The following is a 60948-nucleotide window of genomic DNA, read 5'->3' as shown; positions in this document are numbered from 1 at the left end:
ATCATTTTGTACTAGTGCATGATGTAAAATAAAAAATTAATTAATTTAAAATTGATTTATATTCAAAGAAAAGTATTTTTCTATTTGTTTCTTATAAGATAAGAGGTACTATACCTTAAAAAATTGTTATTTTTTATTTTATATAACAGATTTTCAATATATATTTATGAAAACATATTTTTGTAAAACAAACTTAAAATATATATTTTTTCTTAAATTAAGATTTAATTATTAAAAACTATTGGATTAATTTTGATTCATTAAATTTAATCAAAGAAGTAATTAAATTTTGATAAATAATTAATAGATCATTAACCCTTAATCAAATAAAATTGATGAATTTTTTTTTTTAAATGTTGATTTATTTTAGATGAAGTATATGTAGAATGAGTGTTGAATTGATTTCCACCCATGAAATATATCAACAAACAGTTATAATAAAGTAGATATTATAAATGATGCAGTTAAGTAAAGGTAATGATATAGAATGGTAGAGAAGATAAAAAACTAGTTGTATAATGAAGTTTGAATGTGTAGGAAGCAGCTAAAGAAATGGATCCATTAAAAGAGTGGAAGGAAGTGGGAAGGGTATGAAGGATGTTATACCTTGAGTGTACCATAAACTCAGAATGAGGAAAGCGCCAAGGAAATGGGGAAAGCATACAAATAGAAAACATCTTCACTTTTCTCTGAGAACCTGTGGCCAGTGTTCTACCCAAGGAATATAGTAATAGTATTAGAAAAGTAATCGTTTAAAGTAATAAATAATTGTTTAAAGTAATCGTTTAAAGTATTTTACTTTACTTTTGCTCCACCAATGAACACACTGGTTTTAAAGACGACTCAAGATTGGTCTCCAAACAATTATTTATTACTTTAAACGATTAGTTTTCTAATACTATTACTATATTCTTTGGGTAGAACACTGGCCACTGGTTGAACCCTCTCAGAGAAAAGTGAAGATGTTTTCTATTTCTATGCTTTCCCCATTTCCTTGGTGGTGCCATTTTTAACTCGGTTTTCTTCAGGTAGACTACACCATGATGCATATATTTGAACTAAGTTTAGCAACATATCTCAGCTTTTCCTCTTTTCATCTCATTCAGTTTATTGCTTACGATTTGGAATAACACAGGTAATTTGCTCTGCTGAAGACTAAGAACAGCTTTCCTCATTCTGAGTTTATGGTACACTCAAGGTATAACATCCTTCATACCCTTCCCACTTCCTTCCACTCTTTTAATGGATCGATTTCCTTAGCTGATTCCTACACATTCAAACTTCATTATACATCTAATTTTTTATCTTCTCTACTATTCGCTTTACTTAACTGCATCATTTATAATATCTACTTTATTATAACTGTTTGTTGATATATATCATGGGTGGAAAAGAATTCAACACTCATTCTACATATACTTCTTCTAAATTAAATCAACATTTTACAAAAAGAAAATTCATCAATTTTATTTCATTAAGGGTTAATGAGATCTATTAATTATTAATTATTTATCAAAATTTAATTAGTTCTTTTGATGAAATTTGAAGTTTGTAATAATTAAATCTTAATTTAAGAAAATATATATATATATATATTTTAAGTTTGTTTTACAAAATATGTTTTCATAAATATATATTGAAAATCTGTTATATAAAATAAAAAAATAACGAATTTTTAAAGTATAGTGCATCTTATCTTATAAGAAACAAATAGAAAATATTTTTCTCTTAATATAAATCAATTTTAAATTAATTAATTTTTTATTTTTACATCATTAATATAACGTGAAGTATTATCTACCACATTGAAGGTGTTTTCTTATGAGTTCATTCACAATACAATCCAATCTTACTTTAAAACATAATTCATTCTTATTGGTTGAAATTGTTAAAGTATAAGTAGTGTCACAAAATATAACTATCACTTAAACCAATTAATTTTATAAATATCTCTGAAATAAAATTTAATTTCATGATATTATTAGTATATATTAATCAACGTAACTACTTTTATTATGTGTATTAAATATTTATATCATATGCACTGGAGTATTTTGAGAATGAATTGAATACTTATTATAAAATTATATTAACGGATGAATTGGATGGATAATTTTTTTAAATAAATTCTAACCTATTTCATGAAGTATTTTGTCTGATTATTATAATCTAAATTAAGATGTTATCTGATCTTTTTCCTTTTTTCACTCTTAAATTGTAATTAGTTTGACTAGCGTAGTTATTAACTTATTTGATAACTTATAGATAGTTTCGCCATAAAAAAAATATTTAATGAACTATCTTAAAGTAACTTATTTTAGGAGTTTTTAAACTACTTTAGTTATTTTTTAGTTTTTAATTTATTTAATTTCTTTTCATTAGTATTTTGTTTATATTTTAATACATCTTTTAATTATTACTAATTTTTTTCACTTATTATTACCTATAAACACATAATTAAAATTGTAAAAGAGAAACAAATGTAATACAAGTCTAAATTGAATTTGATTAATATGTTGGGTTGAGCTCGTAATATGTGTCTAAAGTATTTAAATTTGTGAGTTTATTTTATTTCACTTAAAGTGAAGGGGTTTTAGGTTAAGTGAGAGTGTTAATTTTGGTAGCCTTTGTGTGAAGTTTGATTTAGTAACTCATTCACGAGAAACATTATTCATTTGTCTTTTTCATTAATCTAGGCATATTTCACACAAAAAATAGTTATATTTATTTTATTGTATGAATGTGAACCTTAATAAACAATTTATGTTAACTCTCTAACTTAAAAAGATATTGATAGTTCATTGAGAGAAACCTTAAATTATAATTCTTTTACAATAACTATCATGAGCATAGATTGAAGTTTATTAACATTTCAACCAACTACCACTAGGTAAAATTTGAATTTTACAACCAATTTTAACAACGAATTTAGTCTCATCATCATAAAAAATACACACTGAATCAATAATGGATATTTTTTTTTATTGAAAAGGCAATAAAATGTAAAAAAAGAAGAAATGTGGACGAGGAAGATTGTGTGGAGAACATTCTTATAAAAAAAATTAGAGATAAATCCAAAACTCTCAACGATTAAAAACACGTAGACTCACATAGATAACAACATTTTACCATATTTAAATTTAAGATTTTAAATTATAGTTTATTTGAAATTCATATTTTAAATAACAAAATAAAATAAATAAAATTAGTATCAATTAAATCGATATGAACTTAAATAAATATTAAAAATATTATGATAAATTTAATTAATTTAAATAAATATAAAGAATAAATAAAATTAATATCAATTTAAAGTTAACTTTAATAAACATAAATAAGTTAATTTTAATTTAAATAAATATAAATATTAAAATAAATATATCTAGTGTTCGATAAATATTTATTAAAAATAATTAGATTAGTACGAATTAAGATAACGTTAATTTAAATAAATATAAATATAAAAAATAAATATGATTAATATTTACATTAATTTTAATAAATATAAAAAATAAAATAAAATAAAAATTAATTTAATAAAATAAAAAATTATTAATTTTGTACTAACTTAAATAAATATAAATATTAAAATTAAATAAAATTAATGCTAATTAAACTCATTAATTTTAATACATATTTTGAGTGACATACTAATTTTATTAATTTTTTATTCTATCAATAAATTAAGTCAATATAGCCTACTTTATTTGAGGTGATTTGCGCGTTATATTTTTGATAACTAATTGTTAAATATTATTTATTTATATATATATATATATATATATATATATATATAAAGTTTGACAAAATAAGTTTTACAAAGTTGCAGGTACACGAGGAGGAAAATATTCATAAAGAAGAGTGAGAGACACACGAGATGAAGTTTTTGTGGGTGATGATGAAGAGTTTTTCTCGTTCCAAGTTTGTCTCCGTGGTGGCTTTATAGCTCAAAAGCAAGGATTGAGGTGAGCACATTTTATATTTAACTAGCAAAACTTAGGTGTTTTGTATTTTTTTTATTATATTATCTTATTTTAATGATTTAAAAACTTGAATAAAAATAAGTTAATTAACCATATAAATTAAAAATTTACATGAAAGAAAAAACAGAGAATAAGCGTGACTAGTTTCTTGGAGTGGTTGGAGTGGTTGAAGTGTGTGCCGTTATTTTGATTAGATAAATAAAATTGTATTTATTTTTAATTTTAAAATAATTAAAAATAAAATAAATATACAAAATAATCTCCTTTATATATACAATAATTTTTAATTAAAATTATTGTTTTTATATTGAAAAATAATTGTTAAGATTTTTAAAGATATTTCATCAAATTAATTGTCTTTGAAGTGATACCTAAGATAATAACAACCTTCTAGGGGAGGGGGGAGAAGACCGCTCTCCACCAAAGATTTTTCATCATTAGACTAATATCTATAATTCTAGTTAGGATGTTAAAGACTCTAATAATGTACCTAAAAACATGTTATAGGTCATTATTTATTATTTTATTTTTTTCATAAATATAAGGTTAATTTTATTTGGATGGTATTCTTATTGTTTCTCTATACTTTATTCATTTTGCCCTTTTTTTGAGAGAGTTTGTCATGTGACTATTACGGAAACAAATTTTACTTTAATTTTGTTTTGGGATTAAAATTGATGTATCTTGTAGAAAATGAAAGTCATTTTAGGTTGGTTGTTTTAGAATTGATGTAAGAACTTTCTTCATCCATTCTAAAAAAGATGTAATGCATTTGGGTCTTGAAAACATGAACTTGTACGCATCCGAAACTTCCACAACGATATTGACAAGTTAGCAAAATTTTTCAACGACACCATCATATCCTTTGAGTTTGATGTTCTCATTATCAGCATCCATGTGCTTCTTGTTGTTCCTTCCATTTCCTCCTGCATTTATCAATGACTACAATCTCTATCACAACGTTAAGTCTACAACCTCACCGATATGTGTTGTAACCCCAACCTCACTGACATGTGTTGTAGCCTCAACCTCATCGACATGGACACCAACATAGGTGGTAAGGAAGATTATACCTCATTTTGATGGACACCAATATGGGTTTCATTCAGATGTGTGAGAAGCCTGCATTCGCATTAGCATATCTCATATTTGTTATGGGACAATTGATATCACTTACAACAATTGTTCTGTCGAGAATCAAACTTATGACCTTAGTTTTGATACCAGTTTTTGGTTCAAGCACTTACCATTAGATAAAAAATTATAGCTCATAATCAGGATGCAATTTTTACTACTGAAGAGCATATCAATCCAAACATCACGATTCAATTGTGATTTGGCTCACTTAACCTCCATCACGGGACAACTGATGTCACCCGCAACAACTTTGATAGAGATCAACCAAGAAATAACTTTGGACCATGTTAACAAATGAATAACTGCATCAATTTCAACTAAAAAATAATTCATATAAACATTGACTAAAACATAGACTAAAGTATTCTTTGTTGATAAAAAACAATTGACTAAAAAACTTTGAATTACATTAATAAAAAAAAAGTCTCATTCGCATCGATAAAACAATCCTAGCTCTTATAACTTGAAAAAATAGTCGTGCTAATGTTGATTAACTACCATGATCAGATGTTGATTGAGAAAACCTTGATTAATGTTGATTGAGAAAAGTCTGATTAACATTGGTTAATAATTATGAGTTATGTTCTAATCAACATTGGTTGATAAAATCCTAAATGCCATCAATTGAAAATATTATTTATTTATATTAATATAAAAAATTATGTTTAACATCAATTGGAAAATTTTGATGACGTTGAATTTTTTTTTAACTAATATTAGTTGAAAAATAACATTAACATATATCAATAAAAAAATCACTTTGATGATAAAGACAACTAAATAACTACGATTGACTTTAAAAAAGAAACACTCATCAATGTCATTAAAAAATGTTTAACAAATGACACCTTGATCTCAATTGAATTGAGGACTTTTCAACTAGAATTGAGTCGATGGAATCCTGATCTACATTGAGTTAAAGGGAGAATACGAAGAGAAGAGATAAGAATGAGAGAGAAAAGATTAAAAAAAATTCAATTTTTTACTTTTCGAGTGAAATTTGAAATTCTATAATTCTAAGAAATCAAATTACTCTCATATGTTCAAATCATTTTGTCCAATGTGGACCCCAAATCACCTTCACAATAAAAGTAATTTAGTTTACCAAGAAAATAAGTAGCATCTAGACAAAGTAAAGCTCGTACAATGAAGACAAAGTCTCACAACAAAAAGAAGGTCTAGTCAAATTGAGACCTTCTCAAATTACATACAAAACAACCTAAACATACTATTTTCATGATAACAAACATCTAAACCATTTACCATGTTAAAACAATGCCCAAGCCAAGATTAAGAGCCATATGGTCTACTCCCAAAAGCCCAATCAAGTGAAAATTCACTAAGAATAGTATAAATAAACAACAACCCCAAATATTTATGAACGAACAATTTTTCACTTTTACTGTTGTTATGTTGTTCTTGCCAAAATACCAACTTAAGCATTGAAGTGCATTTGCAAGCACACTATCCCTTCTTGATTGACTTGAGTTGATTACTCAAGGATAATCAAAGACCAAAAGGATCACACAAACTAATTAAATATAAAATAATCTAATATGGTTTTAGAAAGGTTCTCTCCACCTAATAAGAACATATGATGTCCACCATTGGGTTGAGTAAGACTTTCCTAGAAGACCACATGGTTTCAACATGCAACATGATGATCAATGAAAGAATAACACATGAGGAAACTCAAGAAAACTACATAAACCATGCAATATTAGTGTTAGAGCTCAAGAAGGAGTTCAAAACACTTAAAAAAGAAAAAATATAGAAGAGATGAACGAGTTAAGAGCTGAAAATTCAGCATGGAAAATAGTCATCATTCACACTCTTCACACGTGCTCGACATCTTCCCTCTTACACATAATATATTCTCTATTTGTTGAATGTAAAACTTTTATTCACATTCCATGATTATTTTCTTTGTAAATAATGTAAATTTAAAGAGCTTCCAACTAAACTAGTACACAAACAATCATTTTTAATATTTCAAAATAATATAAGTTATATATTGAATTTATTGTTAAAACTCAATTGGAGAAATGCAAAAAATGATAATAAATAAATGACTAATAAATTAAAACATGAAGTCAAAACTGATTAACTATTCAAAAGCTGAAAAAAATTAACTAGGTTTTTCTATTTTGTCCAAACAATGTAACATAATGTAATTTTGAAAGTTTTGTAAGTTCATAGAGTTATTTCAAATCTAATAAATTTATTTTAAATATCTAAATTCTTACAACATAAACCCTTTAAAATTAGAACTACAAAATCTTAATCGTTTTGAATTCTTTTAAAAATATTGGATAAATAGATCACTTAAAAACTTCTTTTGTGAAAAAAGAACTTTTTTTTAATATCAATCCAACATAGACTAAAAATTTAATATTTTTTTCCATTTTTTTAAATTTAGCATGCCTTTAGAAATTTTAATACAACATTGATTGATTTGATTTTAGGCCATGTACTTATGTTTTTTTTATTATTATTAAACATTGTCCTCTTTTCTTGTATTGTTATTGATTGATATGTTTCCACTTGACATTTTGTTGGGAAAGAGATGTAGTCTGACCCAGTACAAGATAATCAGGCTCCAAGGATGGAATTTTTAGACAAAGTTGTCGACGTAGTTATTGATTTTGTATGGAAACATGGTGTTCGACAAGTGACTTACATCATTCATTACAAGAAAAATGTTCATGAACTGAAAGATAGTGTTAGAGATCTTGGATTTGAAAAAGAGAGGATAGATCATCAATGTGATGAGGTTGCAAAAAATCTGAACAACATTGAAGGTAAGGTTACTGAATGGGTTAAAAAAGTGAGTGAAATTAAGACCATAGTGGAGGAGTTTGAGAACGATGATGGCCACCAAAGGGCTCAGTCGCTCAATTGTTATGTTTTTCCATACTTGTGGAATAGGCACAGATTAGGAAGACAAGCAAAGAAGATGGAAAAGGATGTTAAAATGATAATTGACGAGTCCCCTAAGTCTGATGAAGTTTCATATAGGCAAGGTGTAACATCTAATGAAGTCACATTGTCTAATTCTGTTTTTGTAGAATTTGGTTCTACAAAATCCATAATGGAAGCAGTAATGACTCAACTTGAAGATTCCACTGTGAGAATGATTGGATTGTATGGGCCAGGTGGTGTGGGTAAAAGCACTTTAATAAAAGAAATTGCAAGGAAAGCTAAATACAAGAAGTTGTTTGATGTGGTGGTTAACGTAGAAATAACAGCCAACCCCAATCTACAAAAAGTCCAAGAAGAGATTGCTTATGTTTTAGGATTGAGATTGGAAGGAGAAGGTGAAAATATGAGAGCTGATTGTCTACGAAGGAGGTTAAAGAGAGAAAAAGGGAACACCCTTCTAATCTTAGATGACCTTTTGGACAAATTAGACCTAAACAAGTTGGGGATTTTACTTATTGACGATAATGATGATGATTTAAGCAATGATAACATGGATCTTAATCGCCAAAAATTGGGAAAAAAAGATGACAAGGATCTTAATCGCAAAGTACTGAAAAAAGAAAAAATCATTGGTGTTTATAAGGGGTGCAAAATTTTGCTAACTTCACGAGATAAAAATGTGTTGTGTGTTAAAATGGATGTAAAATCGACTTTTTGCGTGAAGGAATTAGATGATAAGGATGCTTTGATGTTGTTTCAAAAGTTGGTTGGTATACATAATGAAATGTCTGGCTCTAAACAAGAAATTGTAAAGTATTGTGGAGGGTTACCCATGGCAATAGTTACAGTTGCAAGGGCATTAAAAAGCAAGAGTGAATCAGTATGGGAAGCTACACTAGAAAAACTTAAAAAGGAAGAATTGGTGGGATCGCAAACATCTATGGATATTTCAGTTAAGATGAGTTATGACCATCTTGAAAATGAAGAGATCAAGTCTATTTTCTTACTTTGTGCTCAAATGGGTCATCAACCACTAATCATGAACCTAATGAAGTATTGTTTTGGTCTGGGTATACTTGAAGGGGTCTCCTCGCTTTGGGAAGCTCGAGACAGAATTAAGACATCAATCCAAAAGCTAAAAGACTCAGGCTTGTTGTTGAACGGAAGTTCTAATAACAATTTCAATATGCATGACGTGGTTCGTGATGCTGCTTTGTCTATAGCACACAATGATCACAACTCTTTTACTTTGAGAAATGGAAAACTAGATGATTGGCCCGAACTTGAAAAGTGCACTTCTATTTCTATATGCAACAGTGATATCATTGATGGGCTTCCTGAAGTCATAAATTGTCCTCAACTTAAACTTTTCCAAATCGACACAAATGATCCATCTTTGGAAATACCAGAGAGCTTTTTTAGAACAATGAAAAATTTAAGAGTTTTAATATTGATTGGTTTTCGTGTATCAAGCTTACCATATTCAATCCAATGCTTGTTAAAACTCAGAATGCTTTGTTTGGATCGATGTACTTTAGGTTGCAATTTATCTATATTAGGGAAGCTGAAAAAGTTAAGAATTCTTAGCTTTTCTGGATCTCAAATTAAAAATTTGCCAGCTGAGTTACGGAGCTTGAATAAGTTACGACTGCTAGACATTAGCGATTGTTCTGAATTGAAGATTATCCCACCTAATCTTATATCAAGTTTGACATGTTTGGAAGAGCTATATATAAGAGAAAGTTTGATCAAAATGTTGAGAGAGGCAAAAAAAGGTCAAGATTTGTTTCTCTCTGAGTTAGAGAATTTGCATAAGTTGAAAGTGGTGGACTTAAGCGTCCCATGTGTTTCAGTTTTTCCCAATCACTTGTTCTTTGACAAGTTAAAAGATTACAAGATTGTGATTGGAGACTTAGAATTTTTTTCTGTTGGAGAATTTAGGATGCTGGATAAGTATGAAACATTCAGAGTTTTGGCATTGCAACTGAAGGATGACATTGAAATTCATTCCCACGAAAGCATAAAATTGTTGTTTAAAACAGTACAAAGTTTGTTGTTGGGAAAGATAAATGGTGTTCAAAAAGTTGTCAATCAGTTGAATATGGATGGATTTTCAGATCTGAAACACTTATCTATCATAAATAACTATGACATCAAATATGTCAATTCAACAGAATTGTACAATTATGTGAATGTTTTGCCCAATTTGGAATCTCTATTTGGAATCTCTATGTCTCTACAATCTGAGAAACTTAGAGATGATATGTTACGGTCCAGTTACAGTTGTGTCATTTGCCAAATTAAAATTCATCAAGGTTGAGATGTGTTACCAATTGAGGAATTTGTACTCCCTTTTCATGGTTAAATTTCCTATTAGTGCTCAAACATGTGAGATTTCTGAATGTAATTCTTACATGGATAAATTTCTTGCTAATCTAGAAACAATTGAGGTTTCTGAATGTAGATCTTTTAAGGAGATCCTTCAAATATCAATGCATTGTGGTAAGGTCGAGTTTCTTAAGTTGCACACTTTGACACTACGACAATTACCATCATTCACATGTTTTTACACCAAAGAGAAGGAATCTTCATTGTCATGTCTGACAGAGTTTCAAACTACAAATAGGGGCTACAGAGAAACTACTAGTGAAAAAGATGGGCAAAGTGAGAAGACGATCCCTCTTTTTGGTGATTTGGTATGATATTGCATACTTTTCCCATAATCTTATATAATTAGTTCAGTTGTTGTAAATATATTAATCGGCCAAGTATGCTTTTGCAGGTTGAAATTCCAAATTTAGAGAACTTGAGTTTATCCTCACTCAACATCCATAAGATATGGAGCGACCAACACTTCATCTTTCAAAACTTGATAAAATTAGTTGTGAAAGATTGTGATAAATTGACATATTTATGCTCATTGTCTATGGCTAGTAGTTTAAAGAAGTTGAAAAGTCTTTTCATAAGTGAGTGTTCATTTATGGAGAAGATTTTTAAGACTGAAGGAAATAGTGCATACAAAGTGTGTATTGGTGTAAATAAGTAAATGTTCATAATTGACTTAATATTAAGTTTATGGTTCTTGATCACAGTTACCTTGTACATTTTCGTTTAGCTTGTATATGTAATAATAGTTTGTTTTCTTCAAAATGCAGGTTTGTGTCTTCCCTAAGTTAGAGGAAATTGACCTTAGCAAAATGAATAGATTAAGAGATATCTGGGAAACTAAAGTAAGTGTTGATTCCTTTTCTAGTCTCATTTTCGTGAACATTGAAGAATGCAATAAACTAGATAAGATTTTTCCAAGTCACATGGAAGGATGGATTGAATGTTTGGACAACTTGAAAGTTTCTAGATGTGAGTCGGTGGAAGTGATTTTTGAAATAAATGATTCTCAAGAAATAGATGCATTTGGAGGGATAAACACAAATTTGGAGGTAATTCTTCTTGAAGACCTCCCAAAGTTGAAACAATTGTGGAGTACGGATCCAGATGGAATTCTTAACTTTAAAAAGTTGCGGACCATAAATGTAGTTGATTGTGATAAACTTAGGAATTTATTTCCAGCTTCTGTTGCCAAAGATGTTCCAAAACTTGAGCGCATGTCAGTATCGTCTTGTACGAAAATGGAGGAAATTGTTGCAAGTAAACATGCATCCAAAGCTAACAAAGATCCATTAGTGTTTCCTGAACTAACCTATGTGAGATTAGATTGGCTACCAAACATCAAACATTTCTATAAGCAGAAGCATCTTATAAATTGTCCAAAATTGAAGGAGTTGACTGTGTACAATTGTATGCGACTTAAAACATTTCTCATAGAAACATGTGAAACAACAAATGAAGAGGAAAATTTTATTTTTTCAGCTCAAGAGGTAAGCAATGCTCCATCTTTGTTAAAGTTCGAAAATAAATGTGTTTAGTAAAAATTTTATAATTTGTTTGATAAAGAGTATAAAGATACAAAGGAAAATAAGTAAAAGAAATAGAAAGAAAAGAAATATATGTGATCCAAAATAAAATCTCTGGTTGAGAAGAAATAAAAGATAAATTAAATAAAAAATTGAATTTTAGAATTATTTAATTTTAAAAAGAAATAAATGAATGCTATTTTATTTTCATTGTAAATTTTATTTATATTATTACTATTATTGTCATAAAAAATTATTTTTTAGTGTTATTAAGAATATTTGATTTATTATTGGAGAAGGAAAAAAGTTTACCACTGGCTAAAATCTATTTATAACTAATGAAAAAGTTTACGAAGAAATTTAATTCATTCTTCATGGCACTTACTTTTATTGTTTAGGTATTCCCCAACTTGGAGTATATGGAAATTGACTTCGATGAAGCACAAAAGTTGTTACCAAAGTACCAAATGCACCGTCTAAAAGAGCTTCGTTTGACTTTAGTCAAAAGTGTTGTTGATCTTCTTTACCAGTTTCCCTACACAATGCCAAATCTACAAAAGTTAGAATTGTATTATTGGTATCAAGAGTTAGAGGCAACAGCAAACATTTCACGACAAAAAAGATTGGAGATGGTATTACAGCTGAAGGAATTAGTTTTGTTCTATTCAAACATAAAGGATCTAGAAGGAGTTCCAGCTCTACGGAGACTAGAGCTTTTAAGCTTTGTACATTGCCACCGATTGAGAAATTTAGGTCCTTCCTCAGTATCCTGCACTTACTTGACATGTTTGAAACTAATGTATTGTGATGGATTAAGAAACTTAATGGCATCCTCCACGGCCAAAAGCATGGTTCAACTCCAGACCATGAAGGTAATCCGTTGTGATAATCTAGAGCAAATAGTAAGCAATGAGGGAAGTGAAGAAGGCAAAGTCATGAAGATTGTATTCAGCAAATTGATTACTGTAGAACTTGTAGAGCTAAAGAGCATGAGAAGTTTTTGCAGTGACAAGGAGTGTGAATTTGAATTCCCATCACTGGAAATAGTGATTGTAAGAGAATGCCCGAAGATGGAGAAATTCAGTGAGAGAGAGTCAATAGCACCAAAGTTAAAAAATGTATTTGGTGTGGAAGGACTTTCCCCGTACCCAACCTATCGCCCCTTACACCTCCATTTGTATCCTTGGTCCCAACCGTGCAACATCCTCCCTTCTTAGCGCCTAACCCACTCCCATATGCAATTTCCGCCCAATCTATGTTGCGCGCAACTCACCAATCTTCGTCTAGCTTCCATAAACACTCACCCCCGGGACGCAAACCATCGGTTTCATCTCCTAGGGTCAACGAAACCAATCCTCCCCTCGACAGTCATAGAACCCGAAACACCCAACCGGGCTTGGGGGGAACTTTTGCGGCTGGTTTGTCTGAAGGTGAAGACCAAATGAAACGGGATATGAACTCCAATGTGCCTATGGAAAGAAGAGTTCTCTGGGTTGGGGAATCAAGCAAACATAGCAAGCGTGAAGAACGCAAACAATTAAGGTCAGCTCTATCTCATATTAGTAATTCTGGATCTGATATTGCCATTAATAATTGTAACCGTCTGTTTTGGCTAAAACACGGAAGTCTGGAAACTATTAGATTATGGGAATTAGGAAAACAGCTCGGTGCCACATGTGATGAAAGGAAAGCTTCTCATTAGTTTAGAAGACTTAGAAATCAAGGATAAGATGGTAAAGTCAGCCAGGGAAGGAGGGGATGATATGGGTTTTTAATGAAAATTATGTCTATGAATGTTAGAGGTTTTGGGAGTCCTGTAAAGTGGAGGTACATTAAGGATCTCATTAGAGTCGATGGTATTAAAATGCTTTGCTTACAAGAAGTTAAATTGCAATCTTTTAGTAAAGAAAAATGTTGTCAATTGTGGGGGGATAACGACATTGGTTTTCTCTATAGTGAACCTAGTAATGGGGCTGGAGGGATTCTAACTGCATGGCATAATAATTTTTTCCAGTGCATAAACCACATCATTAACAAATGGTTCATAATATTTATAGGAGTCTTTAAAGAGAATAATATACCTGTTGTTATTGTAAATGTGTACTCATCATGTAATCTACAAGAGAAAATTCAAATGTGGGACGAATTGAAAGTTATAAGACTAAGGGAAGCCTGCAACTCATGGTGCATATTGGGGGATTTTAATTCAATAAGGAAGGTTGATGAAAGGAAGGGGATTAACTGTGGCATAAGTAATAAGAAAGAAATGCAAGCTTTTAATAACTTTATTGATAGTATGGAGCTGGTTGACATTCCTAGTATCGGTAGAAAATACACATGGTATAGACCTAATGGAAAGGCAAAGAGTAGGCTTGATAGGTTTTTAACCTCTTTTGATTGGCTACAACATTGGCCGGGCTGCAAACAATATGTTATGGATAGAAATATTTCTGATCACTGTGCTTTGATTTTAAAATCTAAGGTACTGGATTGGGGGCCAAAACCATTTAGATTTTTAGATATGTGGCAAGAAGATAAGGATTTTGATAGCTTTGTAAAAAAGAAGTGGGAAAACTACAAAGTTCATGGAAATAATATCCAAATGATAATGGATAAGTTGAGAATGCTAAAGAGTGATCTAAAATGGTGGAACAAAGAGGTGTTTGGTTACACAGACAAGCTTAAGCTTGAGCTCACAAATAGAATACAAGAGTTAGACTCTTTGGATGATGTGGATAACCTGGATGATAATAAGATTATGGAAAGAAGGGAACTTTTGAGTCAATTACAGGTTATTAACATGAGAAACGAATCCCTTTTACAACAAAAATCAAGGGCAACATGGTTCAAACAGGGTGATTCAAATTCCAAATATTTTCATGCGTCTATTAAATGGAGAAGGATGAGAAATGAGATTAAAGGTGCACATAGTTTGATCTCAGGATCCTGGGAGGAAGACCCGATTAAGGTAAAGGAAATAGTCAAGGATTTTTACAAAACAAAGATGTCAGCACAAGAGGATATTGGGGTCAGATTGGATAATATTGAATTCAAAGCTCTAACGGAAGCAGATAATCAATTGTTAATTGAACCTTTTAAGGAGGAAGAAATTAAGGAAGCCATATGGAACTGTGATAGTAGTAAAAGCCCTGGTCCAGATGGTGTATCTTTCAGCTTTATAAAGAAGTACTGGGAATTATTAGAAAAAGATGTTATTGGTGCAGTACAATATTTTCATAAGGAAGGGAAAATACCGAAAGGATGTAATGCCTCATTCATAACGCTGATTCCAAAATCCGAGAACCCCCAATCCTTAGAGGAGTACATACCCATTTCTTTAGTCGGATGCTTATACAAAATATTGACAAAAGTGTTATCAATAAGGATTAAGAAAATCATTGAGAAGATCATAGACGTGTCACAATCGGCTTTTTTATCAAATAGAGGGCTTTTAGACAGTGTCCTTGTCGCCAATAAGGTTGTGGACGAACTAAAGAGAAAAAGGAGGAGTGGGGTAATTGTGAAGTTGGATTTCGAAAAAGCTTATGACTCGGTCAACTGGGAGTTTCTGTTCTATATGATGGGCAAATTAGGATTTTGTGAGAAATGGATTCAGTGGATCAGGGAATGTCTTGAATCTGCTACTATCTCAATACTGGTAAATGGTAGTCCAACAAAAGAATTCAAACCCTCGAGAGGTTTAAGACAGGGGGATCCTATGGCACCTTTCTTGTTCCTAATCGTGGCCCAAGGCCTATCCGGATTGGTAAATCAAGCAACCAGAAGAAATTTATTCTCGGGAATTAAAGTTGGAGACAAAAATGTCGAGGTGAATCTGCTCCAATTTGCTGATGATACCTTATTCGTCTGTGAATCAAGTATGCAAAACATTTTGACTATTAAGGCTATGCTGAGATGTTTTGAGTTAGGTTCTGGTCTTAAAGTAAATTTCCACAAGAGCAAAATAGGCGCAGTTGGAGTGGACAGGAACTTGGTAAATATGTACTCTGAAATCCTCCATTGCAGCATAATGGAACTACCCTTCACCTATCTAGGTCTACTTGTAGGAGGTAATCCATCTAAATGCTCCTTTTGGGAACCAGTGTTATCAAAGATAAGAAAGAGATTGTCGGATTGGAAAGGCAAAAACTTATCCTTCGGGGGAAGAGTTTGTCTCATAAAATCCGTTATCAATGCCATACCATTATTCTTCTTGTCATTCTTCAAAGCACCTGTTGGGGTGTGCAAGGAAATTATTAAGCTACAAAGAAATTTCTTGTGGGGTTGGGGAGCAGAAGGAAGGAAAATTGCTTGGTGTAGTTGGGAGAACATATGTAAACCAAAAGAGGAAGGTGGCCTTGGTATTAAACGCATTGACCTTTTTAACAAGGCCCTCTTGGCAAAATGGCTATGGAAACTGAGGTCCCCAGAGGTTGGTTTGTGGAAGGATGTTTTGGAATCAAAGTATGGATCTTGGAGGACGCTAAACTTAGATATATCGGCTCGAAATAAGCACAGATCTAGATGGTGGACGGATTTATCCAAAGTAAGCCTCTTCGATCAGGACAATAGTTGGTTCGAATCAAATATGATTTTGCAGGTGGGAGATGGATCAAAGTTTAAATTCTGGGAAGATAAGTGGCTAGAAAATACTCAATTCAAAGAGAGATATCCTAGAATCTACAAAAACTCCTTGTTAAATGATAAACCAATTGTCAGTTTCGGAAAATGGTCTGCAGAGGTTTGGGAGTGGGATTTCAGCTGGAGAAGAGCGTGGTTTGAGTGGGAAAAACCTATGGTAGAAGATTTCATGACAAGTATAGCACAAGTATCTCTTCATTCAGACAAGGAGGACTCATGGCTATGGAACGATTTATCCTCCGACAACTTCTCGGTAAAATCAGCATATTCAAAGTTAGCACATAATGGGAATGGGAATACAAATGGTCGTTTTGCTGATCTTTGGAATCTAAAAGTAATGCCCTCGTCTCAGTTCTACGTGTGGAGGGCCATGTTGGATAGGATAGCTACGAAGCAGAATCTTCACAAAAAAGGGATAATAATGAGTGATACATTTTGTCCTCTTTGCGGGAGGGAGGAAGAGTCAACCTCACACATCCTCATTACGTGTAAGGTATCAAATTCAGTATGGAACATGTGCAGTAATTGGCTTGGGATTAGTACGGTGAACCACAATGCCTTGGAAAACCACTTTGACCAATTCTTTTGTTTGTGCTTTAACAAAGAGGGTAATAAGTTGTGGAAAAGTCTGTGGATTTCTGTGATATGGTGCATTTGGAAGCATAGGAATAGAGTTATTTTTAATCAAGCAAAGAGTGATGCAGATGAAATCTTCACCCTGGCACAGGTACAATCCTGGGCATGGATGAAACATAAAATAAGGAATGTAAACTTCTCTTTTTCTGATTGGATTTTATCCCCACAAACTTGCATTAATATGGCAACTAGGTAACTTTTTCGGTCTGAAAGCATGTTTTACCTTGCGTGATCTTGTTTGCCTTGTTTTTTCCTTATTGTGCTTTGATCACTTAGTGGTACAGTCATATGTTAGTCTTTGTGATGGCTGCGAGGCGTGTAAGGTATGGTTTTTTGGTGCAGGTACTCAAGACAAAAATCAGAATGGAAGGACTATGCTTACTTAGCTTGCCTGCCAACAAAGCTCTACGAGGGAGTGGAATGAGTTATTGGGATGGAGTTATTGGAAGCAAGCATCACTCATAGTTGAAAGAAGGTTATTTGGAAAGCAGGCAAAAGTGTGAAGAGACCAAGGCTGTAAAAGGGCATCATGGATAAAGTCTCACCTAGTCATTATGTTTGTAACTTTTAAGTTTTGTGTTCAGCTAGTTTTTTGTACAACCAATTCTGTTATGGGCAGGGACTGTTTTCTGAAAGATAAGGTTCTTTGGGTAAGAGTATTGTTATGGGTAGGGGCGGCTTCAAAGCTTATGCTCTTTGTGTAAGTGGAGCGTCTATTTTCTTTATCTTGGCGTGTTGAAAGTATTAATCAGGTATGTCTTATGTATAAGAGTTGAGACACCCCTAAAGTGTCTCATTTTATTTTATTTTATTAATTTATTGCAAAAAAAAAAAAGCCCAATGACACTGGGAAGGTGACTTGAATGCCACCATACAAAAGGTTTTCAATGATAAGGTACTTACTCACTTTTCATTTATTTAATACTATTTCTCCTCATTTTATTATTATTAACTTTTCATACAAAAAAAAAAGCTTCAAATGGTAAGTATGTTGAGTTTTTAAAAGATTACTTTTTTAAGTCCTTTTATCTATTTATTAAATTCGGTCTATTTATGTTTTTATAATAAAAAAATTACACAAACCTGAGACAGTAATAAAAAAATTATGGTTAAGGGTTTGTTTAAAAATAAAAAAGAATTAATTAAATTTATATTTTAAAGTTGGAGAACTAATTGAATAATTTGCCTGTTTTTACAGCTCTCTTTCGCATACACTGAGTATCTGAATCTTAAAGATTTTAGTGGATATGTTGAGCAACTATGGCATGACCCACGTTGGGTGCAGCAAAACAGCTTTGGCTATTTGAAAAGGTTGACTGCATGGGGATGTCATAATCTACAGCATGTAATTCCATCTCATTTGCTCTCTTGCTTTCACAATTTGGAAGTGTTACAAGTATATGCTTGCAAATCAGCACAGCTCATATTTAATATGAATGATGAGAACAGGGTGACAAAAGCTTCCGGAATATTCCGTTTGAAAATATTGTCTTTAAGGTATCTACCAAAACTGGAGCATGTATGGGACAAGGATCCGGAGGGGATTATTGGCCTTCAAGTGCTAAAGGAAATGACTGTTTATTATTGTGATTCTCTTAAAAGTTTGTTTCCAGCATCGGTGGCCAAAGATCTTACCAAACTTGAAGTGCTTGAGGTAAGAGAGTGTGAGGAATTGGCAGAGATATTTAGGAAGGATGAAAAGGGTGAAGAAGGAGAAACAACCACACAAGAGTTTGCGTTTCCTCATCTCACCTCATTGAAGCTAAGGGGATTGCCAAGCCTCAAATACTCAATCCACTGCTCCAAACAAGAGGAGGTAATTCTCACAACTTTGCCTCTTAGGACATTCAAAATATATTTATGCTTATTTAGGAGACTATATATTGTTACTCTGGTTTATTTCATATAAATTTCTTTATATTAATAATTTTATTAAAAAATAAAAATCACAATGAGACATAATATTATCAAAAATTTAATGTAAAAAAACATATATATTCTTTTCTCTAATATAAAAATATCTTTTATAACTTTTCCTAAAAAGTAAATTTAATCCATCCGAATTTTATTTTTACTAATTAGATATTAAAGAAATTACTATATAACTTAATTTAAGGTATCATATAGTATGTAAATATTCATTATTAGATAACATGTGTATAAAAAATAATCCCAACAAATTAAATGATTGAATTGATTAAATTTTAGTTCTAGAATAAGTTATTAAAAATGTAATTTAATTATGTTTTACACATAACATAAGTAGATTCTTATCAAAATTTGATTATCTTTTGATTGGATTCTTTGCAGTCCTTCCATGTTCTTCACAGGTATAGATGTGACTGTAGATTCTTGTTCATGCATAAAGAAAATAAGAAAATCTAAAAGTTTTTTTTTTATCAGCAAATAGCAATGAAATTAAATGAGACTACTTCAGGGGTGGTCCAACCCTTATACAACTAAACAGATTTTCTCAAAGAGCCTTTCCATCTACATATCAACCAAAAGGCCTCCTACTCTCTATCCCATCTCAATCAATAATAAAAGAAACCCAAGAAATAACCCTTTACATAAAAACTAAACAGAATACATACATACCAAGGGTTCAAGACACCAATCAGAGAATGAGAAATTAGCTGACGGTATCTTTGATGAGATCCATGACCAAACCTTAATCTGTGTCAGAGAGAAAATTTCAGTGTGATCAACCACTCCACCTTTAAATAAACAATTATTCATGTGCCTCCATATCTCACTAACCAACGCAATCCACAGGTTTCCCATAATAAGATTAACTGAAATAGGTGCATCCAAAATCTTAAAATGTTCAAAATGAGACCCAGGATTCATACAATCCACTGATCTTATTCCTAACCAGTTATAACAGAGATTCCAAATTAGCCAAGCAACTCTGCATTCACAAAACAAATGATTTGTTGTCTCCTCTGACCTCCTACACAAGCAACACAAATTACTCTCGATCTCGATTCCTCTTCTCTCTAGATTAACCCTACAAGCAACCTTGTTTTCAATCACTCTCCAAGCTGTGACTTGAGCTGAGGGGAGCGCCTTAATTTTCCAGAAAAATTTATATCTTCTTAAGTCTTCCTCACTACCTTCTCCCCTTAAAAACCCATAAGCGGACTTAACTGAAAACTCAGTTGAAACGCTATCCTTCCAAATCCATCTATCCACTGTTTCCGTAAGAAAATCTAAAAGTAAGTTGCATATAGAAGTTTTAGATAAGTTAACTTTTCCATGATAGATATGCCCATTATATAGCCTTTTGTAACCTTATTTGTTTAAGAAATCAAAATTGTGCCAAAAAAAATAAAAAAAAAAATAAAACTCTTTTTAGATTTTATCAAAGGCGAAATAGATAAGAAGTGATATGGTTGATTATTGTTAGGGTTTAGACTTCATATAACCTTACTCATGGATATCATAACTCAACTTCTTTCAATTTAATGCTAAAGTCAATCCATAAGTTTACTCAAAACCCTAATTCCTTACTAGAATGAGCTTAAGTTTTTCTATCAAGAGTCAATTCCTTGAACACTTATTAAGGAAACTTATTTTCACAACAAGGGTTTAAAAATAACTAATGAACCAAGTTTTATTATAAATACAAGTTTCATTAAGTATTTTGCTTTAGTTCTAAATTACAGAATATATTTTTCAATAGCCAATGAACTAAATACCAAGCTATGGATTCTAGTAACCAAAGGTATATATATGTGGAAATACTGAGTAATATATCACTTTCGCCTCTTAGCTTGAGGTTGTGCATTGATAGGTTAGTTTCTGATCATTTTAGTCCCTCATTTTAGTCCCTTAGCTTATGTTCAATATGAGGATATCAACCTATCTAAATGGTTATCCAAGTACTCACATTACAATAGGAAACCTTGATAATTATACAATTTTCAATAACAAATCTTAGTAATTATTCTATTAAGGAGAAGGTATCCACTAATAAATATAAAGAATATATGAACCTGGATCATTAACAACACTTTATTCAAAGATATTGTGGAACTTAAAAATCTAGTGGTGGAAAATTGTAAGGGATTGATGACTATTGTTGCTGAGGATAATATAGATCCAAGTCTAGAGCTTACATTCCCCTATCTTCGTGTGAGATCATTGAAATTAAAGGGTTTACCGAAGTTGAAGTATTTTTACTATTGCTCACTCAAGGCTGACATTTATACTCATCTGGAATCACATACCGAGGATCAACTAAAGGTATTATTACAACACTTTCTCCTTGTTTCATAATGGATCATAAAGGAATTGTTTCCCTTAAGTTTCTGGTATTTCTCATTGTTTTCCTTTCTTCTTTTTTTGTTTCTCTGAAACACATAAGCATAAATGAGCTTTAAAAAAGAGTGAGGATTTGGATTCAAAATTTGAGATATTAATATTAATGGGATGGAAGAATTAAACAAAAATGACTCTCATAATGGTTTGATCGCTCATATACTTGTTTATGATAGTTCCATATGAATAGGAGGAGCATCCAGTTAAAATATAAATGTCGTCAAAATTTCACTTATAAAGAGCATCCACTTTGTTTTATATGGTTTATATAAATAAGTAAAAGAATACACTTCATGACACAACAATAACATCTCATTTGATTATTTAAAAGAGTTGTTGCGTTAATAGTCCTAACAAACTTCTGCTTGTGTTTTTCTTGGTTATTACAGAGCTTGTCACTGGGGGGAAATGGAGTGAAGATGATTTTAAGTGGAGAATTTCAAAGAAACCTCTTAGACAACCTAAGAGCTCTTAAGTTCGGATGAATTTGAATATAAATTTTTAGAACAGGTTCCCAATACAGAGAAGCTTGTGGTGTGTGATGGTTCCTTCAAAAAGATGTTCTGTTGTGAAAGCCCTAATAATGTGGATTATAGTGGACTTCTCTTACAGCTGAAAGTATTACACTTGGAGTCCCTTAAAAACCTGGTTTCCATTGGATTAGAGAACTCTTGGACCTTTGTCAAAAATGTAGAAATCTTTAAAGTCATTATGTGTTCAAGTTTAAAAAGCTTGATAGCATGCAAAGTGTCTTTCTTAAATCTGACATGCTTGAAAGTAAGAGATTGCGATAACTTATCATATTTGTTCACATCCTCAACCGCCAGAAGTTTGGCTCAACTCAAAATAATGAAGATAAAAGAGTGTAAATCAATTGAAGAGATAGTGTTTAAGGAGGAGGGGAATGAATCAGATGAGATAATATTTCCGAACCTCAGTTGTTTGAATCTTGATAGTTTATGGAGGCTAAAAAAGTTCTATATAGGAAGTTTAAGTCTCCCATCCTTAGAGGAATTGTCACTAAAATTTTGCCATGAGATGGTAACCTTCTGTTTAGGTACTAAAGAAACAGGCAAGTTGTCTCAAGTAACAATTAATTACGAGGTTATTCCATTGAAAATTGATCTCAACTTTACTATAATCAAGAACTTTCTGGAAAAGGTATGTGTTTAATTTTTTTTATTGAACATTTATAATACATGTCTCTGTATTTTGTATGATTGGAAATTGTGTATAGGTTAATATTGATATTTTGAGTTTGACTTTTTGACTCTTTGTCAAAATGTGTTTTACATGTTAAAATTTACTTATTCTCTCAGCTGTACAAATAACACTTACACTCCTTCTAGTTTTAAAATAAAAACTTACTCTCTTATGATTTTAAAAAATTAAACATTAAAATTCCTATTAGTTTTTAAACAGATGTTTTCGTATTTTATGTTTTTAATAAATGATACTTTATATTTCTTAGGTTTATAATAAAGTGAGATTTGTCACATTTATTTTATTTAAAAGTAATATATTAACTAATTTTTTCAACGAAAAATATAAATTATAGCCTTATAATATAAAAGATAAAAAAAAATTAAATAAACACATTTTTAAACAGATATAGGATATTTAAAGTAAAGTAAAAATAGAGATAAAATATGCCATCTGTAATGAAAAAAAATTAAAATGATAACAATAAAATAAATCTATCATAATATCAATATTATTGGATTTATTCAAATAATAAAATATAAATATAAATAATATAAAAGTATTTTTATTTTAGATTTAGAAAGTTAAAATTGAGATATTTTAGATATAAATAGATATAAATATTAAGAAATTAAAAACTAACATAAAATATTTTACTTCTAATAACATTCAAAAAGTTCTACAAGTTATTTCTTGCACTGAATATTAGTAATAGATTCACACAAAATTAGTAAAAAATTAGAAAATAGTTAAAATAAGATGTCAAACATAACTTAATATGATAGCAAAATAAAATAAAAGTAAAATGAAGTGAAGATGTAATTTACATCCGTATCTTTTAATGTAGTCTCATTCATTCATCTTTTTATTCCTTTACATGTGCTGATTTCCAAAGAGAGCATCAAACGAATGGGAACGGAGTCTTGAATTGAGAGATAGGGCAGACCTCCAAGAGATATGGCGTGTCTCAGTGCAGATCCCAGACTTATGCTTCAGTTACTTGGAAACCTTGATTGTGGATGGGTGTCACTTTTCATCATATGCACTCCCCTTCACTTTGCTTCCTTCATTACCTCAATTGGAAACCTTCGAAGTTCGAAACTGTGATTCTCTCAAAACCATATTTGACGTCCAATGTCCACAAAACACAGTGACTTCTCCTCTGAAAACATTAGTTTTATGGAAGCTGCCAAATCTGGAAAGTGTTTGGAATGAAGATCCTGCTGAAATTGTTACAGAGACTAATCCAGCTCATCCAAAAGAAACAAATCTTATTCTTACGTTTCCCGCTTTGACGTCATTGACATTATGGGATTTGCCCAAGTTCAAGCACAATACTATACATTCCATTCATGATGCAACAGCAAAGGTTCTATCATATGCTTTTTCATTATTTTCTTCACGTAATCTCATTTATCAAAATTTTCATCTAAAATTTAATTTTAAACTCAAAATTTCTTCTACGCACATACGATACGGCCTTATTTGTTTAATTTTCCACTAATTCACATAATTAGTTTTCCACTAATTCACATAATTAGTTTTCCACTAATTATCAGGCTTATTTTAGCATGAAACTTCACAATTTCAATTTTATATAGAAAGTCGAATCTATGACTTGATAACCTGCTTTTACTTGCTTATTGGTTTCTCTTTGTAGCTAATTACACCCAATGTCAACTTTTGTTACTAAATTCAACAAGTAATTACTTGTCATTAAAAAAGTGTAGTATATGCAGATGAAAGAAAAAAAAACATAATTTAAAATAATTATAAATTTTTATATTCATGAAAATAAATTTTATTTATTTCACATGTCTCAAACATACTCTAACGGTTGGAACCAATATTTGATGTCATGATAACTAAATAAAATTATAAATATATAGACTCACTACAAGAAAATTATTAAATAGAAATCAATTTTTAGAGACCAAAATAATTAGTGGCAATAATAACTAAATTAGAGACCATTTTAGAAACTAAAAGAAAACTTGGTTTCTAAATTAGTTTCTATTATTATTAAATAGTTTCTAAATTGGTATCTAATTAGCAACCAAGGTTTTAACTACCAATTATTTAGTTTCTAAATTTGGTCTCTAAAACCTTGGTTGCTAATTAGATACCAATTTAGAAACTATTTAACAATAATAGAAACTAATTTAGAAATCAATTTGTTTTTAGTTTCTAAAATGGTGTCTAATTTAGTTACTATTGCAACTAATTATTTTAGTTTCTAAAAATTAGTTTTTATTTCATGATTTTCTTGTAGTGACTCTAGATTCTAAATAAAATTATAAATCTCAATTTTCAATACATTTAAAAATTTTAATGAAGACATTTAGACTCTTTTCTAAGAGTGTTTTTATTTAAAATTTCACTATAAAAATTTATACAGTTTTTTCTAATTAAAAAATTTCTAGATTTTATTAACGAAATCTATAGTTATTCTAGATATTTTTTTATTTTAAACTATAATAATATTTCTCCCTCTTATTTTGAAATTTTCTTCTTCACACCAATATTTGCTCTTAACTTTTAAAATTCTTCAAACTTTAGTGGCTTCGTGAAGACTTATGCAACTTGATCTTGAGTTTTGATATACTTAAGTTTCACTTTCTTTCTAGTAATGAATTCTCTTATAAAATGATATATTGTGTCTATATTTTTTTTTTGTCATGAAATACCATATTCATTGTTAATGCTTGTGCAAACTTGTTAACTATGTAATCTTTGTAGCTTTTATTTGTGGCAAATGATGTTCTTTAAGTAATCTCCATAGCTAATTTGCATGACAAGTGCATGGAGTTGTTGCCACATATTCTGACTCACATGATGAAAGTGTTATAATTGGTTGTTTCTTTGAACTTTATGAAAAAACACATCCTCCCATGAAAAATATAAAGTCATTAGTGCTCTTTCTATTATTCATATCTCCGACATAATAATTATCACAAAATCCATGAGTTTGAAATCATTGGAAAAAAATAACTCATAATCAAGAGTACCTTTTAAATAAGAGAGTTCTTCTTAGAAACTTTCATATGAGTAGAAGTGAGAGTGTTCGTTAATCGAATTGCTACTCGAACTGCATGCAAAACATTAGGCCTTGTTTATATTAAGTATCTCAAACATTCCATGAGACTTTAGAATTGAGTTGGATTCTTATTTTCACCATCTTCAAACTTTGATAATTTTATCTCACTCTCTATAGGCGTGTTAACTGGATTACAATCAAACATTTTAAATTTCTTCAAAACCTATTTTGCATAACTTTCTTAGAGAAATGAATATATCTTCCTACAATTGCTTAAACCTATAGGCCCAAATAGTATGACATGAGCCCTATGTCTGTCATCTTAAACTATATGACATTGCCTTCTTGAATTCTTCAAACAAGCTTGGATTGCTGCCAAAGATTATAAGATCATCCACGCAGAGACAAACAATCAAAATATCTCCATCATCACGAGTTTTGAAATAAAAAGCATACTCGTTGATACATCGATCAAAAGCATTATTTGAAAGTACTTACTATACTCTTGGTGCTTACTTTAATCCATATAAAGCTTTATTTTAGAACCCTATATTCATGTCCTTCAACTATGAAGCCTAAAGGTTGCTTAATTTACACTTATTTTTCTATATAGCTAGTTGAGAATGCAGACTTGACATCAAGTTGATAAATCTTCCACTTCATTTGAGGTGCCAAAGAAATTTAATCAACGGATTGTGCCCATGTGGCTGACAGGTGCATAAAACTCATCATAGTCTACTACATGCTTTTGCTCATAGCCTTTTACAACAAGTCATGCGTTGTATCTTTCCACCTCTCCATTAGCATTCTTTTTATCCTTGTACACCCATTTTCCTCCAATTACTTTATGACTTTCCAAAAAAAGTTGTTAATTTTATAGTATCATTCTTCTCGATTTACTTGATCTCCTCTTCCTCCACATGTCTCCTCTTTTTATCTTTCACAATTTCTACAAAATCCAATGGCTCACTATCTATTTGAAGGCAATACAATTCTTTAAGATTACAAGTGACTTCATCAAACCTATCATAGATTTCACATACACTACAAGAAAAACATGAAATAAAAACCAATTTTAGAGACTAAAAAAAATTGGTTTCTAAATTAGTTTCTATTGTTGTTAAATGGTTTCTAAATTGGTATCTAATTAGCAACCAAGGTTTTAACTACCAATTATTTAGTTTCTAAATTTGGTAGCAAAAACCTTGATTGCTAATTAGATACCAATTTAGAAATCATTTAACAATAATCGAAACTAATTCAGAAACCAAAAATTTTTTAGTCTCTAAAATGGTCTCTAATTTAATCATTTTAGCAACTAATTATTTTTTGTCACTAAAAATTAGTTTCTATTTCATGATTTTCTTGTAGTGATATATCTTGTATCTTCCTTAGCCTTTCACTTATAATCTCTTTTTCAGCATGAGATGTAGCTGATGGAGGAGGTGAATTAAGATGAATGGCTCATTGGATTGTAGTTTCTTGCTCTTCTCATTTTTCTCCAAGATATAAAAGAAAAACATGAGTCTTTTCTTTTTGAGCCTCCTAGTTCCACATAATTTCTTCATCAAAGTCAACATCATAACTTGCCACTTTGTCATTGCTTGGATTGTAGCCTTTAAATGAGCGTCATACCCAACAAAGACATGTTTGCCACTTCGATCATTCAGCTTAGATCTTTCTTGTTTTGTTGCATGAAGTGTATGCTATACTCCTACACATGCAAATGATTAACACTAGGCTTCCTTCCACTCCACTTGAGGCTGAAGACCTACCTATAATAGTGTTATCATTTTTTTTGGGAGTCATAAATAAAAATGAATGTTCACATCATTCAAGTTTTTGGATTATATCAGGGGCATTACATTGTATTATCTGGATAGTGTTAATTGTTGACGAAACAGTGGAAATAACATAAGACTTTCCTATTCTTTTTGGGGTATTTTATTATAGGAAGGAACTACATATGTAATGTTACTTTTTTGGGTATATGTAATGTTACTTTTTTGGGTATTGAAGGAGGTTGTGACATATAGCCTAAGTTTTTTTGTTTTGTAAAAAAAGGATTGGAGCATCTCTCAAATGATCCAAATTAATTAAATTTATTTTTTGCTAATAAAAAAAATATTTGAGATTTTTTATTTTTGATGTTGGGGAGAGATTAGACATATGGACTACACAAGAAATAAATTCAGCCCAAAATTGCTTGAGCATATTTTTAGATTTTAGCATGCATTTGGTCATGTTGAGAATGGTTCTAGTTTTTCTCCCAACTGCTACATTTTGTTATAGCAATATAGGAACAGTCAATCGACGACGAATTCCATGAGTTGTACAAAAACCATTGAACTTCCTTGAAGTGAATTCTCGTCTTTGATCATATCTCAAAGATTTGATTTCAAAGTGATTCTCTTTTCCAACTAGAGCCTTGAAATTCTTAAAAGCAACAAAAGCTTATGAGTTTTGTTTGAGAAAATATACCTATATTTTTCTATTGAAATGATCAATAAAGAGTAAGAAATATTTATTCTTACTTAATAAAGGTAGATTAATTGGACCACATATATACTTGTTGAAGTGGCATAGTTGCTCTTAATGCATCTATTTTTGTAAAACTTATTCTCACATGCTTTCCAAGAAGACATGTTTCACGGATTGATTAGAAATTTTTATTGTAGCCATCTTTTTCACCATCTCTTTTTCTCCCAAACTTTTAAGAGATCCAAAGTTTAAGTGTCCAAACCTCATGAGCAAAAACCATGCTGTATCTTTTACACTCACCTTCAAATATTTTCCTTCAATAGTTTTTAGATTCTATATAAACATTTTGTTTCTTGACATAAGCACCTTAGCAATCAAATTTTTTCATTTTGATCTTTAAGCCACAAAATATTTATCTTTCATGAGAATCACACATCCTTTTTCAAGTTGTCCTGGACTCAAAATATTACTTTTTAATTTAAACACTTAATAAACATTATTGATCAACTTATGACTTCCATCATTGGAAGAGATTATAATTGTATGATGTAATTCAATTTGAATGTTTCATGAGTCTCTAAAAGAAACATTCTCATTAAGCTTCACAAATTTCTCATTGTATTGACACATGTGATTGCTAGCACCATTGTCGAAGTACCATGAACAATTGACGTCCTTATCTTCACCTTTTAGTGTTAGTAACAAAGTTGGATATTCTTCTTCATTAACAAGTTTTTTTTCTCCATGTCATTAAGACAACATTCCCAAGAGAAATTGAAATGACCAAGCTTATAGCAATTGTGGCATTCCACTTTAGATTTCTCAGACCTTCTTTCATTTTGAAAATAACCACGACCTCTTCCTATTGCTTTTCCATGGACTCTTGATGATAAATAACTTATTTATTCATTGTTTGAGTCATTGTTACCATTTTCTTTTCCTCCTTGTGCATGAGCATATCATCTTTCTCCTTGTGAATGAGCATCTCCTCTTTCTCCTTGTGAATGACCATGTCCTCTTCCTCCTTGTTGATGACCATGTCCTCTTCCTCATCCATGTCCTTGTTGACTCTTAAACCTTTCATTGTTCTTCAAAGAAGTTTGAGCTTTGAAGGGTTGTTCTAATGTCTCTTCCTATCTCCTTTTCATTCTTTCTTCATGAGCTCATAGAGAACCTTTTAACTCTTCAATGATCATGGAGTCAAGATCTTTTGACTCTTCAATCAAACATACCACATAATTGAACTTTGGAGTCGAGGAATGGGAGATCTTGTCTACCTCATACATCTTGTATTTGGTCTCCATATTTCTTCAATTAATTAAAAATTGTTTTTACTCTTGAGCAATAATTCAAAATTGATTCAAATTCCTTCATTTCCAAAGCTTCAAAGTCACTCCATAGTGATTGAAGTCTTATTTTCTTCACTTTGTCGACACCTTGGAGGAATTTTTCCAAGATCTCCCAAACTTTCTGACGTAGTAACATAGACAAGCTTTTCGAACATGATGTCATCCAAACGTTAATGGATGGAAGTAAGGGCTTGTTGATCCTTTTTCCTAGCTTTTAATAAAATTTTCATCTCATCTTGAGATAACTTTTCTTTATCTTGTGGCTCCTCATATCCTTTTTATACAATCCACACAAGCACTTTGAAATCCTAGCAAAAGTGATCTCTCGGCAAGTGTATTGAGTCAACTATAGTATAGTTGATAAAGTGTTGTTGTATCGTTAGAGATTAGAAAGTAACATAATAGATGTAATTTCCTTCATAAAAGGTAATAGAAGATGTGAATTAATTTAATACTATAAATTGTAAGAACTAAATTGAAAGGGTTTCCACAACACACTTGGATAAATGATTCAAGATAATTGAAAAGGTAGTGATTTTCAAGTATGATTATCTATTGTGATTGAATTAACTCTAAAACTGATATGCATTTATCAATCATATATCCAATACATTCTACATTCATTTGTTCCTTAAAATCAAACCAAATTAATCCCTCAATCTTGGTTATCTAGAAATCAAATCACCACAATCAATTCCTTGATTGCCATCATTTGATTTATGCATTGAGGATGAAACAACAATTGCTAATTATCACAACTTTGTTCCAGCAATTAAAATCTTTGATTGATTTGACTTATTTTAGAAAAAAAAAGTATTTTTCAATAACATTCAAGTTCTACATCAAGAACAATAATTCCTCTAATATGAAGCATAAAAGCTAGGAATAAAATATACTTGTGTTTGTGTATTAAGACATAAAAAAAGCTAGTTATCTTGATTAAAATATTATAATTTTTTCTTTTTATCAGCAATGAATAAATAAAATAAAAGGAATACTTCAGGGGTATCCCAACCCATCCATATACAGAAACTAGAGGTGGACTTCCTATATCATCCACAAATCACAAAAGAAACCTTCCTTTATGGTTGGAGCATAACAACCTTAAAGTAAGAAGACCATACCCAAAAAAAAATAACCAACAGCCTCAATGCAACATTCAACTATACTAAACCCTAAAATATTACAATACATAGTCAAATAGGTTGCAGCTGAGAATATTACAAATTTAGACTAATAAAATTTAAAACATCATTTTTAGCATTTATTATCAACAACTAAAATTTCTATTTATATAGTTAATACTATGAATATCAAGCAGAAATTCTCATTTCATGTATTACAATATTTTCAGACATTATTTTTAGCGTAATGTGTTTTCTGAGTTGCATCGTGCTTAAAATTAACATATATATTCTTTTTGTTTTAAATAGGCTCTAGATGCTTCCGATGTCTCTTTAGATTATGTTGAAGATAGTGAATATGGTACATCAAATATTAAATAATGCTACTTAAATTGTTAGTTTTTTTATGGTGAGTTATCCTATCATTTTCTCTATGCGCATGCAGGTGATGATTAATTACAAGCAATTTTTCACAACATAACATGATGATTATCTGATTAGGTAAGCAATTCTATATTAGTGTCATTTTATTATGTTATATAATATATAAAAAAAATCTCTTTGTCATTAGACTTTTGAATAGCACAATATTCAATATAATGCTAATTTTGCTTCTTCTATAATTAAATTCATATTTTTTCTTAATAACTTATGAAAGTATAGTAATTATTTTTATAATTTGTCTAGGTTGAGTCCGTGTTGTTGACTCCAATATTGCAGTAATTATGAGGAGATTGAAGGCATAAAGTGGATACAGATAATGTGTCCCTATTCTACTACGCGTGATTGTGTTTTAAGAAAAGAATTGTGTTATTCTACCAAGTTGGTGATGAAATACATTATTATTTATATTATGTAATGTGTGAGATTAAAAGTGATGAACCATCATGAATATTGAGTAAAGGTGAAGTGATGAACTCTGTCACTAAATATTGAATGTACTACTTATGTGTGCTTTTGCTGATAAAAATTTAAAAAAAAAAAATGTGTTTATTTTCGTATGCTGTTAATTTTATCTATATTTCAGGTTTTAACATAATATTTTACTGTGATTACTGTGACAATTTGCCTATCTCTTAAAAGTAACATTTAAAGTTTATCCGTTTTAATTACATAAGACAACACAACACGACATAACTCTATTGTATTATATTTTTAAGATTTGCATTCTTGTTTTTTTAAAATTTATTATTTATGTAGTATCAGTGTCAACATGCATGCATCTCAATTTCTTTTTAGAAAGTTTAAATGATCTGTTACATTCTAGAGTTTTTTTTATTAAGGACTAACCTAATTTAAGCTTTACTTTTTTTAGCTGAATAATTATAGATGAATTTCGCACACACAAAAGTTGTCTTAAGTTTTAGAACTTAATACTATTATCATTTGGCTTGAAACGACTCTCTTGTGTTAAAAAAAATACCTAAAAATAAATAGAAAATATTTTGTTTAATCTTTTGAAAATAAAAACTTAAAATGTATAATTATTAAACTCACTCTTCATATTATCATAACCATTTTCTCATCTAAACTTTAATCATAGTTCATTTATAATAGTAGTAAATGAAAAAGGAGGAAAAAAAAGTATGTTTATAGTAAATGAAAGGAAGATAGTGAAAACATTTAATATAACCAATGCATAATCAAGTTGTTAATTTTTTTATGGTTTATATTATTAATTATGCGCTCTATATATCACTTGCAGGTGATGATTAGGAGCAGTTTTTCGCATAGCATAATTATTATGTCAAGTTAGCAAATTTATATTGGTGTTCTTTTATGTTATAGTAGAGTACTACCTACTCCAACCCCTTATTTTTTACATAACATGTTCTACCCATTTCAGATGCTTAAATTAACACTCTTTTTTATTAAATTATAACATCCCTAAATTTTACCCATATATAATAAAATAAAAGTAAAACAAACACTATCTACTTAACAAAGGAATATATATAACTATCTCATAATTGTATTAAAAAAAATATTCCTTTTCATAAGGATTTTAATATATACATCAAAAGTTTTAAAAACAAACAGAGCATTCAAATTAAAAATATCATATCCTCCAGTTGCTCACTTAGAAACTCTATTACCTACTATCTACTCCCGTGTACAACATGATCATCACAGATAAAGAAACAAACACAAACAAATAACAAGGTAAGTTATCTATAACAAAATTTTCTATATAATTTAAATTTCAAATTGGTACACAAAATTCATAAACTCTCATACAATTTCTCAAACATTTCACATAACCATCAAGTGTCTATCAAAAATTTCAATATTCATCTTTCTCATGTCAACCATTCACTAACTCACAACACATAGACACTTGATTCTACTTTCGGAAGACTCGTGCGTTGACTTAAACTCAAAGATCTGCACATGTCATACTATCTCACTGTGAAATCCACACAGCCAATGCGCATAAATAATTTCAATATAATCTCTCTCCTAGTATGACAGGGTTAATTCATATAACAGGTCAAGTTAGTTATCTTTCAAACAACTTACCCATTCATATGAACCTCCTTCGACTCTCACCACCTGAATAACTTCATCTATATGATTCCATTATCTCAAGAGAGTCAGGATATCTCCTTCTAGACGAATCCCTAGTCAATGCACATCCTAAACAATCTTAACACGGTATTTTCTTTTCTGAAAATACTATGTCTTGATTAAAATTCATATTCTGACTCTCACAATATCCAAATCACACAATCAAATCATACCAAAGTTTAGAATTTCCAAATCACACAACAATTCATTCACTAATCATATAAATATTTTAAACTTTTCTAAACAATTCAATTAGATCTAAAAATTCACTTAAACACATAACTAAGTTCTAAATATATGCTTTCTAAATTAATCATCATCTAAAATCAAACAACCACTTCTCATCAAACATCTCATTTAAGTAATTCAACAAAATATTCAAAATTAACCATTTCAATCAATATATTACTTTACTCTTCAAAAGAGACAATCTTGCAAGCATAAATTTGAATTGGTGACCACGTCACTCCCACATCCAAATCTTCTAACCTAGAGTTCTATAAAAAAAAATAAAACTAGCATCCCTTACCTGGACTTGAGCAGATGCTCGAGCTCCAACCCACCAAAAGCTTAAGGATAAGCTAACTTGCACCACAAAGTCCTGATCACAAATCTAACTATATCACTAGGACCCTGATCTAACAGAGACTAATTTTGAAGATAAAAACCTCACATGCAAACTTAAACTAAAAGGCAACCTTATCTAGATCAAAACTAACTCAAAGGAAAATGAGCCAAGAATGAACTTACTCTAAGATTCTGATCGGGCAATCTCGTAGTGTTCACTGCTAGGAGTCCAATGGCAAACTCCGATCATCAAACTCATGAGCGAGAAGGTCAGAATCTTAGAGAGAAGGGAGAGGAAAGGAAAAAGGGAACAAAAATGAACTTACTCTATCAAAGATTCTGATCGGGCAGTCTTGTAGATCTCGCTGCCAGGAGTCTAATGGTGGACTCTGATCGTCAAACTGATGAGCGAGGAGGTCAGAATCTTAAGGGAGAGCAAAGGAAAAAGGAACTTCTAGAGAGATGGTGATTCCTTTTAAAATGAAACCTGAATAACTAAATTTCTATTTATATAGCTTTTTCCCTATTAATAATAAAATATTCAGGTGTCATTTTAATTATACCATTTCTACTTTAAGACTATTTTTCTCGGTCCTTACATTCTCCCCAACAAGAAAAATTTTCGTCCCCGAAAATTGACTTACTAGAAAAGAGATCAGGATAGGTTTCATTTCTCTAATGGTTTCTTCTAATTCTTAAGTTGCATCACTAGACTTATCATCCCTGAACCTTCCACACAAATTATCTATTGTATTTTCGACACACAAATCCAGCAAAATAAATTATACTAACAAAACCATATGCATGCACACATTGGATTCAAAACAAATGCAATGTCTAGCCATGGACAAGAAATTCGGTTATTAAATGAAAGCACAAATTTTTCTATATCATCAGGAAAGGATGTCAATAATAAATTACAAAGTCAACAACTAGTAAGGATCTATTTATGGGGTTGTATACCCATATTTTACCTTGTTTTGGTGAATGAAGCTATTATCACATGTTAAAATAAATATATTTTGTTCAGAAGTGAAGTCAATCAAACCTGACAAGACATACTTAATTTGCAACAATCACACGGAGAATAATTTGTTGTATTTATTTAAACCAAGTTAAATAATTTAAGAGAATTGTGACCGTAAGATCTAGAAAAACCAGAAACAACAAAGAAAAAAGAAAATCTCTACAATATCCAATACAATGGTTTTGGTTTCTAATCCACCCAACCCAGTCAATGACTCCCACATATTGCATCACAGGAAGAACAAATAAGGAAGAATAAAGGAAAAACAAACATATTAATTTGTTTCAAACAAGGCCAACAAATTACTATTGAAGTGAGCTAGCAATATCGTGCACATGCACAAACACAAACCATCTGGTACAAACTAGCACGATATTCAAAACTGTCTTGTGAAGCTCAACTACCAAAAATAGTGCAAGAAGTAGTGTCATTGTTAATAAAAATGTTCTTGTCTTAACACATGTATACAAAATTTAAGAATTAAGTATAAGTTCCATGAATTTAGCCATTTATTTATTTATTTATTTAACTTTCATGAGTGAGCATTATAAGGGAATTTGACATCTAGAAACAGGTCAAGATGTAGAGTCTAAACCTCAGGAAAACTCACATAAGAAAATATTGTCAAAATACAAAGAGTACTAAATTACTATTTTCTCATCCAAGTATAATAAATAGTTCATTTTTATATTAGGTATCTTAAGTTTTTTTTTAAATTTTTTTTATAAGCATTTACTCCTTAAAAATAAACAACAAATTCCAATCATATTAACAATAACAGGAAAATTAACCAATAACCTTAGTATTTAAATGCTTAGCTTAAATGACCAGAGCTTAAAATGGGAATAAATAAGATTAAGGGGTCATGACTTCAATATAATTGATTATCAATTATCAGTCCAGCAACCAGTGATGATAATTCAGTTAAATGCACTATAAAAAGGTGCGCATATTATTAACTTGAAAACTTGTAAAATCATACCATTGTAAACATAACATTTATAGTGGCAATCGATTTCAACTAACATCCAATAAGAGCTTTATCTAGTAAAGCTAGCTAGAATCTTCTCTTTCGTTTTGGTATCATAGGTAATTCAAATATGAATCTTCAAATAATGATATCATGTGCAAGAGAAACTCTCAAGTGACAATAAAAGTGACTGTTTCACAATGCAAGTATGGTGAAAAAGAAAACTTCACAATCACACATTCGTACAAAAAACAAAATTCCTTTCAGTGTGTTGTGCCTTCTAGGTGATTACTACAATATATAAAGGGACTAATGCATAACAATGAGAGACAAAAAGGAAGAACAAGAGAAAATCTTCAAGTAGGTAAAATTTATTACAAGTAAAGCAACACTCTTTATGGTTGAATCTTCAAAACATTAAGTCCCCTTACAAGTAGCAAATAATAATAGTACTATGGTTACATAGGTACTTGTCAAGGAACAAATGACAATAAAATTAAATATTTTGTATTTCCAACTTCACTCTTGTAAGCAACCATGAACAGAATCAATTAAAACTTTAAAACAAACAACTCACATATAAAAGGATACACAAATCACAAATACACATAAAAAAACTTTCATGAACCATCATACAATCGAAACACAATCACCACCGTAACCACATAAAACAACACAATGTTAAACTTCAACAGGCCACATCAAATGTAACATCCCTCATACAATTTATTTACTCTCCATTACTTATATGTATCTGAAACTAAACCTTGACACAACTAAATCTAACTTGCACTTGCTCTACACTTATTGGGTAACTATCCATTTTACTTTCTAGAGATTTTGAAACTATTGTTTTCTATTCCTATTCCTATAAAATCAAATTGATAAAGAATCAATTCATTTAGAAGATAACATCTAGATCTTACAAAGGCAAGTGTCTCAAAATCATCTAGAATTTGAGTTTATCAACAAAATCATAATACTTTTAATATATAAAGTATTACACCAAAATAATTATTAGTGTAAAATTGTTAATCTAAAGGACAACTTTCAATTAAATAAATAAACACTTAATTAAATAAAATATAACACATAAGAATAAAAGAAACAAAGTTTCAACATAATACCTTATAGCAAGCTTAGAAAACCACTTTTATTAACTTCAAACAACATCCATTACTTCATTATTTAGATGAGAAAGTTTCCTGACCAATGATTTCTAAGCCTGATTGCATTTGTACATATTTAAAATTATTTAAGATGCTAAACTAAGATAACAAGCAATACGCAAAAACAGTAAAGCTTTATTTATTTATTTATTTATTTTAAGAAACAAGGGGTGTTCCCCTATTTCTGACACTAGTTCCATCTTGCATAGGGATTATAAAAGTTGAAACACCAACAATCTATATTTCCATCTTGTATAAAAATTATAAAAGTTGAAACACAAGCATTCTATATTGTATAAGGAAAGAGAACAACATAATTAACTGTGTCAAAATTATGGTGCTAATTGTGTATCTTAGGAAGTTTTATATGTTATTCTTCTTGCAATTTTCTTCTCTATAATAGTTGTTCCTGTCAGTTGACTCGAAACGCCTTTGTGCGCCTACGTCACTCTTTCGTCCAGAATCTTTGCGTTCGCACGTGTCGTTCCTATGCCTGAAACCACAAAGACAAGGGGCGCCCTAGCGGCCGTTTGCACTCCGACGCTCAAGTCAGTACTAGGGCTAGGAAACACCAAAACTGTGTAACTGTCACTGTATGTGTTTAAACGGTGCAGAATGAATAGCGTACCTGGCCAAGTTTGTTACCTTACTATTTATAAACTGAAATTAGGGTTTCCTCTTTACCCAAAATGGGCTTTTCTGATGGGGCGGGCCCAACACTGTTGTTACCTTACTCTTAGGATAACCTAGCGCGTGGGGTCCCCAACTAGAGTGCAACCTCTGACGGGGTGACCACCTAGGTACCTCCTCGTGCACCTAATCTCTGGGTCACCCACCTCTGGGAGTGCCCTAGTTGTTCACGTGTCATGCATGCAGCTCACCCCTGGAACGCAACCCTCGCGAGTCATATCTTTCCAGTGGTTCTACACTTTGTGTTACACCTGAATACGTCATCCACTCTACACGCATGGACTCTCGTGACCTAGGCTTCTCCCTTACTGATAATTGGTGTTTGGTCTGGGATCCACCTCTTGTGGCCCAGCTCTACTGTTTTGGTTCCTAATGTCCGATCTCTCCACACTGTCTAGTGGCACGTCGGTACATGCTGATGATCGATGTCTAACCATTCTTTGGCTCCTTGGCCCACATGCTTCGCGAGATACTGGCTCACGCCGCTCGCGGGACCTGCTCACGTGGCACCAATATCACCAGTGGTCAACAACGCCCAAAGACTGGTCGGTACATAAGCCCCCCAGTCTCGAGCTGTAACTCGTTCAACAAAGAGGCTAAGTCCTTGCCTTGGGTGACCTACGTGGCTCTGTGTGACAGGATGTAAATACTGCGCCAAAGTGACGTCCTTTTGAGCCTGCCTTATCTGTGCACACGTGTTTTTGATCAACGACTAAGGCTTAACGTCGCTTACGCTTCTTTGTTTGCTTTTAAACCTTCGAAAACGCGCACGTCTAATCACTTGTTCTATCATCCTTTGAAACTCTTGATCGCTTCGCCTTCTTCCTCAAGCATTCTCGTGTTTCCTCTACACATTCCTGCATCTTTTTGCTATCTGATCGTAGGTACGAACTCTGACTACCGTTCACACTGATAATTGCCTGTGTTGTTTAATATCTGTATTGATCACCCTTTGTTTTTGGTTTTCTTTCGATTTAAGGTTCAAGAAACCCGAAACTCTGGGGGAGCTGATTCTTGTTATCGTAATGTCACGTTTGCGCGCTTTGCCTCCGTGTATTCACATGTTTCATTTTTGTGATTTTCTTGTATTTCTCGGCAACTAAACTGAATCAACTTTAATATAGTACTATTTAGAGTACGAATTTTGAACCCACAGGGAACAATTCTAATTAAGATGTTCTGTTATAAAACTCATTAAGTATAGAAAATAATTGTGAGAACTTGATCATAACCAAATTAAAACCTTTACCAGAAATAACTCAAAGTTTAAGATTTGATTCAACAAGTAACGAAATTAGCTTATCAAATATAGATAAAAATACTTGGGATTGAATTTCTTCTATCTTAGTCACCTATATTTTGGAATAATATAATACATAATACTCAAAACTACTCATTCTTGATGCAGTAGTTTAAAGTCATTCACCTTGATTCCTCACAGATGAAATTCATAAGATAATTTCTCAAACACTGATTCCTCATATATCTAACAAATCATCCAGCTTTATGAACACAATTATGATGCAATTAATAACTTGAAATATATTCCTAGCATTACAAGTTATCAAGTATTTTCGTTTATTTCATATCCTTAAAAATATTTTTCAGTTAAATTTAATGATCAAAATCAAGACTCCGTTGATCAGATAGAATCTAGCAATAAGCATGAAACGAAAATACCAAGAACAAGTACAAAAGAGAATATTATATATATATATATATATATATATATATCACCAAGAATACATTTGATTAGAGGAGATTACATTCAATCCCAAGTTTGAAAGCACTTAGCCGCTTATAATAGCTTCTTCAATCTTCATTCTTGATCTGAATTGCATAAGAAGGTTGATCTGAGCTAACTTCTCTCCCCTAGAACAGGGTTTCTTTCTTTTTCTCTCACTAACTTTCCTCAATCTCTCCTCACTTCTATTCCACTACCCCTGTTTTAACTCTTCCAAAATTTATTTAATGAAATCTAGCTCAAGCGAGTTAGCTTAAGCTAGATCTTTCGATGTTGTTTTAGCTTGGGTTAGCAATTCTAGCCTGAGCTAGCTTAGTACTGCACCATTAACTTAATCTAGATAATTTTAGCCTGAGCTAAATCTTCTAGCTTGAGCGAGATGCTTCCTTTAAATTTCCTTCTTTACTTCTTCTTGTGATCCAATTAAGTATTGGCTTTCTTTCTTTTAATGCTTCATATTCATATGAAATTTACACAAAAATTAGGATTAAATTTCTTCATTTGTTTTCTGGTTCAAAATATATAATCGGATTCAATAATTCTCAGAATAGGGTAATTTTCTGACATTAAGCAACAATTAAGTTCCAAAGTGTTCAATTTTATCAATTATAAATACTACATATTGGCACTTATCATTGGACCACATACATTGGTATATATACATGTTGAAGTGGCATAGTTGCTCTTAATGCATCTATTTTTGCAAAACTTATTCTCACCGGAGAAGACATGTTTCGCATAATTGATTAGGAATTTTTATTGTAGGCATCTTTTTCACCATCTTTTTTTCTCCCAAACTTTCAAGAGATCCAAAGTTTTAGTGTCCAAAACTCATGTGCCAACACCATGCTTTATCTTGTACACTCACCTTCAAATATTTTCCTTCAATAGTTTGTAAATTCAATATAAACATTTTTTTTTTACATAAGCACCTTAGCAAATCAAATTTCATTTTGATCTTTAAGCCACAAAATATTTATCTTTCATGAGAATCACATGTCATTTTTCAAGAAGTTGTCCTAGACTCAAAATATTACTTTTTAATTTAGACACTTAATAAACATTATTGATCAACTTATGACTTCCATCTTTGGACAAGATTACAATTGTACAATTTACTTCAATTTTAACTTTTGATGAGTCTCTAAAAGACACATTCTCATTAAGCTTCACAAATTTCTCATTGTATTGACACATGTGAATGCTAGCACCATTGTCTAAGTGCCATGAACAATTGACGTCCTTATCTTCACCTTTTAATGTTAGTAACAAAGTTAGGTCTTCTTCTTCATTAACAAGTTTTTTTTTCTCCATGTCATTAAGACAACATTCCCAAGAGAAATTGAAATGACCAAGCTTATAGCAATTGTGGCATTCCACTTTAGATTTCTCATTCCTTCTTTCATTTTGAAAATAACCATGAGCTCTTCCTATTGCTTTTTCATGGACTCTTGATGATAAATAACTTATTTCTTCATTGTTTGAGGTTATTGTTACCATTTACTTTTCCTCCTAGTGCATGAGCATATCCTTTTTCTCCTTGTGAATGAGCATGTACTCTTCCTCCTTGTGTATGAGCATGTCCTATTCCTCCTTGTGCATGATCATTTCCTTTTCCTCCTTGTCCATGACCATGTCCTCTTCCTCATCCATGTCCTTGTTAACTCCAAAATCCTGCATTGTTCTTCAAAGAAGTTTGAGCTTTGAGGGGTTGTTCTAATGTCTCTTCTTATCTCCTTTTCATTCTTTCTTCATGAGCTCGTAGAGAACCTTCCAATTCCTCAATGATCATGGAGTCAAGATCTTTTGACTCTTCAATCAGACATACCACATAATTGAACTTTGGAGTCAAGGAATATGGATCTTCTCTACCACATACATCTTGTATCTGGTCCCCATATTTCTTCAATTGATTAAAATCGCTTTTACTCTTAAGCAGTAATCTGAAACTGATTCAAAATCCTTCATCTCCACCTTCAAAGTCATTTCATAGTGATTGAAGTATTATCTTCTTCACTTTGTCGACACTGATTTTTCCAAGATCTCCCAAACTTCCTTCGACGTAGTAACATAGACAAGCTTCTCGAACATGATGTCATCCAAACATTAATGGATGGGAGTAAGGGCTTGTTGATCCTTTTTCCTTGCTTTTAATAAAGTTTTCATCTCATCTTGGGATAATTTTCTTTATCTTGTGGCTCGTCATAGTCAATCCATGCAAGCACCTTGAAAGTCTAACAAAAGTTATCTCTCGACAAGTGTATTGAGTCAACTGTAGTATAGTTGATAAAAGGGTTTTTGTGTCCTTAGAGATTAGAAAATAACCTAGTAGATGTAATTTCCTTCATAAAATGTAGTAGAAGATATGAATTAATTTAATACTGTAAAATGTAAGAACTAAATTGAAAAGGTTTGCACAGCACACTTGGATAATGATTCAAGATAATTATTGCAAAGATAGTGATATTCAAGTATGATTATGTATTGGGATTGAATGAACTATGAAATTGATATGCATTTATCAGTCATATATGCAATATATTCTAAATTTATTTGTTCCATAAAGTCAAACCAAATTAATTCCTCAATCTTGATTATCTAGAAATTCAATCACCATAATCAATTCCTTGATTGCAATTATTTGATTTTGATTTATGCATTAAGGATGAAACAACAAGTTGTTAATTATCACAATTTTGTTCCAGCAATTAAAGTTCTTGGTTGATTTGATTTATTTTAGAAACAGAAAATATTTTTCAATAACATTTAAATTCTAAAATCAAGAATAATAATTCCTTTAATATCAAACATTGAACATAAAACCAAATCAAGTTGGAATGAAATATGCTTGCGTTTGTGAATCAAGATATAAAAGAAGCTACTTATATTAATTCAAATATTATAATAAATATTCAAATATCTGGCTGCTGATAACATTACAGATTTAGACGAACAAAATTAAAAACATCATTTTTAGCATTTTTTATCAATAACTAAAATTTAAATTTATAACATTTTCAAGCAGAAATTCTCATTTCATGTTTTAAATAGGCTTTAGAAGCTTCCGATGTCAATCCAGACTTCAGTAGTTCAGATACTGATGAAGATAGTAAATATGGTACGCCAAATATTAAATAATGCTACTAAAATTGTTAGTTTTTTTTATGGTGAGTTATCCTATCATTTCTCTATGCGCATGCAGGTGATGAATAATTACAAGCAGTTTTTCGCAACATAACAGGATGTAACGTATGATTAAGGTTTTTGACGTTCTGTATATGCTTCATGGTTGTTGAAGCGTAGAGGTGAAAGAAGAAGATGATGAATAGTGCTAAGGAGAGAGAGAATCTGAATATTATTCTAACTCTTTTATTCTGCATGACTTTTTACACGTGTCCATCTTGCCTTTTTTCACACACTGAGCCAACAAATATATACACATAAACTAAAAGAGATAAAAGCTCAGCCCGATGGTTTCGGCCCAATCCAACATAAAACAGAAACACTAAAACGCCCCCTCAAGCTGGTGGGTGAATGTTTAACACACCTAGCTTGGAAAGAAATTTGTAAAAAATCTCTTTGTTTAGAGATTTGGTAAGAAGATCTGTTGGTTGATCTTCAGTGCTGATTGGTAGTAAGTGAAAGAGACCTTCATGAAGTTTCTCCCTTACTACATGGCAATCTATCTCTATATGTTTGGTTCGTTCATGGAAACTGTTATTTTGTGCTATGTGTCTTGCTGACTGGCTGTCACAGAATAAGCTAGCAACTCCATTAGTGGTTACATGTAGATCTTCGAGCAAGAAACTCAACCATTGAATCTCGCAACTTGTAGCTGCAAGAGCTCGGTATTCAGCTTCAGATGAAGAGCGAGATATGATGCTTTGTTTCTTGGTTCTCCATGATATCAAGGATTCTCCAAGGAAAATACAGAATCTCGTGGTGGAACGTCGTGTTGTAATGCATGACGCCCAGTCTGAATCACTGAATGCCTTGATCTGTAAATTGGTGTTTTTGTGATAAAGTAGTCCTTGTGCTGGAGAAGCCTTTATGTAACGGAGGATCCTCTGTGCAGCTTGGTGGTGTGCCTTCATAGGAGATTCAACAAACTGGCTAAGGAATTGCACAACAAAGCTAATGTCTGGTCGTGTATTTACTAAGTAGAGCAATCTTCCAATGATTCTTCTGTACAAGAATATGTCATGTACCTCTGTATTTCTGTCAAACAGTTTTTCATTCTTTTGCACCATGGGTGTGGTCGTTGGCTTTGCACTTAGCATTCCTGCATCTGCCAAAATCTCAAGAGCATATTTACATTGACAAATATGAATTCCCTCCCCAGTCCTAGCTATCTCAAGTCCTAGGAAAAACTTTAAGTGACCTAAGTCTTTTATTTTGAAGGTTGCATCTAAAGAACCCTTTACAATATTGATCTCATTGGCATTGTTTCCAGCGATGAGGATGTCATCAACATATACAAGTAGAGCAATGAAAGAACCTTCAGTGTTTCTTACAAAGAGAGAATTGTCAGCTTTAGAGCGAGCAAAGTTGATGGAATAAAGAAAAGAAGTGAGCTTGTCATACCAGTGTTTGCTTGCTTGTTTTAGACCATAGAGAGACTTCATCAATCGGTATACCTGATGTGTTTTGTTGGAAGTAATACCTGGTGGAATTTCCATATAAACTTCTTCTTCTAGGTCACCGTGCAAGAAGGCGTTGTTGACATCGAGTTGTTCAAGATGCCAGTCCATGGTGGAGGCTACTGCAAGGATGGTGCGAATCGTTGTGAGTCTTGCCACCGGTGAGTAGGTTTCCATGTAATCAATGCCCTCACGCTGTGTGTATCCCTTTGCCACAAGCCTTGCTTTGTACCTTTCTATGTCTCCATTAGCTTTTCGTTTGATTCTGAATACCCACTTGCATCCAATGGCTATCTTGTTTGGTGGGAGTTTCGTAATCTTCCAAGTTTCATTCTCTTCGAGAGCCTTTATTTCAGCTTTCATGGCTTCCATCCATTCTAGATATTGTTTGGCTTCCTTATAGTTTCGAGGTTCATTTTGACATGAAATTGATAAAGCATACTTTAAATGATGTTCTGCCAAATTCTTGGAAGATATAATAGAGCTAAGAGGGTACAGTACCTTGGTTTTCTGCGTTGCATTGTTGCATGGTGAGGCCATTATGCTATGATGGTAGTCTTCCAAGTAAGTTGGTGGTCTCTTGACTCTTGTGGATCGCTTGAGTTCTTCTTGTTCAGTGTTTTCCTCTGTTATAGTAGGTTTGGGAGAGGTAGCATCATACATTGTAAAATCAGTGTCTTCAAGTGTAGTCTCATCACTGTTTTCGCTTTTTGAGTTACAAAAGTAGGTTTCATAGAATATCACATTTCTTGATACAAATATTTCTCTAGAATGAACATCCATAACCACATAACCTTTTGTACCATGCTTGAAACCAAGAAAGATACATTTGTGTGCCCTGGGATCAAGCTTGTGTCTACTTTGCTCAAGGGTAGAAGTAAAACAAAGACATCCAAACACTTTAATATTGTAAAGATCAGGAGCCCTTCCATGCATTAGTTTATATGGGCATTCGTTTTGAATGACAGGAGAAGGAAGACGATTTATAAGATGCACAGAATGAAGAATAGCATAAGACCAAAAAAATTTTGGCAAGTTTGACTGATACAAAATGCAGCGAGCAATGTTAAGTATATGTTGGTGCTTTCTTTCCACATTAGAGTTTTGTTCAGGAGTTTCATTATAGGAAGTTTGGTGAATTATACCATGTTCATCATAGAAACTTTTCCAGCAAAATTCTTTTCCATTATCAGTTCTAATAGCTTTTATACCTTTGTTGAATTGGTTTTTAATGTGAGTGACAAAACGTTGCATATAATCTCTAGTTTCATTCTTACTTTTCATTAAATGAATCCAAGTATACCTACTGTGATCTTCAACAACAGTTAAAAAATATTTGTGTCCATGCAAAGAATGAACGTTTAAAGGACCCCATATATCCATGTGAACCAAATCAAAGACATGATCGCTACTGGTTTTGTTTAATGGAAAGGGAAGCTTGTGCTGTTTAGCAAGATGACAAGGAGTACATACATCTATATCAGTGGAGTGTATATCAGTGTATTGTTTAGCAAGTTTTTCTAATACCCTTTTTGATGGATGACCCATTCTACAATGCCATATATTTAATCCTTTGACAGCTTCAAAACTTTCTTGTTCACGCAGGAGGTAAATCTGGCTTTCTTTCTCATCAGTGTGGAGATGATATAGCCCATTCACAATGTCAGCTTGACCAATCATCTTCGAAGTACATTTCTCCTGTATCTGACAAACATTATCAGTGAAAACAAACCTACATTTTAAAGAATTTATCAACCTTTATACAGATAGTATGTTCAGGTGAAAGCAGGTATATATAACACATTATGAAGGGTAATTTTGTGAGTTAAAATAACAGTGCCAGCATGGGTAGTAATAACATCATGATTATTGGCCATTTTAACTTTTACTGGTTTTATCTCGTAAAAGCTAGTGAAAGAGGTAATGGAGCACGTTACATGATTTGTGGCCTCAGTGTCAAGGATCCAGAGATTTTTACCTTCTTTACCTGTGTTGTTTGATTTCAAAGAATTTCCAACGTTGTTATTTACCACTCTCTGTTTTCCTTTGCATCCCTGAATCATGTCCACAAGCTGTTGTAGTTGTTCAGCGTCAAGATTTTTCAGAATTTGGTCATTGTGAGCATCACTGTGTGCGTTCTTTTCTGCCTCTGTTTCATTGCTTACTTCACTTTTCATAGCATTTGTAGCATAACTCGTTCTTTGTTTGATCCAAGGAGGATATTCGTGCTTTGAGTAGCACTCATCAGCCATGTGATTCATCTTATTACAAAAAGAACATTGTTTACCATAATTCTTTCCTCTTCCTCTTCCGTAGTTGCACCAAGCAGGGTTGCTTCCATTGTTCTTTACATTCATCTTTTGGCCATATTGATGGGCATTGTTGATGAGAATCTTTGTATCCACCAGTGCACTTTCATTTAGGTGTCTTTCTTGTTGTAGGACCAAAGAAAAGACACGATTGACTCCTGGCAGAGGATCCATTAGTAGAACTTGCGTCTTTACGGTGTTGTAATTTTCTCCCAATCCTTTTAGAAAACACATGACTCTTTCTGACTCCCTGTATCCCACTATGATTTTTATCACATTGCACGTACACTTTGATTTACAGGTGTAGGTGGGTAGTGGATGCAGAGAATCTAGCTCTTCCCATAGAGTTTTAAAATCAGTGTAGTATTCATTGATGCTTCTTTCACCTTGTTTAATGGAGTTGATTTCTTGCAGAAGGTATGAAACACGAAAATGACTCCCCTGTGAGAATCTTTCTTCAAGATCTTTCCATAAGTCTCTTGCAATGTACACCGTGCTTTGAGCAATCTGCGGAGTAAGGCTTCGTGTAATCCAAGAAACAACCGTAACATTGCATCTTTCCCAAGCTTCGTACTTGGCATCACTTCGCAGGGGTTCAAGGATCTCACTATTGACAAACTTGTATTTATTCTTTGACAGCAACGCACGCTTCATTGCTCTGCTCCACGAATGGTAGTTTGTTCCATCTAGATATGGCGTAACCAATACCATACCTGGGTTTTCTCCAGGATGAAGGTAATATGCACTGGCCGGATTTTGTTGGTCATTCTTGGATGGGTCTTGTTCATTGGCAGCCATTTTCAAGAGAACAAAGCAAAGAAAGATAAAACGGGAAGAATAAGGAAAGGAGAATGAAAGATAAGAATGTAGAGATAGAAGAGAACCAGTCGCAGCGGAGAGCAGAGCGGGTTAGACCCACTCTAATACCCTTTTGACGTTCTGCATATGCTTCATGGTTGTTGAAGCGTAGAGGTGAAAGAAGAAGATGATGAATAGTGCTAAAGAGAGAGAGAATCTGAACATTATTCTAACTCTTTTATTCTGCATGACTTTTTACACGTGCCCATCTTGCCTTTTTCCACACACTAAGCAAACAAATATATACACATAAACTAAAAGAGATAAAAGTTGAGCCCGATGGTTTCAGCCCAATCCAACATAAAACAGAAACACTAAAAAAGGTAAGCAATTCTATATTAGTGTCATTTTATGTTATATATATATAATCTCTTTGTTATGTTTAAGTTATGAGACTCTTGAATAGCACAATATTCACTATAATGCTAATTTTACTTATTCTATAATTAAATTCATATTTTTTCTTAATCACTTATGAAAGTATAGTAATTATTTTTATAATTTGTCTAGGTTGAGTCTGTGTTGTTGACTCCAATATTGCGGTAATTATGAGGAGATTGAAGGCATAAAGTGGATGAAGATAATGTATCCCTATTCTACCACGCATGATTGTGTTTTAAGAAAAGAATTGTGTTATTCTACCAAGTTGGTGATGAAATACATTATTAATTATATTATGTAATGTGTGAGATTAAAAGTGATGAACCATATGAATATTGAGTAAAGATGAAGTGATGAACTGTTTCACTAAATATTGACTGTATTACTTATGTGTGCTTCTGCTGATAAAATTTTTTTAAAAAAAATGTGTTTATTTTCATATGCTGTTATTTTATCTATATTTCAGGTTTTAACATAATACTTTACTGTGACAATTTGCCTATCTTTTAAAAGTAACATTTAAAGTTTATCCGTTTTAATTACATAAGACAACACGACATAACTCTATTGTATTATATTTTTAAGATTTTGCATTCTTGTGTTTTTATAAATTTATTATTTATGTAGTATCCGTGTCAACATGCATGCATCTCAATTTCTTTTTAGAAAGTTAAAATGAACTGTTACATTCTCGAGTTTTTTTATTAAGGACTAACCAATTTAAGCTTTACTTTTTTTAGCTGAATAACTATAGATGAATTTCGCACACAAAAAAGATGTCTTAATTTTTAGAACTTAATACTATTATCATTTGGCTTGAAACGACTCTCTTGTGTTAAAAAAATACCTAAAGATAAATAGAAAATATTTTGTTTAATCTTTTGAAAATAAAAACTTAAAATGTATAATTAAACTCAGTCTTCATATTATCATAACCATTTTCTCATCTAAACTTTAATCATAGTTCATTTTTAATAGTAGTAAATGAAAAGGAGGAAAAGAGTATGTTTATAGTAAATGAAAGGAAGATAGTGAAAACATTTAATATTAACCAATGCATAATCAAGATGTTAATTTTTTTGTGGTTTATATTACTAATTTTGCGCTTTATATATCACTTGCAGGTGATAATTAGGAGCAGTTTTTCGCATAGCATAATTATTATGTCAAGTTAGCAAATTTATATTGGTGTTCTTTTATGTTATAGTAGAGTACTACCTACTCCAACCCCCTATTTTTTACATAACATGTTCTACACATTTCACATGCTTAAATTAACACTCTTTTTTATTAAATTATCTTTGTTTGATGCACAATTTAGGAACACTCTCCACGGAAAGAATTACCATTGGTAGGTTTCATCTTCCATAATTCCATGAACATTTTTTCTTTCTCTCCACTTTTTTTTAATATGCAATAGTAGTGGACAGTGTATACTTTGTTTTCATTTTTCATCCAAACCCTTTTATTTTCTCTCCTTCTACTTCTAGATAATTGTATTAACTTGTGTTATTTCTCACTCAAACTCACTCTTCCGTTCTAATTTTCATTTTCACTTATTATTGTTTCAACTCCCTACCTCCTTCAAATTTTTATTTTTGAAGACTGAATTTTCTTATAATTTTAGAAATCGAAATCTTAATGGTTCATTTCATACTCACTTATCTTCCCAAAATTTTACCCTATTCCCAAAACATATTTTCAAACCATTCATTTTTATTTTATTTAACCTACATGCTTCCTTGAAGTTCTCCTACCATGTTGATTCATTTGTTTTAGTTCTTAAGTTTTGTTTGTTATTTCATCATATTTAGACGGTATTATTTATTTCCATAAATTCTTTGTATTAGTTAACAATTTTTCTTCCATTTAGCCAATAAGGTCTTTTTAAATAATTTTAAAACCTTAATTCCCAATCTCCCTTCTCCTTTTCTTTATGCACTCTCTCCCACTTGATCCATGCTATTTTCTTATTGTCTTTATTCCAATCTCATAGAAATTTAAGTTGGATTTTCCTAATTTCTTCCTCCACCCTGGCTGGTAGTTTGAATAAAGACATGTAGAACAATGGGATTAATGCTAACAATGATTTTAATAAACATACTCTCCCTCCATATGATAGGAACATTCTTTTCCATTTTCCTAATTTTTTCTAATTTTATCTAGAACTGGTTGGAAAAACAAGTATTTTCTTTGGTTCCTCACACATTCCCAGATAAGTGAAAGACATTGCCATTACTTTGTAGTTTAGAATTGATGCATATATCTTTCTGGCACTCCCCATTTCATTCCCACTCCTATTATCTTAGTTTTGTTAAAATTTACCTTTTCGAAATTATCTCAAATTATTTAAGAATACCTTTTATAGTTATTATTGCATACTCTAAAATTCACATATGATAACGTGTCATCTCCAAATTGTAAGAAGTTAACATATAATTTGGAGTCTTTCCTACAAAATTGCATGAAGAGAATTTTTTATTTTTCTCCACGTGTATGGAGGTGTAGGAAGAAAAAATGAAGATGGAGGAAGCAATATGTTGAGAGATAATGGTTATCACCAGTATCCGGTTTTTAGTTTGTTATGGATTTTTTTCCAAAGCCTATAAAAAGGGTGATGTAGTCCTAAACTTGAGTCCATGTAGCTCTTTGTAATTTTGTTGATATGTTGTGGTTTGATGAATGCCTTGTGTGGATTAAATGGATGAAGAAATTAAATGGAGAAAATGAATTTGGTTGGTGAATATAGAGGCTTAGAAGAGGTTAGGTCTGTTGGGTTTAATAGTGTCAAAGTTCAAGAGGGGGGTGAATTGACCTTTTAAATCTTTCTCGCAAAAACAGTGTTTAACACAGTTTATAGAAAATAAATCGATTTATATGGAAATGAACAGATTTATTTTAGCACTGTTTGTGTGTTTGAAAATGTTTATGCAGCAAGGTTAGTCACAATATCTGCATATATATTTTCCAGATGCCCACACACTGATATTAGAACGAAAAACAGTGAATCACAAAAAACAGCAACCTTCAATTTCAAGCAAGTGATTAGGGTTCAATTAATGGCTTAACAGTTTATTAAGAGATCTATTACAATCAACCTGTTCTAATGGATTTTAACAGATTATAAGTGTTCTTATTGAAATCAACCAATTTTCCAGAAATTAAGAACAGTATGAACCGTGCTCAGAAAGAACAGATTTATTTTTAATTGAACAGATTTATTTCTTTGTTGTTTTATCAATTATGCAGAAACTTAATTGCAGAGATTGAGAGAGAATGAACACAAGGCAATTATACTGGTTCACTCAACTAAGCTACATTCAGTCTTCACCTAAAACCAAGGTGAAATTCACTAAATCACAGTACAAACAAACACAATTCCCACTGTTCTTGAAACTTACAAGAACTTAGGTACTCTTGCTGAAAAAACCTATTTCAGCTCACACACACTCTTCAAGAAAACCTATCAAGAAGAGTGTTCAACCAAACTATTACAAGAAATGAAAAGTGAAACGACTACACCTGATTGAGGATACAAAGATCTGCCTTAAACCAGTAGGCAAGATTGCTAGAACAGTAGCAACACCTCACACCAAGCTTTTGGAACCAAACCAAGAACAAACACTTTGTGATTTTCGAAATCTTTGAAGAACAAATGCTAATTATTTGTAAACTCTTAATTCTCTGCTGTAAAACTTGTTTTTACAAATGTATGAACAACCGTTAAACTCAGAAACAAGTTTTCATTTTATAGAAAGACAACTTATAACAGATTTTTGAAAAACAGTTAAAGCTGTTATAAAATGAACAGATTGAAAATAAAATGAACAGATTTATTTTCAAAAAACAGTTAGAGAATTTGTTAAGAAGGAGACTTAGTCAACCATTCTGGTGCAGAGATAAAACTGAAAAACGTTTAAGCTAGATATGGCACCAGAGACAAAAAGAATCTATTCATTTACAGATGAACAGATTTATTTTTCAAAACGAAAACAGAAAAGCTTAACTATTTAAACACAATCGTTTTGAAAGGTAGAAGACTTAATCAAAATGCATGATGCACAAAATCTAATTTTCACAAGAATTAGCCAAGACATCAGATTAAAAAAGAATCTGTTTATTTAGAAAAGAACAGATTTATTTTTATGCAGTAAACGTGTTTTCTGTAAAACATGTGAAAAACAGTTTAAGAAACCTTATGCTTGTTCTTATCACATGGCCAGTGGTTATGAGGTGAGTTACTCAGCAAAAAGCCCACCCTTAAACAACCTCTAAGCACTACCTAAGAAACACTTAAAGCAAAGCAAAATACACATGAAATGTACATAGAAGTCTTCATCAAACACATGTCTTGAAGGGGCAGCAATCATCTTCAACAAGGTCAACTCCTAAGAAGTTCTAAGATAGACACAAAACTAGTACTAACAAAGAGTGAGCAAAGAAGACAAGTTGTGCACAAACTTGGGCAACATTTCTTTATCAATTCTAAGTTAATTTACAAGAGGGCTAGTACTTGTATTTATAGTGCTCAAGGCAGCCAAGGTAAAAATTATAACCCTAAAAACTCTCCATTCCCATGGTGACAAATTTTTTCTTCTCGTTGGAGCAAATCCTCTCAAATTAGAGGCTAACAAGTGACCTTTCTTCATTGGTGGAAATCTCTTACATGACGGGATGTCATGTGGACATTCGTGTCTTCCTTGCCATGTATTAGACGTTCATATCCACTCCATGTTTTCTACTTGCACTCTAGACTTTTATTTGTGCATCCAAGACGGTCTACATTTGAATTGGGCCCAAGGATGCCCAATTGTAACTCTAGCTAGACTCTCTTTTTCCTATTTACACCCTACTTTAATTGGCACAATACATGGTCCATGAAAAATGACCCAAGATAAAGTCTATACTACTTTGTACAAAGTTTACAAGACCAAGGAAAATGGAAGATCAATCAATAATTAATTCTCCACAAAAAGAGTCTTCTGAGCTCCTTTTTCTTTCAATCTTCTAGCCATTGCCCTTGTCAGAGTTCTAATATGAGTTCTTCCATATAGTCCTCCATCAAAGGGGCTTTTGGATTGTTGTTAAACAATTTTTCACTCAACAAAAATAATATAAACATTTTTTTTGGTTTAGCTTTTATTTGTTCATGGGTTGTTCTTTCTTCCTCTCCAATTGCATATTCCAAATATCTATTAGACGTAAATGATAAGTGTCAAATTTTAGTAATATTTCATATTAAAAAAACACAGGCATTTTTATCAACAAACACTTGTCGACGGATATTAAAAGTCATACATTTAAAATCATATTCATGGATACGTCGGTATGGATCCCTAAGTAATTTGTGAAATACTGGATAAAGAAAACTGAGGCGTATTAGGGTTTAGTCGAAACAAAAGAAATGCAAGTGAGAGAACAGACATGAGAAATCTTTGTTAGAATATATGGCCTTAAACAAGAGGGGGGTGAATTGTTTATGAAAGATTTTCGCAAACTTTGAAGGTATAATGAAGTTCAAAGCAGAATCACAGATACAGAAATGCATAAAGTAATCAAACAAAATTGTTTAAGTTGATTAACAGAAAATCAACCAGTTGTTTTTGCAATTCAACCGGTTGTTTTTATCAGCACAGTCAAAAACAACTTAAAAGCAGAATTTAAATGAGTTCAGGGCAAGAGAAAAGCACACATGCAATTTATACTGGTTCACTCTTATCCCAAGAGCTACATCCAGTCCCCAGAAACCCTGGGTATCTATTATGCAATCAATCACAAATTACATACACACCCCAAAGAAGTAACCTTTGACACCTCAAGTCACACACTTCCTTTGGCACACAATCCACAGAAATCAGAACACCCTTTGATTCTGCACTTACACACAATTACAGAAATACAAGAGATTGAGAAGGGATTACACCTGATCAAAGCACAACAAAATGAATACAATTCAATCCTATTCCAGTCTCACTTGAAAATCCAAAAGCTTGATGTGAATCTTGAAAACTTGAAATCAAATTTTGCACACTGAATTCTCAAAACTGTCTCTCCTTTTTTTTCAGGAGCGTAAAACAAACTATTTATACTCCAAAGGTTGGTCAAAACATTTAAAGGAGAAGCGTATTCAATTAGAAATCATGTAAGACATACAAATCAAAACTGAATTTTGTTAGGATTTTCAAAGAAACAGTCGGTTGAAATCACGAAAATGTCTCACTTGATCAAAGCACAACAAAATGATTACAATTCAATCCTATTCCAGTCTCACTTGAAAATCCAAAAGCTTGATGTGAATCTTGAAAACTTGAAATCAAATTTTGCACACTGAATTCTCAAAACTGTCTCTCCTTTTTTTTCAGGAGCGTAAAACAAACTATTTATACTCCAAAGGTTGGTCAAAACATTTAAAGGAGAAGTGTATTCAATTAGAAATCATGTAAGACATATACAAATCAAAACTGAATTTTGTTAGGATTTTCAAAGAAACAGTCGGTTGAAATCACGAAACCGATTGAAGTTGTTTGACAGCAAAGTCAACCAAGTCAAACAACTTTCAACCTTTTTCAAAAACCTCTAAGAGCAAAACAATTGGTTGATTCGACAAAACAGCAGGTTGTTTTTCACTTGTTTGAAAAACATTCATTTTCAAAAAGGTTTTAATTCAAATCAGTTATGGATTCAAACAAAGAATGGATTACACTTTAATCTACCCAGATCCCACCCACACACAAGCAGCAACTCCAGTCTTTCATCAAACATCTTGGATTTAGAAACATCAAAGCACTTGTTCATCCTTGATCAACAATCTTTGTAGGTGAAATTGATGCACGGTGAGGCGATTATCGGTGACCGAAAATGTGTTGAGCTCGTCGACAGTCAGTGAGGACATTATTGTGAGGTGTGAGTTTCAAATTTTGGATTTGGGGATTTAGGGTTTGTTTTGTGAGTACATATTTTGATTTCCTTTATAAGTTGAAGTTATTTGTTTTACATGAATATTGAAAGGAAAATCGGTTAAAGAAAGGATCCAAAATCGTGAGTTCATTGGCGCCACTATTGTAGGAGTAGATTGTGAGCTGAGTGAATTGATTATAATGTCTTCTTGCACCTCCATTACTTCTTCAGCCACCTCCATAAATTTTGAAATTTTCAAAATTACCTTTCATTAAAAAAAAAAATAGAAGTCAACAATGTTTTACATTACAAATTACGTCATTCAGAAGTCAAAAATTACAACTTCTGAATTATGTAATCCAGAAGTCAAAAATTACAACTTCCAGATTACATCATCCAGAACCTATTTAACAACTCATAATATCATATTACCTAATCTATAACTTATTTAAGAAAATAACCTTACCGGATAACGTAATCCGAAAGTCAAAAATTACCACTTCAAAATTATGTAATTCGAAAGTGGTAGTTTTTTATTTCTGGATTACGTTATGAGGTAGGTTTTGATGTCAATTGATTTTAGATTGATTCATTAGGTGACACTTTTAAGAATTAGGATCGAGATTCTTAAGCAATTTAGATGAGAAGTCTAAGGAAAATTCTCACTGGACATTCACTTAACAAGTATTAAGTGGATGTGAAGGTTCATTTTCATAAGACCAAAGAAAAAATACAATTATAGGTGATGAATGAATGATAGGATAAGGTGCGGTAAAGTGCAGAATTAAAACACATAAAAACATAATTGAAAACAGAACAACAATGGAAGAAACACTAAACAAATAACCATAGCCGAATTGAAACAAGAACATCAACACAAGACATATTTAGGAATTGAAATGGAATTGAATTGGAATTAAAAGATGAAAGATATGAAAGCTTATGTGGTTGAAGCTATGAAGGAAGAACATGCAACTTGAGAGTGTGAATTTGCTTGAAGATGAATGTAGTTGCCGCCAGAGCTCCCAAAACTTACAAGATAAGACTAAAACTAGGAGAACAATTCTCACTAATCTCACACAATTTGTGTATAGTAATTTTACTTAAAATTCAACATGTAATTACATTAACCAAGCACCTCTATTTATAGTATGAGAGGGCCGAATTTGATGAAGCAAAAGAGCGGGAAATTCAAATGCCACCAAGTTTTAAAATGGCGCCTAGTTAGTCACATGGAAGGTGTGACTTTGTTATTTCTACTCATAAGCACTAAACTCCTATCCACACCCTCCTTTTATGTTTTATTTAAAATATACTCTAATGAAATTACAAAAAGAGAAATCAATTGATGCTCATCTCCTAAAACCTTTGCCCTGCTTCTAGTAATCCTCTGAGGCATGGTAGGTATTGAGATCGTGGGTTGAGTTTGGGCCTAAGATTGGGCTTGTTGAGCTTGGGCCTCAAATTGGGTTTGGGCTTGTTGGGGTTGGGCCTTAGGCACCTCCTCTACTTGATCCTCATCAAGTTTATTTTCTTAAATAAATTCTAAATTATGTAATCTGGTATTGTGAGTTGTTAAATAAGTTCTGAATTACGGAAGTTGTAATTTTTGACTTCTACATTATGTAATTTGTAATGTAAAACATTATTTCTATTTTTATTTTTTACTGAATGAGTAATTTTGGAAATTTAAAAGTTTAAAGAGATCGTTGAAGAAGAGATGGAGGTGCAGGAAGAAGTCGTCTTTGTCATCCCTTTATAAACCCACCACCTTTTAAATTGTTATTAGACTTGAAATAATCTGAAAATATTTTGGGTCTTTATACTTTTCAGATCGCTCGGTTTAATATGGGGTGTTTCTCCCTGCACCCAACAAAATGGCTTCCTGCACCCCACATTTTTGGAAAAGACCATTTTACCTTTTTTAAAAATAATTTTCAAATTACTTTTTTCATAATATTTCTGGAACATACTTTTCAAAATATATTCTATGAATTCTGAATTTGTCATTCTGAAAATTAAAAAAAAAAAATATTTCAGAAAGGATATTTCAGAATGGTTTTTTGCCTTTCGGATTTTCTCTTATAGAAACACACTTTGTTTACAAAACCCCTATTCCGAAATCACCCAAAATTATCAAGGATAATTCTGATATTTCAAAGAATATAGGGTGCAGGAAGAAAAATATAAGAGTGCAGGAAGAAAAACCCTTTAATATGTTCACCCCTAACATTTATGTTATTTGCACCACGTTTTTAATACCTGCAACGCGTGTAAAATAAACTTGGGTCTTCTGGCCCAGTAATTTCACTGTTCGCTACCACACTATTATGTTCCGCACCACCCTTACCAAATAAGTTCGGGCCCATGATATTTATTATTTGTCAACCCTTTGTTTATACACCAACCACCTTTTAAACTATTATTGGACTTGAAATAAACTGTTATAAAATTTGAAGGCAGATTCTTCCTGCACTCCTACATTTTTCACCCTGCACTCCACAATGTTATGCAAAGATAAAACTATCCCTAATATCTTCTAAATACCCTAAAACACACATAAGACCACCCACACTACTCTTTCTTCTTCCTTTGCCCACAGATTGCACAGACAGACTCTATTTCTCTCTAAATGGCAGCGGCCTCTCATAGGAAGGCGTTTTTGTTGGTGGTGGTTGGTGGTGTCTCGGTAACTTGGTGGTGGTTGGGTGGTTTCTCTTGACAGTTTCCTGTTTGGAGAAGAAGGTAAGTAAATATTTTAGTTTCGAATCTATAGTTCCATTTTTATTTTTCGGATTTTTGTTTCTACAGTTCATATGTAGTATTCCAAACAATGCGGTCCGATAATTTTACGAAACAGAGAATCTGCATTTGTTTTATCACATTCCGGATTATTGAATCCGCAAAAATCCTGAATTGGGAAATTAGTAAATCTTTCGTATTGGTAAGTTCGGTTAGATTAGATTGGGCTTGAAATAAACTGTTATAAAATTTGAAGGCAAATTCTTCCTGCACTCCTACATTTTTCACCCTGCACTCCCACGATGTTATACAAAGATAAAACTATCTCTAATATCTTTTAAAAACCCTAAAATACACATAAGACCCACATTACTCTTTCTTCTTCCTTTGCCCACAGATTGCACAGACAGACTCCATTTCTCTCTAAATGGCGGCGGTGCTGCTCCATCTCTTGGCACAGGAAGGCGTTTATGTTGGTGGTGGTTGGTGGTGTCTCGGTAACTTGGTGGTGGTTGGGTGGCTTCTCTTTAGTTTTTGAATCTATAGTTCCATTTTTTTTTATATTTTTGTTTCTACAGATCATATGTAGTATTCCAGACAATGCAGTTCGATAATTTTACGAAACAGAGAATCTGCATTTGTTTTTTCACATTCCGGATTATTGAATCCGCAGAAATCCTGAATTGGGAAATTAGTAAATCTTTCGGATTGGTAAGTTCGGTAAGATTCTTGTTATCCATAATTCAAAAAATTCATTCCAGATCCAACAATCCATAATTAAAAAAAAAACATTTCAGATCCACTAATAATAATTCAAAATATGCATTATGGATTCAGAAATCCGTAAGTCAAAATAACTTCTGGATCCATCATTACGTAACAGAAATTAGACTTCTAGATTCAGCAATCTGAAAATCAACAATTTCCTAAAAATTTTGCTTCTGAAACATCCCTTGATCCAGAAAACAAAATGATTTAATTATAGATTGGCGTATCCAGAAATCACATTTTCAGTTTTGGATTGATCAATCCATAGCAAACTCCTAGATCCCAATTTCCAGTAACCACAAAAACTCCATAACCACCAATGCTCTTATTAAAAAACTTAATTCTTACCCCTAGAAGGCAAGCAACACTTCGACAACCCAACTCAACTCACTCCTCCACCTTGCTCCGCCCAACTAAAATGACCTTCCACCAACGTCTGAGATGAGTGGAGAAGAAGAACAGTGCCAAATCAACTCCACCACAATGCTCTTTTTCAAATAAAAGGTCAAGGTTAATTTCGGAATTTTAAAAAATGATGGAGGTGCAGGAAGAAAAACGTAAGGGTGCAGGGAGAAACTGTCAAATTTGAATCATTTACAGTCTTATTGGGCTTGAAATAAAGTATTAAAGAAGTCTCTTATTGGCAACCCCAATTTACTATTTGAAACTCCCCCACGGTATTTTGGCCTACAAAGAAATTAGAGGAAATATAAACGCTTTTATATTTGATTATTACAAAAATTGTCAAACTTTTTCGTTTTAAAATCATAAGTATAAAATTTACAGTCTTATTTTTCCAATAACAGGAAGATAAAAAAAATATATACCATAGTAGTGTATATTGAAAAATTACATAGCATGTTTTAATTTTAGAAACATATTAGAAGAATGTACATAGTAAGAGTTTAGGTGTGTAAAGTATAAAATAAATTTATTCAAACTTCTTTTACAAGTTTTGTTCTTTAATATATTATTAGAGTATTTATTTTAATTCTAATTGATAAATTACAACTTTTGTCAAAGAAATTAAGTTAACTGCATTTAATATTTTCTACCTAATCATTATTGATAAAGTACTAGTTTTATTTTTTTTCCATTATTTTACTTAATTATTGAGAAATTATATTTCATTACTCATAAATCATTCTTTTAGTTTGAAACTAACCAATAAATTTTGATTAAATCTTAATCAAATTAATCATGTACTTATTTATTTATTGAGTTGGGATTTTTATGATATTATAAAAAATCAAGTAAAGTTTTGGATGAAGATCATTTTATAATTATTTAATTTCATGAAAAATAAAGTTATAAAACACAAGGTTAAATTAATTTTATCATTCACCTTTTTACCATTATTAAATAAGAAAAATAAAAAAAGAACTTCCTTCTTTTTTTTTCTTTCCTCCTATTTATGTATTTATTTTTAAGATTCTTACCAAGTACATTCAGAATAGGGTTCGTAGACTAAATTCAAATTGTCAATAGAAAGATTAACAGATAAGAAAAAAAAAGGCAATGACACATTCAAGTCTTTTGAACTAGTTAAGATAAAATTAGATATATAAAATTCAAAAGGTAACTTTTATTTAAAAGTGCAGTGATAAAAGATTTAAATCTTTTTTACTTTTGCATGCGCAAATTATGTTTAGCAATTATAGAACTTGTGTAAACTACTTGAGGTTGAAAACTGAGTTTTTGACTATGATGGAGTTATTTTATTTGCTTTTTATTAAAATAGAATTCGTTTAAAAAAAATTACAAATTGAGGTAAGTCGTGTCAATTCGGCACGACTTCATATGCACAAATTGTTTCAATTTGACACGACTTCTGCCACATCATATTTTTAAAAAAAAAATTATTGTTTATATATTGGGTAGTAAGTTATGTAATGTTAAAAATTAATTTGTTACTTAACTTTCTAAGAGTGTTAGTTTTAAGGAACAAAAAATTGGATAATCGTGTATGGATCATGTCTGGCGCCATTAAATATCAAAATATCAAAAAATTTGCATACATGAGACATTAAATATCAAAATATATTTTTTGGCTAGTGGGAAACCATGTCCGGCGGCAATGTCCCCAGGAGTTAATGGCTCAAAGTTTGAATAAGTTGATTATCCAAACATGATCCATACACGATTATCCAAAAAAATTTCTTAAAACTAACACTCTTAGAAAATTATGTATCAAATTAATTTTTAGCATTACATAACTTACTACCCAATATATAAACAATAAAATTTTAAAAAAAAATGATGTGGCAGAAGTCGTGCCAACTTGACACGACTTCAGTATGACATGGCAGAGGTCGTGCCAAGTTGGCACGACTTCAGTATGACAGGACAAAAGTTGTGCCAAGTTGGCACGACTTCAATATGACATGGTAGAGTCATGTCTAATTGGAACGATTTGTGCATATGAAGACTTGCCTAAATTTGTAATTTTTTTTAAACGAGCCTCATTTTGGTAAAAAGCAAAAAAAATAACCCCATCATGGTCAAAATCCCTTGAAAACTTCTTAGACTTTTTTAATAAGGCTTTGTAAGTTTAATCTTTTTAGTAAAAATTATTAAGACATTAGTTCTTCTATCCAACAACAATTACAAATATTGATCATGTTATGTTCATTGTGACAGAATATGGTCAATGTTCCTTTTAGTCGTGTTTGGGTGTATGATCAAAGTTACAGTGGTAGAAGAGGTCTAAAGGAGTCTTTTGTGATAGGAGTTGAAGAGTTCATCCAAATAGCTCAAACTTACAAATATTATGAACTAGATGGAAGGATTAGATGTCCATGTACTAAATGTAATTGTACCAGAATTTTGAAAGATGAAGTCGTAAAAGTTCACCTTTATAAACATGGGTTC

The 60948-nt window shown here is 31.7% G+C and overlaps 1 protein-coding gene and 1 long non-coding RNA gene across 2 annotated transcripts; both read left to right on the top strand.

The window, feature by feature from the left end:
• The first annotated feature begins 918 nt into the window (after nucleotides 1-918).
• LOC137819086 (uncharacterized) lies at nucleotides 919-4241 on the top strand. The gene is made up of 3 exons (XR_011082232.1): nucleotides 919-1028; nucleotides 1136-1198; nucleotides 3830-4241. It is a non-coding gene; the product is annotated as an uncharacterized lncRNA (long non-coding RNA).
• Nucleotides 4242-7391: 3150 nt separating this feature from the next.
• Nucleotides 7392-31203, top strand: LOC137818010 (uncharacterized). Its single transcript, XM_068621232.1, has 13 exons — nucleotides 7392-10357; nucleotides 10482-10738; nucleotides 11177-11917; nucleotides 12352-13097; nucleotides 13754-17321; nucleotides 17507-17572; nucleotides 17815-17880; nucleotides 18429-19046; nucleotides 21299-21478; nucleotides 22064-22714; nucleotides 23652-24125; nucleotides 31057-31108; nucleotides 31193-31203. Exons 1-13 carry the CDS (start codon nucleotides 7726-7728, stop codon nucleotides 31201-31203), a joined length of 10062 nt encoding a protein of 3353 aa, XP_068477333.1. The 5' UTR covers nucleotides 7392-7725.
• Nucleotides 31204-60948: the final 29745 nt, after the last annotated feature.

The sequence above is a fragment of the Phaseolus vulgaris genome, chromosome 10 (assembly GCF_000499845.2).
Source record: "Phaseolus vulgaris cultivar G19833 chromosome 10, P. vulgaris v2.0, whole genome shotgun sequence".
Lineage (NCBI taxonomy): Eukaryota > Viridiplantae > Streptophyta > Magnoliopsida > Fabales > Fabaceae > Phaseolus > Phaseolus vulgaris.
Note: the sequence above shows the minus strand (reverse complement) of the source record. Positions and strands in the feature narration are given on the sequence as shown.

Coding starts and splice junctions, on each gene's coding strand:
- LOC137818010 (XM_068621232.1), top strand. CDS start 7,726: ATGGAATTTTTAGACAAAGTTGTCGACGTAGTTATTGATTTTGTATGG. Junction 19,047..21,298: donor ACTGCTCCAAACAAGAGGAG/GTAATTCTCACA, acceptor GAAAATTGTAAG/GGATTGATGACTATTGTTGC. Junction 22,715..23,651: donor TCAAGAACTTTCTGGAAAAG/GTATGTGTTTAA, acceptor TGATTTCCAAAG/AGAGCATCAAACGAATGGGA.